The 72,089-nt window shown below is 37.4% G+C and overlaps 2 protein-coding genes across 2 annotated transcripts; both read left to right on the plus strand.

The window, feature by feature from the left end:
* Window positions 1-290: 290 nt before the first annotated feature.
* PSMA1 (proteasome 20S subunit alpha 1) lies at window positions 291-13,174 on the plus strand. The gene is given in 10 exon segments (NM_001035310.2): window positions 291-343; window positions 1,701-1,745; window positions 2,022-2,123; window positions 2,242-2,345; window positions 4,236-4,324; window positions 4,943-5,013; window positions 5,141-5,270; window positions 7,941-8,020; window positions 11,557-11,667; window positions 12,807-13,174. Coding segments are annotated over 10 exon segments (792 nt in total). The 5' UTR covers window positions 291-340; the 3' UTR covers window positions 12,864-13,174.
* Window positions 13,175-19,578: 6,404 nt separating this feature from the next.
* COPB1 (COPI coat complex subunit beta 1) lies at window positions 19,579-54,139 on the plus strand. Its single transcript, NM_001078007.1, has 22 exons — window positions 19,579-19,629; window positions 20,375-20,528; window positions 23,973-24,202; window positions 24,622-24,791; window positions 26,497-26,611; window positions 27,821-27,913; window positions 29,623-29,760; window positions 31,600-31,719; window positions 33,087-33,194; window positions 33,278-33,424; window positions 34,710-34,855; window positions 36,312-36,408; window positions 37,485-37,645; window positions 38,468-38,588; window positions 43,286-43,513; window positions 43,672-43,851; window positions 46,153-46,297; window positions 47,245-47,364; window positions 49,936-50,081; window positions 50,671-50,760; window positions 51,705-51,860; window positions 53,793-54,139. Exons 2-22 carry the CDS (start codon window positions 20,438-20,440, stop codon window positions 53,850-53,852), a joined length of 2,862 nt encoding a protein of 953 aa, NP_001071475.1. The 5' UTR covers window positions 19,579-19,629; window positions 20,375-20,437; the 3' UTR covers window positions 53,853-54,139.
* The last annotated feature ends 17,950 nt before the right edge of the window (window positions 54,140-72,089 follow it).

Consider the following 72,089-nt stretch of genomic DNA (forward strand, 5'->3'; position numbering starts at 1 on the left):
AGTCAGCAACACGCAGGCAACTTCCCCAAGAACCCAAGAAGGGGTACTTGGTAGCTGCGGCCCAGCAGCTCCTAGCTCCCGCGGGCACTCCTGGCCCAAGGTTTCCAGCCAATCTCAGTTCCTCTAGCTTCCCAGGCCCCTCCCACTTCTGAGCCACCCGAGAGCTCTGAGGGCGGGGGAGCAAGGGAAGCCTATCGATATCTCTGGAATAAACTATTCTACCCTGCGCCGCCGCCGTCAAAATCCGCAGTCTTCTCTGTAGATCGCCGAGCGGAAGCTTCGGCAGTGCTGTTCCATCCGCAGGTTTGCAGGAGGCCGAAGCCGGGCTCGCGCCGGAACCATGGTGCGTTGGATTCCGAGCTTAGGCAGGGTTGGAGAAGAGGTCCGCGGCTGGGGGGTTAGGGGGAGCTTCTTCTCATGCCTTCCTTAGAGCGGTCCGGGGCCATGGGACTTGGGAACTGTAGCCGACGGGATGGTTCAGGCGGTGATTCAGCATCTCCGGCCTGGCCGGGAGAGTGGAGGTCGGTAGTCTGCTGCCGGTGCGACCTTTCCCTGGGGTTTGTTTCGCTTTCCACCGGGCCTTGAACAATATCTTCTCGGTCTACCAGCCAATTTCGCTCCTCAGGTTCCTTCAGTCGAGTAGATTCCGAGCAGTCCAGAGAGGGCCCTAGTGGTCTGTGTGGGAGAAAGGAAAAATAGGGACTTAACTTCAGACTTCCTTGTACTGCCAAGTGCGGACTTGATTCCAGGGTTTGGGTTGCTGCCGGGACCGCGTTCATTTTCTTGGCGGGTCCCTGTGCAGTCTTTTTCTTAGAGCTGTGTCAGAAAAAGCCCTTTTCAATCACTTTGTCTAGTCACCTGATATTACAAATGAGTGAACCGAAGCTGATATTAGTGATGAAATCAGGGTTATAGTATAGAGCTCAGGGATTCCAGGCCTGTGCCTGCCTTCCAGCGCTCAGCCTTCTCACCCCCATGATTAGTCTCCCAAGTACTGTGCTGGACTTGTTTTAATATCGTCTTTAAAGCAGTAATGGGTCTGTTTTTATGGCAATGTGTGTCCACTTCTGACTTCCTGGGGACATTCTTGTGTTCTCATTCAGTATGAATGAATGAAAGGCACGTTCAGTATGTGCCTTTACATATTCAGTATGAATGTTTTAAGTGCAGTGAAGGTTCAAAGATAAATCAGACATATCCCAAATCGTAGTATGAGGCAGAAAAGGAAGTGAAGATAAAGAACTGGTGGGAGTGTGTTTTGAGATTTGGGGAGAAAAGATGGAGAAGATTTCAAGAGATAGACATTTGAGCTGACTTAAGAAAAGGTAAAGTAGGGTCTGATATAAGGGAAGAATATTAGCAAAGATAGAAAGGAAAGTGGACACATAGGAACTTTAGTAATTGACTGAACCCAAAGCAAGTACTATGAACAGTGTTAGATCTGCAAGACTGGTTGGGAAGCTAGGTACCATCTAGATCCACCCAGCCCCCCCCCCGACCCCCCCCCCCCCATCTCCTTATAAATGTAAAATTGGCTTGCAGCTGATTACAGTAGTAATCTTCCAATGAGACTGCAACAACAGCTTTTCCTTAATGCTGGATGGAGGGAGATGAGAGAACATTTTTTAATGATAGAGCTTGTTAAGATTTTGAATTTGTAATATTCTTGTGTTAATAGGTCTTTTTTCATTTACTTTCAGTTTCGCAACCAGTATGACAATGATGTCACTGTTTGGAGCCCTCAGGTAAAATGTTTTATATTACTCCTGTGAAGTGACTTTTGGTGACTGCAGTGTGTTCAGAAGCTTATGGGATTATAGGAAGCGAGAAAATGGAATATAATCATTTTATACGTTCCTGAAACCTAAGTTTATTATTAAAGTCAGTCTTCTAGTTTTAAGAAACAGCATTTGAGGTGTAACTATGCCTACTTGAGATTTGGGATTGCTAAATTATTTTAAATACGTAAAAGGGTCTTATAATGACTAAGGTTTTTTGTTTTTGTTTTTTTTTCATTTTAGGGCAGAATTCATCAAATTGAATATGCAATGGAAGCTGTCAAACAAGGTTCAGCCACAGTTGGTCTGAAATCAAAAACTCATGCAGTGTTGGTTGCATTGAAGGTAAGTAAAGCAATAAATATATCTTCCTCCCTAGAAAACACTGTAAAATGTTAGTTTCACTATATAAATAATAAAATTATAAACTTACTCTTTTGTCTTAAATGATGTTTCTATTTAGAGAGCACAGTCAGAACTTGCAGCTCATCAGAAAAAAATTCTCCATGTTGATAACCATATTGGTATCTCAATTGCGGGACTTACTGCTGATGCTCGACTATTATGGTGAGTATGATCCTGGAAAACAAAAGAAACATCCCTTTTGATTCATAATTGATTACATATCTAGAAACAATCCAGATATTTTAGGAAGTTATCTGCTAGCGTGTTTATAAGTTAAGATTGTTAATACCTTAATGGATTCGGGCTCAGTTACTAAGTATTCCATTTCTTGATCACTGTAGCAGTAATTAATAGGATTAACCACATTAACATTAATGCTTTTTAGAAGTCATTGAATAATGTATTACTTGTTAACTCAGTATATATAGTTTGGTGTTAGATCTGAGAAGAGCGTGACACTTCAGGTTTCTGAAGGATCAGCTGAACCACCCTTGCTGTCTTTAATATACCAGTATACATTTGACATTTATTTTTTGCAAAGCTCAATACTGGATACAAAGAGTATACAAAGGTGAATCAGATATAGATCTCATCTTTTAGGAGCTTAAAATCTAGTAGAATATCTGTAATACAAGGTAGAAAGTGGAGAGCAACAGGTATATTTCTTTGGAGGGGGTAGGGAATAAAGATTATTTCCAGTTGAGAGGCATAGATGAAGAGCTGGGGCTTTGGGATCACACAGTCTTTAATTCCCACTTTTAACACTCAATCTGATATTGCTCTAGTTACTCAAACTCTCAATTTTTGTAGTATTTTTTTCTAAGATTATTGATAAATAGCCTAACATGTAGAACACTTCATACAGCATCTTTCAGTGTATGTGTTGGTAAGTGGGAGGTAGTTAGCCACAAGTAATCTCTTGTCTGTGATTTAATTAAGAAAGGAGGAATATAAACACCAAGGACAGTTAATAATGCTGATGTTTAAAATTTTCAAGTTATTTGGTGAGTTCCCTGCTCTCTTAGGTCAGCAATATAGTGACTACATTAGTGTTTTCTGTTAGCTGTTGAAAATATATATTGCATTGTCAAACATTGTACTTAACCCAATCTTTCAAAAATATTGTCACATGTAATCATTTAAAAGCTTTATTAGATATTTTACATTGTTTATTGCACTAAATCTTTGAAATTTCATGTATATTTTGTACTGAAGATACATCTTAATTCGGACTAGCCACTTTTTCAGTGCTCAGTAGTCACATGTTATTAATACCTGCCATATTGAGCAATGCAGTGTTAGACAGCCTTGGGAAAGGAACTTAAGTGAAAGTAGTGAACAACTAGCTTGCTTATGGCAGCCAACATTTGATCATCGGATGTGACACACACATAAACTAGACAGAGCAATATGAAAGAAAAGTTTATCCTCTTGGCTTTAATAGTTAGGTCTGAATTTTCTTTTCCCCAGTGTTGCATTTGCTTGCATCTTGTTGGATTTAAGAGACTTAACAGTGTAGTGTCTCCTCTAGAGTACTGCTATGGATAGAAGTAACATTGACAGGAACATGTTAACAGCGCCCTAGTATGGATTCAGTTTCTTCTGTTTGTTCTATTGGGGAAATTTTTGTCAGCTTTCAAGGAAAAAAGCAAAGTTATTCTTTTTGCTAGCTCAAGACATGGAATTAAGACAGTCTTGTTGACAGTGGGAAGGGTAAGAGAAGAGAGATTGCTCTTTTCCTATTGTGCAGCCTTTTCTTCTCTGTTCTGTAAAGTGCTCTGAGGCAAAGGTTATCTAGAGCTAAGAAACGTATAGTCACAAACTTAGGTAAAATTGTGAAAACTTTAAGGTTAGTCACTTTCAATAATAGAACATTTAAAATATAGAGATTTGATAGAAAAATGCATCCTTGTCATTATATACTTATGGTTCCATTGTATGGTTGTAATTCATGTAAACATCTGGAAGAAAGCAAAAAGAAACCAAATTACTTTGTTTGATTAGAATGACTCTGTGATTTGAAATTACCAGTTCTTCTTGTTTCTTTTTCAGTAATTTTATGCGCCAGGAGTGTTTGGATTCCAGATTTGTATTTGACAGACCTCTTCCTGTGTCTCGTCTTGTATCTCTAATTGGAAGCAGTATCCTTTTTATTTATGCATTTATTGTAGCATTTATGGATGTAGACTTTAAAGGGTCTTGATACTTTATTGTTATGTTACTTATTAGGAATATGATATATAACATAGGTAAGATTGTGCAAACTTTGAGTCACTTTTCAGTAAAAGAATACTTAAAGTCTTTAGAAGGAGAGTTGTAGGGAGTTTTACTATGGAAGAATAGATTCTAAATGAGTTGGGTTGTTCTTTTTATCAACCTTTATAGATAAGCAATTAATATGTTCCAGATATAGATAAGCCTAATTTCATAAAAAACTGAGCATCAATTTTAGAAGAGATTTAATGTTTGTTTATTGGTGGTTATAGATGCTCCCCCTAAATCCTTGTCCCTTATATCCAAAATGAATGAAATTCTCTATACCAGAAAAGATCATCTTGCTAGCACTCACTTCGGGTTTGGTGGATAGTCAAACATCTTTTAACACTAAGCCAAAGAAATATTTGTTTTATTTTCTTCTTCTTGGGATAGTGGATTATGCAGCAATTAAAAAAACCAGAACTCTTTGTTGATAATGTTTAATTTGAAATTAAAGACAGTACTTTACTTCTTGTTAGAACAAACTCTTTGACTAGTTTAAGAAACCCAGATACCAACACAGCGATATGGCCGGAGACCATATGGTGTTGGGCTGCTCATTGCTGGTTATGATGTAAGTTCATAGAGTATTGTTATATTTTAATGATTTTTTTTTTTTTTTTTTTGAAACTAACAAATTTTCTAATTTTTAGCTCAATCAGAGTCAAGAATTATGCAATGTATTTTTCTTCTATTTGTAGGATATGGGTCCTCACATTTTCCAGACTTGTCCATCTGCTAACTATTTTGACTGCAGAGCTATGTCCATTGGAGCCCGATCTCAATCAGCTCGTACTTACTTGGAGAGACATATGTCAGAGTTTATGGAGTGTAAGTAGTTTTTCTTTTTTGCCCTCCTAGTCTTTATATAGTGAATAAACACAGTATCCTACATGAAAAAAAGCTCTACTTTTCTTAAAAAGATCAAGCCCATGAAGTGTATATTACTTCTGCCATATATACTAGCTTTTACTTTCTCTGTCTACCAGGGTAGTTTCAGTCACTGATCGAACTTTTTCAAAATATAACTATGTATTCCTTACCTTGAAGATTTTTTATTCAATTGGTCTGAAGTTTTGTCCCAGCCAGAGTTGAGAGCCACTGTACTAGTTACTACTTGTAAATTCTGTTTACAGCTTTTATTTTTCTGTGATTCTTATTTTTAGCCACATAGACATTTCTGCAATAAGTAGTCCATAAATAAATAAATCAGTTTAGTTGTGAGAAAGAAAAGAAAAAGATGTAACGTGATGATAGGGCAGGTTTTCAAATGGTTTGCTTATGCCAGGATCTTAGATTTTAACACATGCTTTTTATGCATCAAGGTAATTATGCATCCACTGCCCCGCCCCTCCCCCAGCATTCTGTTGTGATGTATTGCATTCATTGACTTTTTTTTTTAATTTATTTTTCTATTGATGGATAATTGCTTTACAGATTTTTGTTGTTTTCTGTCAAACCTCAACATGAATCAGCCATAGGTGTACATATATCCCTTCCCTTTTGAACCTCCCTCCCATCTCCCACCCCATCCCACCCCTCTAGATTGATGCAGAGCCCCTGTTTGAGTTTCCTGAGCCATACAGCAAATTCCCGTTGCCTATCTCTTTTACATATGGTAATGTAAGTTGCCATGTTACTCTTTCCATACATCTCACCCTCTCCTCCCTTCTCCCCATGTCCATAAGTCTGTTTCTCCATTGCTGCCCTGAAAATAAATTCTTCAGTACCATTTTTCTAGATTCTGTGTATATGCTTTAGAATAAAATATTTATCTTTCTCTTTCTTACTCACTTCACTCTGTATAATAGGTTCTAGGTTCATCCACCTCATTAGAATGAACTCAAATTTGTTCTTTTTTATGGCTGAGTAATATTCCATTGTGTATATATATCACAACTTCTTTATCCATTCATCTGTCAGTGGACATCTAGGTTGCTTCCATGTTCTAGCTATTGTGAATAGTGCTGCAGTGAACAGTGGGATACATGTGTCTTTTTCAATTTTGGTTTCCTCAGGGTATACGCCTAGGAGTGGGATTGCTGGGTCATATGGTGGTTTTATTCCTAGTTTTGTAAGGAATCTCCATACCGTCTTCCATAGTGGCTGTTTCAATTTACATTCCCACCAACAGTGCAAGAACATTCCCTTTTCTCCACACCCTCTCCAGCATTTATTGTTTGTAGACTTTTGATGATGGCCATTCTGACCAGCAGAAAAGACAATGGCACTCCACTCCAGTACTCTTGCCTGGCAAATCCCATAGACGGAGGAGCCTGGTAGGTTTCAGTCCATGGGGTCATGAAGAGTCAGACACGGCTGAGCGACTTCACTTTCACTTTTCACTTTCGTGCATTGGAGAAGGAAATGGCAACCCACTCCAGTGTTCTTGCCTGGAGAATCCTAGGGACAACGGAGCCTGGTGGGCTGCTGTCTATGGGGTCGCACAGAGTCGGATATGACTGAAGCGACTTAGCAGCAGCAGCAGCAGCAGCAGCATTCTGACCAGTGTGAGGTGATATCTCATTGTAGTTTTGATTTGCATTTCTTTAATAATGACTGATGTTGAGCATCTTTTCATATGTTTGTTAGCCATCTGTATGTCTTCTTTGGAGAAGTGTCTGTTTAAGTCTTTTTCCTACTTTTTGATTGGGTTGTTTGTTTTTCTGGCATTGAGTTGTATGAGCTGCTTGTATATTTTGGAAAATAATCCTTTGTCAGTTGTTTCATTTGCTATTATTTTCTCCCATTCTGAGGGTTGTCTTTTCACCTTGCTTATAGTTCTCTTTGCTATGCAAAAGCTTTTAAGTTTAATCAGGTCCCCCTTGTTTACTTTTGTTTTTATTTCTGTTACACTAGGAGGTGGGTCATAGAGGATCTTGCTTTGATTTATGTCATCGAGTGTTCTGCCTAGCATTCATTGACTTTTGAATGTTCAGCCAGCTTTGCATTCCTGGGACAAATCCTTCTTGGTCATGATGTATAACATAAATTATATATACGTAAAATGTTTATGGAAACATAAACATTGCTGGATTTAGTTTGCTGATACTTTGTTGAGGTTTTTGTGTGTTTGTTAATCAGGGGTACTGATCTGTAGTTTTACTTTCTTCTGGTAGCTCTGTATAGTTTTGGTATCAGGGCAATACTGACCACATACAAGCAATTGGAGACTCTTTTATAAAGAGCAAATACAGTGACAAACATTTCACAGAGTACATTTTACAAAACTTTGAGCTGTAAAATCCTGATTTGTATCTTAACTTAGCATAAGAAAAGGGTAACTTTAGTAACAAAAATCATGCATTCATTCTCTCATTAAACAATAGCAATCTAATTGCTATTAGGAGATTATATGGCCAAACATTAGACTTTTTTTTATTATGATATATTTAGCGTGTGACTAAAACCATGATTTCAGACTATAGACCTGACAAATAAATAAAGGAAGCCTAGCGTGAAAACAGAATTAAGAAATAATTGTTAATTTATTATATTTAGGCAATTTGAATGAACTGGTTAAGCATGGTCTGCGTGCCTTACGGGAAACCCTTCCTGCAGAACAGGACCTGACTACAAAGGTAAGTATCACATTTTCCAATTGGGGATACTAACATTATAGTTTAATCATTTATTATACAAATGTAAGTAATAGAGGTGTGTATACTTACAGTTCTTTAATTTGTAAGATGGTTTCCTTGGCTCATTCTTTCTCTTTAAGGTATTCAGTAAATGACTGATTTTGAAATGATTTTTAAATATTTCTTTTTGGTATAAAGCAATAAAACATATAATTCTGTTGCAGAATGTCTTTCATCAAGAGATAGGAATATCTTTGTATTTTTAATATACATTGAGCACCAATCACATGCAGGCAGCAGGCATGGAGAAAATATAATGCATACAACAAACATCTTGGCATTCCTGGGACATACATCCAGTTGGGCAAAGAGAGACAGTGTACCCACAAGTAGATTATTTAGGATATTAGAATGTGATAAATACTTAGAAAAAATAAAACAGGTTTAAAAGGAGAAAGAATGGCCAATAGGGTATAAGAAGGAGACATGGTGGGTATAATTTAACATAGAGTGGTGAGAGATGGTCTCACTGAGAAAGTGAAATTTGAGGGAAAGATCTAAAAGAGTTGAGTGAGTGAGCTATGCATATGGGGCCTTGAGTTCAGAATGTTGCTAGTATTCAACATAAGGAGGCCAGTTGTGTTGGAGCCAGTAATCAAGAGAAGAAGGAATAGTCAGAGAGGTAATGGAGGCCACATAACATATGTCCTGTAAACATTGTAGGTACTTTGGATTTTACTCTTGAGTTTGAGCAGAGCAATACTGTGGCTTGATGTAGATTTTAAAAGTCACTCACGTTGCCATTTTGAGAGGGGGCATGGGTGGAAATAGTTTCAAGGCTGTTACAGTAATTCAAGTGATAGACTGTGGTAGATTAGAACAGAGTCATAGAGTTGGAGATGATGAGAAGTGGTTCGATTTTGCATATGTTTTGAAATTAGAACCAGAAAGGTTTGCTAGCGAATTGGTTGTGAGGTGTGAGTTTAAAAAATGCCTTTAGCATTTTTGCCTGATTAGAGGAAGGATAGACTTATGATTTACTGAGATGGATGAGACATTTGGAGGAACAGAAGATCAGGCAGTTAGTTTAGAACATACAAAATTTGAAATGCCTTTTGTTTGTCCATTTGGTGATACAGAATAAGTGATTATTGGATGTTCACCCCCTAGTGTTTGGTGGAGATTGGTTTATCCTAGAACTAAAGTTTTGAGGTCTTTGTGTAAAAATGGTATTTAGAGACTGGCCAGGATTTGATTTCTGAAAGATTAGAATAAGTTTGAAGACAAGTTTGAAGACTTGGTCAAGGGTACTCTATCCTTTAGAGATTAGAAGGTGAGAGTAGGAATCAGCAAAAAGGGACTGAGAAATATGCCAGGGAGGTAGGAGAAAAACATGGAAAATGAGGCATCTTTAAAAGGAAATGAAGAAACTTCAGTCATCCATTGGCATCAGTGGTGGGGGGTTAGTTCCAGAATCCCCTACCATGGATCCCTAAATCCAAGGGTGCTCAAGTCCCTTATGTAAAATGATGTCATACTTGCATATAGCCTATACACAATCCTCCTGTGTACCTGAAATTATCTCTCGATTACCTGTGTCACCTAATACAATGTAAATGCATGTAAATAGTTGTAATTGCAATATATGTGCTGTGTAAACAGTTGCCAGGGCACAGCAAATTTAAGTTTTGCTATTCAGAACTTTCTGGAATTTTTTTCCCCAAATATTTTTGATCCATGGTTGGTTGAACCCACAACTAACAAATGAAGAACCCACCAATAGAGAGGTGAACTGACTTTTAAGGAGAAGAGAGTGAAACATTGCCAATAGGCCATGAAAGATGTGGACTGAGAATTAACATTTCGATTAGCAGTGATGTTACTGAAACTTGACTAGACAGTCTTAATGGAATGGAGAGAAAAAGTGTGCTAGGAATAGAGTCAGGAGAAAAAGAGAGAAATTGGAGACAGCTCTTTGGAGGAGACTTTCTGTTACGGGTCCAGAGAAAGAGGGTGGTGGTTGGTAGAGAATGTAGTGGAAAAAAAAGGGGTTTTGTTTTGGTTTTTTAAGATGGGAGAGATTGCAATAGTTGGCTGCATGGTTATAAAAATAATCCAATATCAAGAAAAAGATTTATGGAACTTCCCTGGTGGTCCAGTGGTTAAGACTGCACTCCAATGCGGGGGGCATGGGTTCCATCTCTGGAGAACTAAAGTCCTGCATGCTACATAGTGCAGAAGTAAATAAATAAATAAACAAGTAAAGATGTGCACTAAGTAGATTAAACATCATTATTAAGGGAAAAAAAGATAAAAACATCTATATAGGATAAAAATGAGAATTGCTGGACCAATCACCAACAGCACCTAGCTGAAAAGGTAGGCTTCAGAGAGGACTGGGGCTCTTCATTCCCAGTAACACGAAGGGAGAGAATCTAGGGATATAGATATAGGAAAGATTGGATACTATGGGAGCTTATGAACATTCTCTTCTGATTGCTTCTGTTTTCTCAGTTGATTAGAAGCAAGGTTTTGAGCTGCAAGAGAAATGGAGAATGTTAGAAAGAGTTGTCCAGGGAAAGGGAGATTGAATGATCTAGAAACTTGTATCATACAACAACTAAAGGTCTCCTTGAGATTAATGATCACTAGAGAGATCAGTTACCATATTAAAAAATACGTTTTGTTATGATTGGGTAATTGTTAATATGTGTATGAAGACTTTATAACCTGTATAATCTTTTTAAACAGCATTTCCTATCATAAAAATAATTTTCTTTCAAAAAAATTAGGAAAGTACATTAAAGTGTATTATATTGTTTTTATTTGTTTGTTTTAAAAATACCTATAATGCCATCACTCCAAGATGACTGTCTTTTAAATTCGGGGTATACAGTTGACTGTTGGCATTTACAACTTGGAAAGTTTGCTCAGGTATCTGGCTTTCTGATTTTACATTTTTATTGAATCATAGAGAATGCCCTATATATCCTTAATGTCTCAAGTTCTCACTGAAATTTTAATCTTATGGGAGCTCTACTGTACTGGTTAGCATTCACTGAACATTTTAAGAGTTGCTTTTTAATTTTTCCATGTAGAACATGGTTCTAAGTCCCCTAAACTCAATATTTTAGAACCCAAAATTTATTTCCTTAAGAACCATTATGTCTTAACTTATAGAAGGAACAAATTTAATTATTTCTTATAATGTAGGCTTTACCTCTCAGATGGTAAAGAATGAAGGCTTACTTCCTAGCAAATGATTTGTTTCCTCACACTGGTCTTCACATTCTGACTGTGAGCCAAGTTGCAAATTTCTAGGTGACACAGACCTTCAGGATTGTTCGTGGTTATCAAAAGTGAATATTAAATCTGCAGATTACAAAAGTTTACTAGTTTTCTTCTTTTTTTCCCTGTTTTTTTTGTCTCATTCAAGTGCTGTACAAATTTTTATTCAACTTTTTTCTTTTTATCATAAGCATTTTTCCAACCTAAATTCTCTTGATTTTTAATTTTTACCTTTTTTTCCCCTTCAGAATGTTTCCATTGGAATTGTTGGTAAAGACTTGGAGTTTACGATTTATGATGATGATGATGTGTCTCCATTCCTGGAAGGTCTGGAAGAAAGACCACAGAGAAAGGCACAGGTATATAACTAATTATAACCAAGAGACTAATTCTATTGTAAATTGCTATTCCTACCACAACTGTGTAAATCTACTGTTTTTGTCTTTAATTTTTGAGATAGGCTCATAATTCATGTGGCAGTAGGAAAACTAAGAACTAATACTGAGGGGTTCAGTGATCTCTATAAAACACAAAAAGGCTGATTTGGTTCTCTTTTGTAGCTTCTCAGTTCTGTGTGTTGAGGGCTCAGCTAGATGGTTCTTTGGCTCATGTCACTTCGGGTATCTCAAACATTACAGTCAGTTGAGGAGGTAGGGCTGGAACATCCGAGATGGCTTTACTCATGTGTCTTCTTTACTCACATTTGCCAGGTATCTTGGAGGGACAGCTAGAAGGATGGCTGGGCCTCTGTCCATGTAGTCTCAGGGCCTCTCCTTCACCAGAGTATCTCTGGCAGGAAGCAGCTCAGAGGTTGCAAAAGTTCAAAAGCTCAGAAGCGCAAGCTGCCAGGCATTCTTAAGGCTGAGGCCCAGAACTGGCACAGCATTTCCTCTTTACATTCTGTTGGTTAAGGCAAGTCATAGGGCTAGCCGCGATTCTATCAGAGCTGGGACTGAGAGAAAACTCACTGGTGACCAGCTTGGGAAACTAAGTTGACTCTTCACAAATATTGAGAAAAGGATCAAGAAGTACTGGTGAATCTCAGGTTAAATACTGGCCCTTTTTGTCAAAATTTGAATACACATTTGCTTTTATAGGTGCTTATTTAATAGCTGTGTAATTGGGGAAAAAAGTACAGAAATTTCTTCTACAGCATGAATTCTTTTTTTAACTTGAAAAAGATGTTGGTATTTGGAGCAGTAAGATTTGCATTATTTAACTGCTGTTGGAAACAGTGCAGGATAGTACCTCACAGCTGCTTTGTTGGAAAATATTCTTGCTGTGTTTATTAGTGCTAAGGAGGAAAAGAATGTCTAAAGTGTGCTGGTTCTATTTTTAAGGCTAGTAGTGATAAGAAAAGCCTTTATTCTTAAGCACAACAAAGTATGATGAAATGCTGGAATTGTTCATTGCTTTTTATTATGTAATATTTGTGAGTAAAAGTGTATATTGGTTAAGTGTTCTTTTTACATACTTTCTTTTTTCTTCCTCTCTTAAGCCTACTCAACCTGCTGATGAACCTGCAGAAAAGGCTGATGAACCAATGGAACATTAAACAATAAACCAGTCTATATATGTATTGTCATACATGTAAGAATGCAGGAGCACATTCTGATGACAGTCATCTACACTTTGAACCAAAAGATGCAGAATGGTGGGATAGAATGGTATGTTTTAGGAATCAGTTCAGATGTGAGTTTTTCCTAAGCTGCCACCAAAACCATATAATTGGGTTCATTTTTCTTTAAGAGGGCCTCTATAATCATTTTCTAGAAAGTATAGTTCTCTCTACTAATGTTTTTATATGAAGAACATAGTGTCTTTGTGGTTTTAAAGACAACTGTGAAATAAAATTGTTTCACCTGCTGATGTATTGGGGTTTTGCTTTTTAAGTAGCTTCAACTGTAAATAGTAGTCTGTGATTACAGCTGTGTCATCATCATATGTGGTCACCATGTTTGCCAATTAAATTGCCTTGTTTTTAGTGACAGGAAAAATATTACCTCTTACATATAACAGCCTTATACTAACACCCCAGCGAATAGACTGGCTGCATGAGAAACCTCCATGGAGGTTTGGTCCAGAATACTGATTTTTAGAGTTTAACCTTGGAGATTCCTAGTAAAACCTAAGAAAAAACCACTTTCTAATAATAGTAGTGGGAAGATTATTAACATGGGAATGATTTTTCATTACAACCAGCAGATGGCAGTAGTAGTATCTGTGGTCTCAGTGTAGGGAATTTTTGCAAAAATCAGTTCAATTCAGTTCAGTTGCTCAGTCGTGTCCAACTCTTTTCGACCCCATGGACTGCAGCACACCAGGCCTCCCTGTCTATCACCAACTCCCAGAGCTTACTCAAACTCATGTCCATTGAGTTGGTAATACCATCCAACCATCCCATCTTCTGTCGTACCCTTCTCCCTCCTTCAATCTTGCTCAGCATCAGGGTCTTTTCCAATAAAAAGTCAGTTCTTCACATCAGGTGGCCAAAGTATTGGAGCTTCAGCATCAGTCCTTCCAATGAATATTCAGGACTGATTTCCTTTAGGATGGACTGGTTGGATCTCCTTGCAGTCCAAGGGACTCTGAAGAGTCTTCTCCAACACCACAGTTCAAAACCATCAATTTTTCGGTGCTCAGCTTTCTTTATAGTCCAACTCTCACATTCATACATGACTACTTGAAAAAACATAGCTTTGACTAGATGGACCTTTGTTGGCAAAGTAATGTCTCTGCTTTTTAATATGCTGTCTAGGTTGGTCATAGCTTTTCTTCCAAGGAGCAAGCATCTTTTAATTTCATGGCTGCAGTCACCATCTGCAGTGATTTTGGAGCCCCAAAAAACTGAAGTCTCTTACTGTTTCCCATCTACTTTCCATGAAGCGATGGGACTGGATGCCATGATCTTAGTTTTCTGAATATTGAGTTTTAAGCCAACTTTTTCACTCTCCTCTTTCACTTTGATCAAGAGACTCTTTAGTTCGTCTTCGCTTTCTGCCATAAGGGTGGTGTCATCTGCATATCTCAGGTTATTGATACTTCTCCCAGCAATCTTGATTCCAGATTGTGCTTCATCCAGCCTGGCATTTCGCATGATGTACTTTACATATAAGTTGAATAAGCAGGGTGATGATATACAGCCTTGACATACTCCTTTCCTGATTTGGAAACAGTTTGTTGTTCCATGGCTAGTTCTAACTGTTGCTTCTTGACTTGCATACAGATTTCTCAGGAGGCAGGTGAGGTGGTATAATATTCCCATCTCTAAGAATTTTCCACAGTTTGTTGTGATCCACACAGTCAAAGGCTTTCGCGTAGTCAATAAAAATAGCAAAACGGAAATTTTAATCTCAAACCATCATTTCCTCATATCCTGCCCGGCCCTACTTTAGCATAATCTTTAGCCTGCCTTCCATTATGCCTATGAACTGTGTATGTAAATACTGAGTACAATTTTTATCTTAGATCATACAAAATGAAATTAGAGGAAATCTGTTTTAAAAAAACAAAGCCAGGGACTTCCCTGGAGGTCCTCTGGTTAGGCCTCCACACTTCCCCTTAGGGGAGGCAAGTTCAATCTCTGGTCAGGAAACTAACATCCCACAAACCCTGTGGCATAGCCAAAAAATAAAAGACAAAGCCTGTAATCCAGAATTTTACTGCTCAGAAGCCCAAAGGAGTTATTTTCTGAGATTCATATCTTTCTAGAGAGGAACAGTTGATTCATAGATAGGCAACTTGGATTTTAGACTTAATTCTACTAATTAGCTGCTTTTGACTTTGAACAGTTGACTTAACCCTGCTTTAGGGAAATCCTTTGGAGAATTATTGCAAAGGTTAAGTGGGAAAATTTATGTGAATCTTAATAGGTTTAACTCTTTTGTGACTTCTTGAAGGGAGAGTGGTAAGAGAAACTCTGGCATCCTTGTTGAAGGAATGAAAAGTGAAAATGTTAATTGCTCAGTCATGTCTGACTCTTCGACCCCATGGACTGTAGTTCGCCAGGCTCCTCTCTCCATGGAATTCTCCAGGCAAGAATACCAGAGTAGGTAGCCATTCCCTTTTCCAGGGGAACTGCCTGACCCAGGGATCAAACCCAGGTCTCCTACATTGCAGACAGATTCTTTACCATCTGAGCCACCAGGGAAGTCTGCCTATAACTAAATACAGGAATGTGGAGATGTTGGTCTCCACTCTGGAATCAGCTTCAAGAGCCTGCCATTTGAGCTTGCAATGAGCCCACCAGTGCCATTTGACCTACAGTGAAGTTGTGTCAAGCTCATGAAACACACGAAACAGAAAGGGAGTCATTCCACCTGTCTCCAGACTTAGTGGGTGTACTCATCTGTATTGTACTTTGCGAGAAATTTTAGTAATTTTTTTCAGTATGTAATTTTAGTCTGGCACACTGACTTTAGAACTTAAAATCCTCCCCACCCCAATAAGATTCAGTTCTATTTGTACAGAGTTCACTTTGATGCCTTTTCATGTTTTATCCAGTGTGTGATACTCAGTCATTCCATTTAGTCTGTTAAATAATAAAATTCTTAATAATATCTTCATAAAACCTATCACTTTGATATAAAGATAACATTTAATTCACTTTGAATTTATTCAGTTCAGTTCAGTCGCTCAGTCGTGTCCGACTCTTTGCAACCCCATGAATTTGCCCCAGGAGGCACTCCAGGCCTCCCTGTCCATCACCAACTCCCAGAGTTCACCCAAACTCATGTGCATAGAGTCGGTGATGCCATCCAGCCATCTCATCCTCTGTCGTCCCCTTCTCCTCCTGCCCCCCAATCCCTCCCAGCATCAGGGTCTTTTCCAATGAGTCAACTCTTTGCATGAGGTGGCCAAAGTATTGGAGTTTCAGTCTCAGCATCAGTCTTTCCAATGAACACCCAGGACTGGTCTCCTTTAGGATGGACTGCATATGTGCATCTTTGAAGAACTGGAATAGTTAAAAATAAGATGCAGTGAAGTAGGTAACATGATTCATCCCAGTTTTTTCAGTATTGAACCATTTTGTGATTTGGGGGACAAGTCCCTTTTCTCTAGGCCTTGATTTTCTAGACGTCTAAAATTTTCAATTCTTATATGACAGGTTCTTGCTCTCAATTTATAATTTAAAAAGCATTCAAAATGATATATGCTAGATAAAAAGAAGTCCCAAAACAAAGTGCATGTTATAACAAGTGAGGAAGAATTAGGCTCTATAAGATCCTGATACCTGTTAATAAACTCTGTATTTAATACACAATGGAATATTACTCAGCTATTAAAAAGAATGCATTTGAATCAGTTCTAGTGAGGTGGATGAAACTGGAGCCTATTATACAGAGTTAAGTAAGTCAGAAAGAAAAACACCAATACAGTATAATAATGCATATATGTGGAATTTAGAAAGATGGTAACGGTGACCCTATATGCGAGACAGCAAAAGTAACACAGATGCAAAGAACAGACTTTCGGACTCTGTGGGAGGTGAGGTTGGGATGATTTGAGAGAATAGCATTGAAACATGTATATTACCATATGTGAAACAGATCAGCAGTCCAGGTTGAATGCATGAGACAGGGCACTCAGGGCCGGTGCACTGGGATGACCCTGAGGGATGGGATGGGGAGGGAGGTGGGAGGGGGGTTCAGGATGGGGAACACATGTGCACTGCTGATTCATGTCAATGTATGGCAAAAACCACTACAATATTATAATTAGCCTCCAATTTAAGTTAATTTAAAAAATATATACAATAATGTATATACACTGGCAATGACAATTTTCAGTGCAGACTCAAACTGCTGAGCTTTTGTTACTGCTAAGTTTAGTTTTTAATGCCTTATGGGTCATTTCATGCTGATAGATTGCCACTTCTTGAGAAGTGGACTTGGAAACCAGATAACTGCATTTGTGAAAATTCCATATTAAAAATAAAGACAGAAATGGAATAACTTGTTGCACACATAGCTTGGGTTGATCTCAAGGGAATTAACCTTAAGTGAAAAACAAAGCCAAACTGTTACATTGTGAAATGACAAAATTACATACATGGGGACCAGGTTAGTAGTATCCAGGGGTTAAGGAGGGAAGGGATAGTGACAAAAAGATGGTAGGAGGGAGCTTTGTAATGGAATTATTAGTGGTGATCATATGAATCTTAGCATGATATAATTGCCCAGAACTAAATACAGAATGAGTACACGTAAAACTGGTAAAGTATGAATGAGGACTGAATTGTATCAGTGTCAGTTTCCTGGATTAGATATTGTACTATAGCTATACAAGATTTTTTTTTTTTTTTTTACAATTGAAAGAATCTAGGTGAAGAATATATGGGATCTCAAGAAAAATAGTTTTAATAAAATGAATAATGGGTTTGAGGAGCACATGGCTTTTGTGATATATTTTGGATTCTCAAAGAATTTACTTTTTGTCTGATGGTTCTAGAAAGAACAAACCTCAAAATATCTGGATTATGGATCAGATCAGATCAGTCGCTCAGTCGTGTCCGACTCTTTGCGACCCCATGAATCGCAGCACGCCAGGCCTCCCTGTCCATCACCAACTCCCGGAGTTCACTCAGACTCACGTCCATCGAGTCAGTGATGCCATCCAGCCATCTCATCCTCTGTCGTCCCCTTCTCCTCTTGCCCCCAATCCCTCCCAGCATCAGTCTTTTCCAATGAGTCGACTCTTCGCATGAGGTGGCCAAAGTACTAGAGTTTCAGCTTTAGCATCATTCCTTCCAAAGAAATCCCAGGGCTGATCTCCTTCAGAATGCACTGGTTGGATATCCTTGCAGTCCAAGGGACTCTCAAGAGTCTTCAACACCACAGTTCAAAAGCATCAATTCTTTGGCACTCAGCCTTCTTCACAGTCCAACTCTCACATCCATACATGACCACAGGAAAAACCATAGCCTTGACTAGACAAACCTTTGTTGGCAAAGTAATGTCTCTGCTTTTGAATATGCTATCTAGGTTGGTCATAACTTTCCTTCCAGGGAGTAAGTGTCTTAATTTCATGGCTGCAGTCACCATCTGCAGTGATTCAGGAGCCCAGAAAAATAAAGTCTGACACTGTTTCCACTGTTTCCCCATTTATTTCCCATGAAGTGATGGGACCAGATGCCATGATCTTTGTTTTCTGAATTTTGAGCTTTAAGCCAACTTTTTCACTCTCCACTTTCACTTTCATCAAGAGGCTTTTGAGTTCCTCTTCACTTTCTGCCATAAGGGTGGTGTCATCTGCATATCTGAGGTTATTAATATTTCTCCCGGCAATCTTGATTCCAGCTTGTGTTTCTTCCAGTCCATAGAGAGGCACTATTTGTGTTCTATCTCCCGGAGGTGAGCTTGTTTATGTCAGGTTCTGTCAGGTCTTTGTATTCACAGTATTTTGCGTAAGGCCTCAAAGAAGTTTTTATTATTAATGATTGGTCGGAAAATCCTCTTTGGGGGATGGGGGGAGGTGGGAAGGGTGAGGATGTGGAACCTTAAATGTGCAAAATCGGAGGTACTATGGCTGATTGTAGCTGTAACAATTAGGTCTTTGGAAACAGGTAAAATCCTTTAAAACAGTGACTGTCAATCTCCCTTTATGCATAAAAAAATTTAATCTAGATTCTTCTAAAGGATCATGAAAGGGACCTTTACTAAACAAAGACCAGAAATCATAACCAGTGTGACTTTGATGTTCAAGGAACTCCAGCCTAACTGCAGAGGCAGAGGCGTTAAGAACTGAAACGGATCTTCATACAATCTAGTGTCTCTTGGAAGAACTTAAGTTACTTCCTCAAATTGTATTTAGTTACTTTCCAAGTTTATTCGTGGGTGAGTTAGGGGATTCCAGCTCCCAGGATAGCATTCTTTCCCACTAGGCCGTCAGTCCTATAAAATGTTCTTGAGTCCAAGCACTCCCTGTCCTACACTGGCTGCTGTGGAGTTTCTGGCTGAAAATACAATTTCTAAGTAGTGTTTAAATGACCTCAACGCCTAATTCAGGCTTGCAGGGAAAACTTAGCTTGTGTTTCCAGTCTCCTCTTCCGCCTAAAGCAGCCGACACTAAGAAAACAGGAAGAGACTTTTAAAGTTCGGAACTAGAAATGCTTGCGACGCACTCGGAACGCGCAGGCGCAGGACGGAGAGGGCTTGTCCTCTCTGAGTTGCCGTAGGGGCTAGGTGGCTGCGGCCTGGGTCGGCTCCCCACCCCCTTCCACGTCAGCGGAGGACTCTGCGGATCCGCCGCCGCCGCTGCTGCGGGTTGGAGCCGGAGTCTACGGTTCCGCTGTTGCCCCAGCTGCTGCCCCTCAGAGTCAGGTAACGGCCTACAAGCCCCCTCATCTTGGAGGCGCTCCCTGGGCTGGGCAAAGTTGGAGGAACTGGACTCTAGCGGGGAGATTCGGAAGGGGAGCGACTAGGCCGCTAGCGTCCGGGCCTGGCGAAGTGGAGTGCAGGGCTGGGAAGCTCTGAGCGGGCCGCCCCATCCTGGCCTGCCTACTGGCCCGGGGTCTTCTCCCTCCCAGGCCCCTGGGGCTCGCCATTCCCGGCCGGGGCTTTCTTTGCTGGAGGGAAGGAACGGGGAAGGGACGTGGGGGTGCAGAGCACCAGTTGAGGGACTCCTGGTCCACAGAGTCGGGTCGCATGGGTGAACGTATCAAAGCGCTGTAAGGGTTTTAAGCAGAGTAGTTTTGCCCGGGCTCTTTTTAACTTGAGAAGTTCCGATTGTGTATTATGTTTAAAAATCACTTTTATATAGTGATGGGGTGGGGCTGGGGGACTTGTCACTGTATTGTGGGCTTTAATTCTGCAGTACAGCTTTCTAGACTCTGGGCGGGGTTGTGGGGTGGGAGATAATGTAACTTAGGCTAAGGCTGACAAGTGTGTATTTTAATACATCAGGATTTATTTCTATGCAAAGTAATATAGATTGACTGTCCTCTCTAATACTGTAAAATTCATAAGCTAAGCTGAATGAACTTTAGACAGAAAAGATCACGATAGTTACTGGTTTTGTTTTTATTTTGTTTTATCAGTTGTAATATATTTATATTTCTTTTTCTAGGTTTTTTTTTTGGCATCTGTTATCTTTAAATCCTGTATCGAGAGTAGGCTGTAACCGGCAACCATGACGGCTGCGGAGAACGTCTGCTATACGTTAATTAACGTGCCAATGGATTCAGAACCACCGTCTGAAATTAGCTTAAAAAATGATCTAGGTAAATGTTGGTAATATTTTGAAAATGAAAGTAAAAAGTTCACTTGCATTTCAAGTTCCTTTATAATTAGAAATACTTTTTTTTTTTTTTAAAGATCTCTTCAATAAAACTTTGTCTTGCTAAAAATGAAAATTTGTTACTTTAGGCGTGCAGTATTGGTTTTTGGAAATAAAAGAACATCTCAGCTTAGCTTATATCATGGTGCTGATACTGCTGCTGCTAAGCTGCTTCAGTTGGTCGTGTCCGATTATGTGCGACCCCATAGACGGCAGCCTACCAGCCTCCCCTGTCCCTGGGATTCTCCAGGCAAGAACACTGGAGTGGGTGCCATTGCCTTCTCCGTAGATCATGGTGGGCTATATCAGCTAAATACATGTAGTGGTTTAGTTTTTAGCTATTCCTTAAGATAACATAGTGGCTTGTTTAAATGTAGCCGACAGTTCTCTGTAGGTAACAGATTGAGAGTGTGTATTAGAATGTTTTAATTTCCATGTGCACTTAGCTTCATATTACGTGGCTTGTTCTTTTTGTTTTACTGCCTGTTGAACAAATGAAGTCAACACTGGAACATATATATGTTTTCTCAGAAACACTTAAGCTTTTGATTTTTAAAGCATTTATGCAAAGAAGAAAACAAAAACGTTATTTCTGAATGTTAAAAGTGTGTACTGTATCTCCTTTTTGTGAGTGAATTCTGTCAAAAATTTTTTAAAGTAATGCACATTCCAAGATAATAATTCTTGCTTAATTGAACTAATAAAAATAAGTTTTACTTAAACTGATAACTACCGTTTAAAACAGACTAGAGGGAAAATTATGCTTCAAATCTTGATAGTGTCTTTTAGAAGATAATTTACAGGTTGAAAGGAGATGATATTTTAGTTGCATGTTCCTGCTTTTAATCAGCAGTAATGGAATACCTTGTGATTTTAGGTTACATAATATTCGGTTTCTATTGAGGCCTATTTCTAGAGAAGGAAAAATAAATATTTTTTTATGGCATTTAAGCTGATCTTCGTTTACAAAAGCCACACATACTGTATTTCCTTTTTTCCCCTATATTCATGTAAGAGAGTAGAATGGAATAAAAATTGAATAAACTTTCATTACTTTTTTTTCTAATTTCAAAATCTTCTAATTTTCATAATTTAAAGGTTTTTCACTTTTAAACCCCCAAATACTTAAGTTAGGTAAAGGACAAACTTGTCCTTAACTGTAAAAATACTCTTTTCTTAACTATACTTCACCTACCAAGTAAATAAATAAGTAGTGTTGAATTTTACGTTTATTTTTTACTGAATTTCAATGGAGTTGAGATGAAAAGATTTAGAAATAGTTTTCAGTTTGAATAACAAATAGTTTTGTTTGGTGAAACACTGATATGCTTTAATTTCACTTTACCTTTGATCACTGGATATGAGCCCTGATGACTCTACATTTCCTGGAGTATATTTTGGTGAATTAAATTGATATTTAAAACTCTGTTTTTCATAAAAGAGAAGAAGCTTTGAAAATTTTGAGGATGTGAAAAGAAGCATTCTTCACCTCAATTTGAATTGTTATAATAAATGGAAATAAGGATTGGGGAACTTGAAATAAATGGTGTTGATTTTTTTCAAGTTTACTAATAAACTTACTTTTAAACCTTTAGTTACAAATGGATTTTTCAGGATTTTCCCTGGTAGTCCAGTGGCTAAGATTGCATGCTCACAATGCAGAGGGGGCTGGGTTTGATCCCTGATCAGGGGACTAGATCCCATCTTGCAACTAAGAGTTCACATGCTGCAACTAAGACTCAGAGCAGCCAAATGAATAAATACATAGTAAAAAAAAAAAAAGAAAAAACTGAAGGTATGCCCAGATTAATGCTTAACTTCATCCTTTTACATTTGTTCATTTCTTGATTTGATATGGCACACAGTTTTTTGTGTTTTTTTTTCCATGTGTAGCAGGTGATATAATACTGTGAAGCATGGAGAGATGCATAAGAAGTTAGTCTGTTTTAAACAAAAATATTGACACTTACAAGGCTTCCCTGGTGGCTCAGATGGTGAAGAATCTGCCTGCAATATGGGAAACCTGGCTTTTAATTCCTGGATCAGGAAGATCCCCTAGAAAAGGGAATGGCAACCCATGCCAATATTCTTGCTTGGAGAATTCTGTGGACACAGGAGCCTGGCAAGCTGCCATGCATGGGGCTGCAAAGAGTTGGGCAGTCGGGCACAACTGAGCATAACACTTTTTCACTTCACATTGACACTTACGGTATAACTTTGGCAGTAACCCTCACTGTGTTCGATTCTTTTAAAGACATTATTTGTTTATTTTTGGTTGCACTGGGTCTTCGTTGCTTAGGCTTTCTATGGCTGTGGGGAGGTTGGGATGGCGGCTGCTCTTGGTTGCTGTGTGCTGGCTTTTCCCTATAGTGGCTTCTCTTGACAAGCATGGACTCTAGCCACACTGGCTTCAGTAGTTGTGGCTCACAAGCCCTAGAACTTGGGCTCAGAAGTTGTGGCTCAGGCTTAGTTGCTCTGAGACTTGTGGAATCTTCCTGGACCAGGGTTCGAACCCGTGTCCCCTGCATTGGCAGGTGAATTCTTATCCATTATACCATGGGGGAGTCCTGTGTTGCATTTTTAATGCATACCTTAAATTCATCAGTATTCAGTATATTGTCTCTTACGTTTCTGCCTTCAAATTTTGGATCCAGAAGATTTTAACCATAAATTCTTCAGTATGCAATAATGATGTGAAATTATAGATTGTTTTGCATAACATAGAGCACTTATTTTTAGGTTAAGTAACAGTAAACTAACATCTTAAATGTGTCATCCTTAATAATAAATATTGGTTGCTGATCCAGTACATTTTAACTTTCCTCCAATTTTTTAGGTGATTTCTCAAAGATTCTGAAGTTTTATAATCTGTAGAAATATTATGAGATTTTGGAATTAATCTAGTGTGTTAATTCCCAACTTTTCCGAGTTTGAGGTTCTTCCTAATGTTAAAAAAGGTCATACTTTGGTTTAGAGAATAGGTACTGACTAAAAGCTACTTTGAATTCCAAAGCACATAATGTATCTGTTTACATTTTGAAAAATAGCTACAGGTGTGTTTGAGATACACATTTTTTGGTACACCTATAGATTCATGGCTTCCACATTAACTCCATTGGTTTGGGGTCAAAGATCTAATCCAGTGCTTTTCTATTATATGTAAAGAATCATGAGGTTCAGAGATAAATGACTATAAAATCATACAGCTTGTTTTTGGCAGAGCCAGGTGGAAAACCCTTGTCACTTGGGTTGGTACCTTTATTACTATTGCTGCTGATAAAGTGAGAACATATTTTATTTTGTTAATTGCTTTTAAACTTATCTGAGGAATTTTCTTTTAAAATAATTGTGCTTTTAAAAAAATATTGGTTTTTTTTTTTTTAATCAGAAAAAGGAGACGTGAAGTCAAAGACTGAAGCTTTGAAGAAAGTAATCATTATGATTCTGAATGGTGAAAAACTTCCTGGACTTCTGATGACCATCATTCGTTTTGTGCTACCTCTTCAGGATCATACCATCAAAAAATTACTTCTGGTATTTTGGGAAATTGTTCCTAAAACAACTCCAGATGGGAGGCTTTTACATGAAATGATCCTTGTTTGTGATGCATATAGAAAGGTAAACCAAACCGTAATTATTTCCAAATATTGCTTTGATTTTTAAATAATTGTAAAGTTGGTGGTGTGGGCTCTGTTTTAATTTTTAAAATTAAATCTCAGAAATGTAAATTTTAGATTTGAAGCAGAAGTTGTAAAAAGTTATTGTGAAAAGTTTTATTGTTGCTTTTTTCCAGTTACTGTCCATGCATTTTTATGTGTTATTAATAAAAAACAGCAACACATAGAATATAAGACATTGATGTGATAAGTAAAAATTGCTTTAATCTATAGGAGTCTGATGGAAATTGTATAATAATCTAGGTGTTTGTCCTGAAACCTACTTCCTAATTTTTTTTTTATTGAAAAATTTTGTATTTAAACGTTGTGGTTTTTTGTAAAATACTGGACTCAGCATTTCATATTTGATTTTTATATCAGGATCTTCAGCATCCTAATGAATTTATTCGAGGATCTACTCTTCGTTTTCTTTGCAAGTTGAAAGAGGCAGAATTACTGGAACCTTTAATGCCAGCTATCCGTGCTTGTTTGGAGCATCGACACAGCTATGTTAGAAGAAATGCTGTTTTGGCCATCTATACTATCTATAGGTAAACAAAGGTCCTCCTTTGGCTTACTTCTATATGGACTGTTTAGTCTTTCAGACCAGAAGAAGTTTCAGAGTGGTTCCTTACAGATTTTATGTACCTTGCAAATATGTTTTGATTAGCCTGAACATTTTTCCTTATTATCATTAAGTTGTTAACATTGAAAAGTCAAAAAGATCTGGCAACACCAGGTCCTGGTTTCTGCATGACAGTAATCTGCTGGAAGTGAATGGCAGGGGCCCCGTTTAAACAGGTTGTATGCTGTCCAGTTTACGTCTCTACCTGTCTTTCTCAATTTTAGTACTCCAACCCAAGCTAATTAATTTATTGACTTGCTTAGCCCATAACTTTGAGGTTTTGACCTTATTTTAGAATTCTCTTTTTGTGGGATGTGGGTCTTGTCTTTTTGTACTTAGAGGCCTTAAGGAGGAAACCTTTTAATAGGAAGGGTTGCAGTTCTCAGCTGATTCCTGTTCTTAGAAAACTGAAAATTTTGGACTTTAAAAAGCAGTTCTAAAAAGGCAGTTTTAAAGTTTGAACTTTAAAAGAGTGAGTTAGTAGGCTGGAATGCTTGGTTTTTACAGTCACTGGTGTCAGTCTATTTAGAATTAGGATGTAATTTATATAAACATCTTTGTACTTTAATAGTCAATAATTTAGTAATTTCACAGTTCTTTCACTGTTATATTGGACTTTGCTATCTGTTCAGGAAGGTGGTAGTCTGGTTAATAATGTAGAGTTCTTTGAAAGTTATCATTACAGATTACACAGATTTCAGAACTTAAACTTACAGTACACACACAAAAATTATAATGTTTATAGGACAACTGGAAATTTGAACAGTCTATATGATGATAGTAAGAAATTATTAGTTTTTACTACATGATAATGTTAGTTTAAAAAGAAAGTTCTTAATTTTAGAGAAGCATACTGATACATTTACAGAAGAAATGTTAAGTGGTCTGGGATTTGTTTCAGAATAATATGGGAGGAGAGGAAGTGAGACATAGGTGAAACCAAAATGATTATGAATTAATTATTGTTAAAGTTAAGGGGAAAAAAAAGCTAGGGGATGGTTTTTATTAAGCAGGTGTTCATTGTTCTGTATACTACAAACACTTCTAAGTTTTCAAAGTAAAAAGTAGATAAATACAGTGCATAAATAATAAAATAGAAGGGACTATTTCTTCTCCAATAATTCTTTTTTTTTTTTTTTTAATATTTTAAAAAATTTGTATGGCTGCATGGGAGCTTAGCTGCAGCATGTGGAATCTTTAGTTGTAGCATGTGGGATCTAGCTCCCTGACCTGGGATTGAACACTGGCCCCCCTCCATTGCAAGCACAGAGTCTTAGCCACTGGGCCACCAGAGAAGTCCCTCCAATAATCCTTAATGTAGGATCTTTCAGTACCTCAAGGTTGTCATTATGAGCATCAATATTATAGCCCTAAAGTATATGAAAGAGAATTATTAGAGCTGTCCAGTTGATAGATAGCATGTTGAATAAATCAGCTTTCTCTAATTTGAACTAAAAAACAATTCAATAAATAGATGAAGATATAAATTTCTGATTCATCCTCACAATTTTCTAATTGATTTAAAGTTTAAAAAAGCAAAACAATTAATAGTGGTATAAGGTTTGATAAAGGTTAATTTTGGTAGAGTCCAGAGAGTTACTAAATATGAATATTACCTGTTTTATTTGAAGAAACTTTGAACATCTTATACCGGATGCTCCTGAATTGATCCATGATTTCCTGGTGAATGAGAAGGATGCAAGTTGCAAAAGAAATGCATTTATGATGCTAATTCATGCAGATCAGGTGAAGTACTTTTTAAAAAATACTTTTATGACTATTTAAATGAGAATTAAAGATATTACAGACACAAGTTTTTAGTAATTTTGTTTGTAGTACATATGATTTGTATTATTTTGATTTTTTTAGATTTTTGAATTTAATTTATATAAAAACAGAGTTTAAAAAATTCATTTTGTGGTATATTGCTTATGTATGTGTTCTTTTCTTTTTTTAAGTAAACACCAGACAGACATTTTTAATAACAGCCATTTTACAGTTCTTCCGGATTGAAATTATTGTTGCCATATGCTTTGGCACCCAGGTTTGGGGCTTTATTTTTCCTTCTGTTGGTAAAGATCTAAAATTGTTTAATAGAGAAAAACAGAAGTTCTTTATAGGGTCTGTCCTGAGCCATAGCTTTGAAAGAGGGTGGACTTCAATGTAGATGTATGTTTTTGTTAGGCTTTTCAAACTTCGTAAGTAAATGTCAGCCCTATATCCAGCTCTGCTGGTAATTAAAGTTTATTCTTCTGCTGCTTAGCAGAGATTCTGCACACATTGGTGGCATTTAATCTTGGAACTTTTGCCATCCAGTATTTATTATCAAAATATGCATGAAGACTGAAAAATAATGGACTCTATCCATTCTTCTGAAATCTAGATGCTATCATTTTATCTTTGTAAACAAGATTATAAGAATGCTGCTTATTTGGGCCACAGAGTTTTGTCCTTTTGTACAGTGGTTTTATTGACCTGTGTGTTTGGTATTATGCTATTTACCTACATAATTAGAATTTGAATAAAATTTATTGATACTTTTACTGTAGAGATGTTGATGAGACCATAGGTATGTTCTCTATGTTACATAGTAAGGGTGTGAGAATCAGATTTTTATTTTAGGTCTCAGAAATAGGAATAACTGTACTCATAGGCAATTGGTTTGTTTAGGTTGTGTAGATACCCCAAATCAGGTAATACATAGTGTTTTTCTCCTTAGTTTTGCTGCTATAAAATTCTTGATGCTAGATTTGTGGCCCATTTCTATTAATAGAAAATATATTTGACTTTGTATCTTTTATTTGTGTGTTAACCGTTATTTTTTTCCTTCAATTAATTTTTCTTTGCCCTGATTTCCTCATTTGTTTTAGGTTTAGTTGTGTATGTTTTTTAAAGTTCTTTAAGTCCTTTTATTGAATGAGGTTGAGTTTGATAAATATATTCTTAATTTTTCAGGATCGAGCTTTGGATTACCTAAGTACTTGTATTGATCAAGTTCAGACATTTGGAGATATTCTTCAGTTGGTTATTGTTGAACTAATTTATAAGGTAAAACTAATCTATAATGGGTAAAATTAAGAGTTTGAGATAAGGTTAAACAATCTTGAGGGCACAACTTAATTGATGGGGTAACATGTTTTAACAGTAGAAATATTTTGCAGCATGGCCTATTAAAGTCTTCGCTACCCCCTTTGGTTTGTCATATTTTCCAAATTCTTCCATTCTTTCTAAATCTCCATAAAGAATTCTGGAAAAATTCATGGTTTGACCCAATACATATGTGAAGAAATTGTGGTGTACTGCTCAGTCACTGAATTGACTGTGAATTAGGCTTTGAACTAAAAGTCAAGATCTTTTTTTGAATACATACCCAACTACTTTGGAAATCTAAAGACAAATGAAAAAAAATCTTAAATATATTTTTGTTCCTTGTTTGTAAAAGAGAATAGAAAGATTTTAAATATGTTAATATGACATTTTATGCCATTGACTCACAGGAATTTTAAAACTTGATCAGAGATTTGGGTTTTAAAATGAAGTACTTTATTGACAACATTTTAATTCAATATATCCTTCAAAAAATCGATTGTATCTTAATATTCTGAGAAAATAAAAGATGCAGTAACATCCAGTTTTACTATTAATACCATTGGAGGCCAACAAAAATATATGTTAGGAATGACTTTTATTGCATAGAATGGCATGGACATAATACATAGCGGACCCTGCTAACTCATTACATCCTCTTTGCTTCTGCAGGAAAGAGGCCTCTTTCAACACAGGGTATCCAGTCATTTTGAATTGACATTTAAGATGAAGCCAGAACTATGAATATTACATATGTAAATATATAAATGCAATTCATCTGTATGGTTTAGGGATGCCCCTGAGATTCTCAAAAGTAGGAGTTCTCTGCTGTCCAATGACTTCTTTGTCTAGTAGGGTCCAGGTTATAGTAAGAGGAAAGAGGTTTTGAGTCTTAGTGGAGTAATAGAGATTTGACTGTGTACATTTTAGAAAAATCTAACAAATGCTAACTTCAAAAGAGAAAAAATAAGAAATATTTACTTCACAGGTAAAAGTATTAAGATACATTTAGAATGGAATAGAAAATGTTAATTGTCTTCTCAACATTGAATATGGTCCCAAATAATAAGTGCAATAGTAGTACTTGAAAAAGAAGTGCTCTTGCTTTATTAAAAAGCTAGTATTTTTCTATTATTATCTATTGAAATTCATATAATACATCATGTTTACCTTTTTGATGTGACATCCAGAATAGAAATGTAGGACCAAATTTAATACCTGTCACAGTATGCATGTTAGTTACTTGGTTAATGTCTTGTGTATAGTGTGCATGTCTTTAATTATAAGCCATCTGAAAATCTCTTATGAAAAAGTGGAAATATAAATTATTATTGAATGAATGAGTAGCTGTAACAGTTGGTTATTTGAAGTAAAATCTATTTCTTCCTGAAATTACCAGTGTTGTATCACGGTGTCTCATCCTGCATTGGCGGACATCTCTTAGCTTTCAAATGAAGAAAACTATGGCAACCCACTCCAGTGTTCCTGCCTGGAAAATCCCAGGGACGGGGAAGTCTGGTGAGCTGCTGTCTATGGGGTCGCACAGAGTTGGACACGACTGAAGCGACTTAGCAGCAGCAGCATATCCCATAAGCTGACATCTGTCTTTAAGAATGTGTTTGAAAGCACGTGTTCCTGAATTCAGTTGAAACCTGTGTTTTCTTCTCCAGGTCTGTCATGCTAATCCATCAGAAAGGGCTCGTTTCATTCGCTGCATCTATAACTTACTACAGTCATCTAGCCCTGCTGTGAAATACGAAGCTGCTGGAACATTAGTAACACTCTCTAGTGCACCTACTGCCATCAAGGTCCTGTCCTTTTTTGTGTGTCTGTGTGCCAGTTAGACGATAGATATGCTGTCTTCTCACTTTTGATTTAGCGACGTTACAATCAACTACAAATTTTAGAAAATTCTTTGATTTCCAATGTAGTCCAACCTTCTTTTCTTACTTTTTGCTTTCGTATGGATATAAAAAGTAAAAGTGACAGAATAGCAGTATTTTTAGTTTCTGGAGCCTGAAACTGGTATTTTAAGATCTCCACCCTATACTTCAGTCACATTAAGAACTAGATCTGGGGAAATCGATGCTGAATCCTAAATGACGGACCCTAAAAAGGTTCCAGTGAATGTTTTCAATAATGAAATATTTTAATGTACTCTCTCAAGACTATGTGAGGAACCCTACTCTATTCATAGAATGAATTATTGTAAAAACCCAGATTGTACAAATAGGGGAATTTAGTGCTTTTACCACCAATACTTAAAAAATTCTTTTTAATGTATTATTTTGAAATAATTTTAAACTTACAGAAAAGTTGCAAAAATAGGTCAAAGTTCCCATTACCCTTCACCCAGCTTCCCATGATGTTCATGTGTTGCATAACAATTGTGTAGTTGTCAAAATTAAAATTACCATTGGAACAATATTGTTAACTAAACTATAGACTTTATTCAAATTTCACCAGTTATCCTACTAAAGTTCATTCTGTGTCCCAGAATTCAGTCCAGGATCCCATGTAACACTAAGTTATCATGTGTTACTGTCCTCCAGTCTGTGACAGTTCCTCAGCCTTTCCTTGTTTTTCATGACATTGATACTTTTGAAGAGTACTGGGTCAGTTTGTTTGTAAAATATCTCTTAATTTTGGTTTGTCTGGCATTTTCTCCTCATTAGTTTAATGTGCAAATATTTTAGGGAAATACCACAGAAGTGGTACACCATTCTCAGTGTATCCTATCCTACATGATACTGATATACCTTATTACTGGTGATGTTAACCTTGATCATTCAATTAAGGTGGTCTCTGTCAGGTTTCTCTACTGTTGACTTATGATTTTTCCTTTTGTAATCAATAAATATCTTGAGAACATACTTAGAAACTGTGCAAATATCCTATTTCTCCTCAGACTTATACCCAACTAGTTTTAGCACATATCAGTAGATCTTTTCTACAGCAGTTTCTATTATATTCTAATGGTGATTTTTTGTTAGCCTCATTCTACACTTATTATTTGGAGTTCTGCAGGGAGGAGCTGTCCATTCTCCTTCATCCCTTCTTCCCTCCCTCGCTGTCTCCTTTCCTTCTTTCCTTCCTTTTCTTCTTTATATCAGTATGGATGTTTTATTCTATGGATTATAATCTAATATTATTATTTTGTTGATCAAATTGTCCTAGCTTTAGTCATTAGGAGCTCTTTCAGATTTCTTTGTCCTTTGCTTTTAATGACTCAGAGCCATCTTTATATTCTTGATTTTTTCTGTTCTATAATGCAAGTGGGTTAGAGTTTGTACCTAAACTAAAAGTTGCTCAGTAGCTAAACTGTTTGGGATTCTCTATCTGCTTTTTTCTGCCTTATTCCTTAGGTTCAGCCCTTAATTTTTGGCTGTTAATGAGGGTTCCTGCCTGTAACAGCCTCTTCTCATCCTTTTAATTTGTGATGCTTCCAATTTTTTGTAATTTAAAAAAATAATGAAATTTGTTAGAACTTGGGTAGTAGAGGGACACATTCCTCTGAGAAAAATGCATAAATTTTCAGTGCAGGATAGTGAATGTATTTTGGCTTCTTGGAGGCTTTACTTATTTTCAGATTCTATGTTTAAGATAGATGAATGTGTTCTTAAAATGTATTTCTTTTTTTTACATAGGCCGCTGCTCAGTGTTACATTGATTTAATTATTAAGGAGAGTGACAACAATGTAAAGCTTATAGTTCTAGATCGATTGATAGAATTAAAAGAACATCCTGCTCATGAACGAGTACTACAGGTAAATATTTTTGAAACAGAGAAATCCTAAATAGAATCTTCTTACAAATTGAAATAATTCCCAATACTTTTCATCTTGGTTAGCTTAAATGCTTGGAGATTTTGGCAGTTTAAATTTTGGTCAACTAAGGTATAACTCTTGAAGCAGCGTAGCCTTTTGTGGTATTGTCTTTGTTATTAAAAGGAATTTCTAACATGAATTAATGTGTTACCTTTTATCTTTTCTATTTGTACTGCACTTGGTGTTCTTACCAGTAGAGATATATTTGTTTTAGTTTTAATTTACGTTTTTTGCAAAGTAATTAACACCAACTGAGAATGAAAGATGATTAGATTCTAGAAAATTATCAATATACCTGTTTAATCTGTGACAATGATTATTGTAAAACTAAAGCCCCATGATAAAAATAAAGCTACATTCAATGCTGATCCTGGATCAGAGTAACAACAAAAACATTTTCTGAAAGGACATTATTGGGACAGTTGGAGAAATGTGAATGCAAACTCTGTATTAGTTAATAGTATCGTTAATCAGTGTTAAGTTCTCTAAATTTTATAATTGTGTTATATACGAAATTTTTCTTATTCTTGGGTATACAGTGAAACGTTTAGGAGTATAGAGAATAAGATACAGCAAATGTGAGCTATTAACAACTGGTATGTATAAGTGAAGGTTATAGAGGAGTTTATCCTTAAAAATTTTAGAACATTTTTATCAGAATTTTTAAAAAATATACAGTTTTAAAGAAGTGAAATATTTTGTTTTGCTATATTTAAAAATATTTGCTATAGAATTTTAAGTATCCTTCTTTAAAATATTAGTTTCCTACAGAGCCAAAATAACATTACCGCACTTAACAAAATTGTTAATGAATCATCCAATTTTCCCAGATATTCTTAAAACACCCTTTTCGTTTGATTTTTCCTATTTATAGCCATACATCACACTTGGTTGTGATGTATGTAATTGTCATGTGTGGTTCCTTAAGTCTCTTAATTTGAGCAGTATCGTTTTTTCAGAACACTGACTTGTTCAAGAGACTCCTTCTGGATGTATCTGGTTACTTTTTTCGGTGTCATTTAGCTGGTTGCTCTGACTTCTGTATTTCCTATAAACTGCACGTTTGAGCTAAAGCTTGACAGAGTCAGAGTAAATGTGTTCAGTTTGAATGCATCATATGTGATATTACATACTTCATGTTGCCTTACATCAGGCAACTCAAATTATCTGTTTTGTCCAACAGTAGTGGTTTTATTATTGATCATAGAATTAAGGTCATGATAGAACCCTCTATTCTACAGTTAAGATTTTCTTCTTGTGACCAGAAATACTGATATTAATTCTAGATTATTTCTGTTCTTTTTTAGGATCTGGTTATGGACATCCTAAGAGTTTTGAGCACACCAGACTTAGAAGTACGCAAGAAGACCCTGCAGTTAGCACTGGATCTTGTCTCCTCTAGGAATGTTGAAGAGGTAAAACAAAATTCTGACAGCACTTTGTAAGCCATGAAGCCAAACATGATGTCATTCTCACTTATTTTTGCTTTGTTCTACAGCTGGTTATTGTCCTTAAGAAGGAAGTAATTAAAACAAATAATGTGTCAGAGCATGAAGATACTGACAAATACAGACAACTCCTTGTGCGAACATTGCATTCCTGTTCTGTCCGATTTCCAGATATGGCTGCAAATGTTATTCCTGTGGTATGTAATTTCAGTGATCTCAATTTTGAAATTCTCTAAAAATAAGAATTAGGAAATTTTAGTTATTTGACAGTTAAATTCTAGAAATCTCAGCTTTTTATAATCACTAAATCTCATGGTCAGAAGAGATCTTTATGTCTGCTACTAAGCTCAAAAGGATAAGAACTCTGACTTCTTTCTCTCACATCTTCACTGAAAAAAACAACAACAAAAAATAATGACAAATATACCTCCATATACTATTATAACTAATGTTTGTTGGTGGTGGTTTAGTTGGTAAGTCGTATCCGACTCTTGTGACCCCATGGACTGTCTGCCAGGTTCCTTTGTCTATGGGATTCTCCAGGCAAGAGTACTGAAGTGGGTTGCTGTTTCCTTCTCAGGGGATCTTCCCAATCCAGGGATCGCACCCAGGTCTCCTGCCTTGTAGGCAGATTCTTTACCAACTGAGCTATGAGTGAAGAAGCCCTTAATGTTTGTTACTATTACCTATAGTAAAATATTCTGTGTATATAAATCAATCAGTAGGGCAAATAAGTTTCTTTCAGATAATCAATTAAGATAATCTCTTAAATTTGAAGGATTTAGAGGAAAAATTAGCATACCAAGAATGTTTTTCTTTCTGTCATTGTCAGACAAATGAGGTATGTTATTGTAATTTGAAATTTTGACTTTGAGTTCTGAATTTTCTCTAAAGTGATTTTACTTTTAGTTACAACTTTGTGTGTCTGCAGTTAATTTATTTTGAATTGTGGATTTCCAGCTTCAGTTTTTGTTTTTTTGGTTATGCTGGGCCTTCGTTGCTGCACATGGGCTTTCTCTAGTTGCAGCAAGCAGGGGCTACTCTAGTCGTCGTGTGTGGGCTTCTCATTGCAGTGGCTTCTCTTGTCGCAGCACAGACTCTAGGGTGATGGGCCTCAGTAGTTGCGGTGCACGGGCTTGGTTGCTCCAAGGCATGTGGATCTTCCTGGACCCCTGGACCAGGAATCAAACCTGTGTCTCCTGTGCTGGCAGGTGGATTCTTATCCACTGGACTAGCAGGGAAGTCCTCTAGCTTCAGTTTTATCATGTGTTTTGTAATAAACTTCGCTGCAGGTAAACTGAAGAGTCATCATGCCTTTGTTTACATAATGGGACTTGTCTCTCAACTTACATTTTGCTGTGTATTTGAGAAGTATTGTTTATTTTCTTTGTGAACTTGTTCAGTTTACTTATTAACCTTAGGTGATAGGTAATTTTCTTTCTGAAAATGTGTAATTGCTATCCCTTTTTATTATTCTTTTAGCTAATGGAATTTCTCAGTGACAGTAATGAAGCAGCAGCTGCGGATGTTTTGGAGTTTGTTCGTGAAGCCATTCAGCGCTTTGATAACCTGAGAATGCTTATTGTTGAGAAGATGCTTGAAGTCTTTCATGCTATCAAATCTGTCAAGTAGGTTTAAAATCTGTTTAAATGTAAAGTTAAGCATTTTACCAATTTCTGTCTTTAAGGGTAAGTTGATAGAAAATATAAGACAGGAGAGCTGTCTTAAAACAGTTAAGACAAAATGAGACAAAATAAATGTCAGAAACATGTCACCCCTACTCTCACTCTTAGTGAATCCATAATCTATCAGCAAAAAAATTTTTGGTAGGTAGGTATGATTTAGATAGGTTTCTCCATTTTCATTTCCTCTAAAGCATCATAAATTCTAAAGTGACTAAGAAACATATTTTTATTTATTTGTTTTGTTATGTACCTTGACCAAGTGGGCTTATTACAGGGATGCAAGACTAGTTAAAAAAATTCAATCTATGTAATCCACCATATTAACAAGGGAAAGAATTACCCCCACCCTCCACCCCAGCACATACAAGCAAAACTATTAGAGCTAATAAATGAGCTCAAGATTGCAGCTTACAAGATCAGTATTAAGTATCAATTGCATTTTATACACTTGCAAGGAATAATCTGATAAGGCAAATATTTTTAAAAGGTATTATTTTAGGGATACCATTATTATTTATATTCCCTCTTTAGCATTTACTGAAGTGGAGGTTTGAAAATAACAGCCTAAATCTGTTATGTTTCCCTTCAGATAGCCTTTGCTAATGAGAAAGGACTATTGCAGCTGAGTTTGCTTCATTTAAATCACCTGATGGATTGTAGTAGCCTTGCCTTATATCTGCCTGTATAGAAAAGAAGGGAGTACAATGTTGGTTTTATGATATGAAAATGTATTGAGATTTATGGAAGTGAGAAAGATTTGTTTCCTTTCTGGAAAAAAAAAATCATGTCAAAGTTTAGCTTTTGGCAGCCATAACCTCTTAGGGTTTCAGTTTCTAGAATTTTTTTGGAATAAATTTAATGAAAATCTTAGGGAAAAGATGACTGAAGACTTAATTCACTTCAACATTTTTAACTAGAAAATTGTTGCTTGCTTTTATTTGAGGTTTTTTTTGTTGTTGTTTTGATTCTCTGCATTCCTTCCTTTTTCATTGGTCTATTTGGCATCCCTGCCTCTTCAGTGAATTACTTTTTATATAAAAATAATACATACTTTTAATAGTGGTAGGTTATAAAATCAAAGTTACCTTAAATTCTGTCTGAAATGAAAGACAACACATGTCTGGGAAACATTAGGGTATTTTATTTTTTAAACTCCTGGGTTTACCAGTTGTAGAATGTTCCTAAATAAAAACACTTACTTTCCTTTTAATTCTTGTGACTTCAGGAGAAAATCAAAGAAACTTAGTGTCTTGTTATATTCTTTCTTAACGTTTCATCCATAGTCCCTTGGAACTGCAGAATATTTTTTTCTTCCTTAAGCTTAAACTCACAAAAAAAGATCACTGCTTCAAAATTTGTTAGCCGAGTCAGTTCTTCGTAACTTGCATTCTTGCCTTAGGATTTACCGAGGAGCATTGTGGATCCTGGGAGAATACTGTAGTACCAAGGACGACATTCAGAGTGTGATGACTGAGGTCCGCAGGTCCCTTGGGGAGGTATGTTTTACTTTAATAAATGCTAGTTTATGTGGTGATTTTTATTTTAGTAAATCTGACTTTTATGTGGTGATTTACTTTTGTGTTTTTATTTACTAGTGTTTGGGCTAAAGAACATTGAAAAAATTTTAATTACCTAGATAATTAAGCCTCTGGTCAATGGGAAATTAGGGGAGTTGTCCTCCCCTGCATTGATAACACATGTTCTTTTATCTGTAGTATTTACCATTCTGGATAAAATTTTATTTGAACAAAAGGTTATATATTTTAAAAAAGGAAAAAGAATTGTAAAACTCTGCTTAATCCTCTGTGTTATAAAAAAAAGAATTCTTGTAAGAACAGGGCTGACTTTAGAATACCTATTTATGTACTAAAACTGGCAGCATTTTCCTCATCTAAACAAGCCCATATAGTAGAATAGAAAGGACAGTGCTTGTTAGGAACCTGGATTCCAGTCTTGCTTCTGCCAGTAATAACTCTGGGACTTTGGATATAATTTCCTTAACCTGACTGGACATCAAGTTTTTCATCTATATAATAAGGTCGGTAGATAATGATTGACAACTCTTGGAGCTCATAAATTAGATGATAGACTGGTATTATCGAGAAGGCAGTGGCAACCCACTACAGTACTCTTGCCTGGAAAATCCCATGGATGGAGGAGCCTGGTAGGCTGCAGCCCATGGGGTTGCTAAGAGTCGGACACAACTGAACGACTTCACTTTCACTTTTCATTTTCATGCATTGGAGAAGGAAATGGCAACCCACTCCAGTGTTCTTGCCTGGAGAATCCCAGAAACGGCGGAGCCTGGTGGGCTGCCATCTATGGGGTCACACAGAGTAGGACACGACTGAAGTGACTTAGCAGCAGCAGACTGGTATTAAGAAATAAATGCATAGTATCTACTTGGTTTAAAAGAGAGGAAGTTGGGTGACTTCCCTGGCATTCCAGTGGTTAAGACTCCACACTTCCTATGCAGGGAGTGCAGGTTCGATCCCTGATTGGGGAAGAATTATTGGATATTTAAATATGTTTGGCTTCCTACTGATATTTGATGTTTCCTTTTGATTTTTAGATCCCAATTGTGGAGTCAGAGATTAAAAAAGAAGCTGGTGAATTAAAACCTGAAGAAGAAATAACTGTGGGTCCAGTTCAGAAATTGGTAACTGAGATGGGCACCTATGCAACTCAGAGTGCCCTTAGCAGTTCTAGACCAACCAAGAAAGAGGAAGAAAGGTAATTTGCAGCACCTGGGACCTGCGAGCTATACTTCTGTGTATAAAACAGTCAGAGGACTTCTTTCTCTTATTAGTTTACTCTTTTGATCCAAGTAGAAATCTTCACTATTTAAGATACTTGAAAGGAAAAGGATGTTTAAGTTCTTTCTTCCAGAAATTGTGTTAATAGTTTTAATTCTCTGCTCCTAATAAATATTCTCATTGAACTGTGTTCTATTTAAACTAAGATTACTTTACTTACATAGAAAATACTAAGTGGAGGTAACTAATGATATTTGAGTTTTATTTCCAAATAACATTTGGAAAACATATTTTCAAGATTTTGCACTTCTGATTGATGGAAAAAAAATTTGATGTTTTCCTCCATATTTGCTCTCCAATTATATAGTGAAGATGATGAAAATTTTGACGATGTCTAAAATTTTAATGGTTACTATGTATTAGGCATTGTACTAAATAAATAGCTTGTCTCTGATAGTCTTTGACAGTATTCTGTTGATTAGCCACATTTCATAGAGGAGGAATTTGAGGCTTAAAGAGGTTTGGAACTACCCAAAGGGACGCAATAAATGAATATACACCTTTAACAGTTTTCTGTTTATTTATTTAGCTCTTTTAACATTGCAGATGTGTTAAAGCCATGTATTTTTTAAAATCTTTTTCCTTTTTTATTCTGAGAGGTAAAGAGGGAGCTAGTGGAGATTTTTATCATCGAAGGGTGGCAGTGAGAGTATGAAATAGGCTTCCTTGAGTCATTTGTACAAAAGCTGCATGCTGCTTAAGAAGTTGGTGGGTTTCATTTGCCTTGATTGCTTTGCAGACCTCCCCTAAGAGGATTCCTTCTGGATGGAGATTTCTTTGTTGCTGCCTCCCTTGCCACAACTCTGACCAAGATTGCCTTGCGCTATGTGGCTTTGGTTCAGGAGAAGAAAAAGCAAAATGTAAGTTCATTTATTCTACATTTACCTAAAATGAGTATTGAGTGCCTGCTATATGCATTGAACAGTGAGGACCCAAAAGTGAATGAATGCTTAATTCCTGTCATAAAAGAGCTTATGCTTTAAATGGGGAAATGGACACAGTAATATAATGAAATATAGATATATAGTATAATGATTGTAAAATTGACATAGTAATGTAATAACAACACAGTATGATTAGTCCAGTGGAAGTGATACACGGGTTTATGAAGTTATTTCTGATTGCTGGGATTAGTCAGAGCCCAGTGAAGGAAATGCCTGTCTCTCCAGCATCTTCATCCTGCCAGTCATAGTCTGTTTTATCCTAGAAATGCCTCTTAAATATATTCCCATTTTTGCAGTTCATACCTTCTTCGTGGCTTCTGACCATTCTGACTATATACTCATTTACAATAATGTACTGTCGTTCTACCCAACCGCTACTGCCATCCTTTATGTTATTGTCCTATATTTTATTTCTGCGTGTCATTTAATCAACACTGTGATGCGTTATTATTATTTTTCCTTTAAATAGTCAGTTATCTTTTATGTATATATGTACCATTTCTTTCCCTTTTCTTATTTACCTAGTGACCAGACTCATGTTGGGAAGGGATATACTTGCAAGTTTTAAGTAATTGAGAGTTGGAAACAGGACACAGTTCAAGTACCTTTTTGGGTTTTGTGTTTTTTTTTTTCATTTTTGCTTTGTTTATTTTCATATTTTTCTTCATGGTAAAATACATGTAACATAAAGTTTACCATTTAAACTATTTTTAAGTGTACTGTTCAGTGTTGTGAGTACATTCAAATTGTTAGCCATTACCACTATCCCTCTCCAGAACTTTTTCATCATCCCAAACTGGAAATAACCAGCAAACAATAACCCCATATTCCCTCCCCTAGTCCTTGGCCACCACCATTCTGCTTTTCTGCCTCTATAAATTTGCCTGTTCTACACACCTATTATAAATGGAATTATACAATATTTGTCCTTCAGTGACAGGCTTATTTCATTTAGCATAATGTTTTCAAGGTTCATTTGAATGATAGTGTTGTCAGAACTTCTTTCTTTTTTCAGGCCGTCTAATATTCTGCTCTTACTGTTTATCCATTCATCCATATAAATAGTCAGTTTTCTTCTAAATATTTTTTAATGAGAAAAAAGTTATACTTACAGTGTTTTTAATTTTTTTGTATACATGCAGATTTCTATCTGATATTTTCTTCCTGCCTGAAGAAGTTGATTATTCTTATAATGCAGGTCTGCTGAAGATGAATTCTCTCAGCTTTCATTTGCCTGAAAAAAATCTTTGCTTTCATTAAAAAAAAAATCACTTTATGGTAAAACTGAGTGTTTTTTATTTTATTTTTATTCATATCTTTTTCACATTGTTAAAATAAGGAGTGATGTAATGAAAATTAATGAGAAAAAAATCAGTCATGGTTAAAACACTGAAGTACAAATCTTGTTAATATTGTAGTGGAGATAGAAACATCAAAAATAGGATTCCATTCAGTTCAGTTCAGGTCAACAAAAACCTTTCCTCAGAAAGAGTTTATTATGACTTTTATCTTTGAAACACTTTTTCCCTAGTAGTGATCATTTTGTGTTTTACCATATTGTAGTTTCACTTAACTTTATAACATTTTCCCTATGCTCTTCTAAACCCTTCCTAATCATAATAATATTTAATAGTTCCATAATAATCCATTAGATTCTTTCATGTAGTCAAACCTCCATATAATAAGACACTTTATTTTTAGATAGGGATTTTTGAAGGATTTTTTTTTTTTCCTCATTTCAAGTAAGAGTTTTCTGAAGTATATTTCTTTTTTTTTTCTTCTAATTTTATTTTATTTTTAAACTTTACAATATTGTATTGGTTTTGCCAAATATCAAAATGAATCCGCCACAGGTATACATGTGTTCCCCATCCTGAACCCTCCTCCCTCCCCATACCATCCCTCTGGCTCGTCCCAGTGCGCCAGCCCCAAGCATCCTGTATCATGCATCGAACCTGGACTGGTGACTCGTTTCATATATGATATTATACATATTTCAATGCCATTCTCCCGAATCATCCCACCCTCTCCCTCTCCCACAGAGTCCAAAAGACTGTTCCATACATCAGTGTCTCTTTTGCTGTCTTGTATACAGGGTTATTGTTACCATCTGTCTAAATTCCATATATATGTGTTAGTATACTGTATTGGTGTTTTTCTTTCTGGCTTACTTCACTCTGTATAATAGGCTCCAGTTTCATCCACCTCATTAGAACTGATTCAAATGTATTCTTTTTAATGGCTGAGTAATACTCCATTGTGTATATGTACCACAGCTTTCTTATCCATTCATCTATGCAAACTAGTACAGCCACTATGGAGAACAGTGTGGAGATTCCTTTAAAAACTGGAAATAGAACTGCCTTATGATCCAGCAATCCCACTGCTGGGCGTACACACTGAGGAAACCAGAATTGAAAGAGACACGTATGGGGAGGGGGGAGAGAGGAGGGTTCAAAAAAAAAAGTAAATAAAAAAAAATATATATATAAAAAAAAAAAGAAAGACACATGTGTACCCCAATGTTCATCACAGCACTGTTTATAATAGCAAGGATTTTTTTAAAAAATTTCCATCGTATAGCTTTCCTCCTAAATCCATAAATAAGATTCAGAGGATCAGGTAAATTATAAGATGTGTTATCTCTTTTAATCATTTACTTTTATTTATGAGGAGTAACTTACTTTGTAATTCTCTGAGGGCCCTTATTTATTTATTTAGGTCTTGTCTGTTCTTTAAATTATGCTTCTTAAAATTATCTCCAACATTTTATGCCTTGGTTCTGCAAGTTGGGAGAGCATTTCCTGGAATCTGTTTAAGAGAACCAGCTTACTGGTAACATACTAGTTCAAGAAATTTGCCACCTTTGATACAAGGCAGAAGGAGGTTTGGTTGTTCATCACCATGCTGTCTTGGCTTTCCTTCATTTATGGCTTTTCCAGCACTTTTCATTTCTTAATGTAGATCTGACTTTCTCTCTGGTATCGTACACCTTTTGCCTAAAGAATTTGCTTTAACTTCTCTTGTAGTGCAGATCTGTTGACAGTTAATTCTTTAGGTTTTTGATTGTCTGAAAAAGCCTTTATTTCTCCTTCAGTTTTGAAAGATATCTTTGAGGTATAGCGTTCTCGGTTGACAGTTTTTTCTTTTAGCACTGTAAAGATGTTGCTTCACTGTTCTCTGGCTTTCAGTACTATCAAGATGTTGCTCTTGTGCCTCTGTGGAGTGTGTCCTGTTTTCCTTCAGCTGGTTTTGGATTTTCTCCTTATCACTATAATTATAATTTCAGGTTTCAGTCATTTGATTAGGATATGCTTTAGTGTGATTTTCTTTATGTTTCCTTTGGTTATGGTTCATTGAGCTTCTTGAATATGTGGTTTTATAGTTTTTATCAAATATGAGAAATTTTTGGTTATTATTTCTTTAGCTACCTTTTTCTGTCTCCCCTTCTCTTTCTTTCTAGAGACCATATCTGGACACAAAGGATTATTACATTTATCCTTCCCAGGCTTCTGATAATTTTTTCATATCTGTATGCTGATCACAATGTGTAGATACATTTACATCACAATGGTGGAAAACAGTACAGAAAACCAAGGGACCAGTCTAGGTTAAAAGGGGCTCAAGAGAATAATAATCAAATAAAATGTATGAACCTGGTCCTGGATTTAAAAAAAAAAAAATTTTTGTGACAATTAGGAAGATTTATTTGAATTTGGAGTGTAGTAGATATAGTTGGGAATTGTTACATTTCTTAGGTGAGATAATGATACTATGATTATCCAGGAAACTGTCCTGAATCAAGAGATGTTTGCTAAAGCACTTATGAAGTAAAGATTCTTGCTTTCATACGTTAAGCCAAAAAAATTGTTGTTGTTGTTTAGTTGCTAAGTCAGAAGTCTGACTCTTTGTGACACCATGGACTGTAGACCACCAGGCTCTTCTGTCCGTGGGATTTCCTAGGCTAAAATACTGGAATGGGTTGCCATTTCCTTCTCCAAGGGAACTTCCCAACCCAGAGATTGAATCCCCACCTCCTGCATTGCAGGCAGATTCTTTACCATTGAGCCACCTCAGAAGCCCAAGTCAAAAAAATAAATGTACATATGTGGTTAGAATAAGAACACAGTTTTGGCAGAATATTAACAATTGGTGAAGTGTATCATTCTTGGGCTCCAAAATCAATGCAGACAGTGACTGCAGCTACAAGATTAGAAAGACACTTGCTCCTGAAGAATAGCTATGACACACCTGGACAGTGTATTAAAAAGCAAAGACATCACTTTGCCAACAAAGGTTGGCAAAGCAGTTCATGGGGTCACACAGAGTCAGACATGACTTGGAGACTGAACAGTAACAAAAAATCATTCTTTTAACTTTCCGAAGTTGGAAAGTGTGAGAGAAAATAGTTTTAAAATCTCTACTCAATCAGTTGGGGGTTAATGAAGGTTTTAGAGGATGGCAGGAAGGAGAAGGGTGTAAAAAAATAAAATCTAAAATATTCAGGTTAAGTGATATTAGGTTTAATTTCTTGGATTTTGAGTTGTATTAAAGTGACATTATTGCATTTGGAGAAGCCTGACAATAAATAAACCATTTCTTTCCTTGTCTAGTCTTTTGTTGCTGAAGCAATGTTGCTCATGGCCACTATCCTACATTTGGGAAAATCCTCTCTTCCTAAGAAGCCGATTACAGACGATGATGTAGATCGAATCTCCTTGTGCCTCAAGGTCTTATCTGAATGTTCACCTTTAATGAATGACATTTTCAATAAGGAATGCAGACAGTCCCTTTCTCACATGTTATCTGCTAAACTTGAAGAAGAAAAATTATCCCAAAAGGTAAGGTATATACATGATAAAGGCATAAAAGTGCTTTGTGTTCTTTGTTGTTGATTTTTCAGTTCTCATGTGTGAGGAGTGTCTATGTTGAAGGCCTCCAAAAAGCTATCTTTTTTTTCCAAATTAATGAGAGTTGGTATATTGTTTTTGCAACACAGAAAGAATCTGAAAAGAGGAATGTGACAGTACAGCCTGATGACCCCATTTCCTTCATGCAACTAACTGCAAAGAATGAAATGAACTGCAAGGAAGATCAGTTTCAGCTGAGTTTGCTGGCAGCAATGGGTAACACACAGAGAAAAGAAGCTGCAGATCCCTTAGCATCTAAACTTAACAAGGTAACGATATATCAAATACACCAGTGGATTATTTAAATTGGCTGCTTAAGAAAGTACTAATCAAGAATTTGTTTGTCCTGCTGTTTATTGTAAAAGAAAAATAACTAGTACAGGATATTTTTTTGTCCTTACTCAGTGGAACCTGATACTTTTCTATATGCTAGTACTATTAGTCCTGTGGCTGATTTCATAACTTGTTCCAGTTGTGTGTCAAATTACCGTAAACTAAAACTTTGAGCCAAGGGATCCTGAGAGGTTAACTAGAGCTTTTAAAACGTAGAACACTAGCCTCCTCCTCCACACCCTGCCCTCAGTTTCTCCTGTCCCCTGCTACTTTAAACAGTGCAACTCCACTTTTATATTCTTAATGTATTGAGTTCCATATAAGATTTCATTAGGAAAATTATTCTTATATCTCTCTTTTCTCAAATATTAAATTTACACATCCATGACCTAGTTTAATCCTTCCTCTGTTAGATAAGTAAACAGTCTCAAATTGATTTTTTTGCCCAAGGTAAGATTAGTGGCAGAATAGGAACTACTAAAACACTTTCTCCCTTAAAATTGGTAATTGATATTGACAGTATTACAGTTATAAAATTTTTTCACTTTGTTTTTTGAAATTGTGGTAAAATTTACATAAAATCAAATTTACTCTCTTAACTTACTTAAATATATATATATATCAGTTGATTTGGCTGCATCAGGTCTCAGTTATGACACTTGCTTAGTTGCCCTGCAACATAAGAGATCTTAGTTGCCTGACCGGGGATCAAACCTTCATCTCCTGCATTGCAAGGTGGATTCTTGACCACTGGACTCCCAGAGAAATCCCCTCTTAACTGTTTTTAAGTGTCCAGTTCAGTGGCATTAAGTACATTGACATTATTATGTAACTATCAGCACCATCTATCCCCTGAACTATTTTCATTTTTCAAAACTGAAACTCTATGCCCATGAAACAATATTTCCCCATTCCCATCTTGCCTCAGCCCTTGGTAGTCACATTCTACTTTTTATCCCAGTAAATTTGACTATGCCAGGTACCTTACATTAGTGTAATCATACAATTTCATCCTTTTGTGACTGGTTTCTTAGTTCATTTAGCCTAATGTCTTCAAGGTTCATCCAGTTTGTAACGTGTCAGAATTTCCTTTCCTTTCAAGGCTAAATATATACCACATTTTGTTTATCTGTTCATCTGTTGATGGACACTTGGGTTGCTTCAAACTTTTGGTTGTTGTGAGTAATGCTGCCATGAAGGTGGATGTTTGGATATCTCTTTGAGGTCTACTTTCGTTTGTGTTAAACCCAGAAATGGAATTGCTGGATAGTATAGTGATTCTGCTTTAGTATTTTGAGGACCGCTGTACTGTTCCATGTAGCAAGCTGCACTGTTTTACATTCCAACCTTCAATGCAGAAGGGGTTCTGATTTCTCCATCTTCTTGCCAACACTTACTTTTCATTTCTGTTATAGTAACGATCCTAATGGGTATGAAGTGACATTTTGTTTTACTTTTGATTTGCATTTCCCTAGTGATTAGTAATGTTGGATGTAATGTCTACTCAAGTCCTTTGAGAGTGATTTTAATCTGGTTGATTGTTTTCTATATGTTGAGTTGTAGGATTTCTTTATGTATTCTGGATACAAGTCGCTTATCAGATGTATGATTTACAAATATTTTCTTCCATTCTCTGGGTTGCCTTTTCACTGTGTTAATAATGTTCTTGGATGCACAAAAGTTTGTGATTTTTGATGTAGTCTAATTTACCTATTTTTTTCTTTTGCTGCCTATGTTTTTGGTGAAATGTTATGTTTTACATTTTTAAAATATTATATATACTCTGGATTTTTCTTTTCTTTATTTTTTTTTTATGGAGTCGCAAAGAGTCGAACACGACTGAGCAACTGAACTGAACTGGATGTTCTTTTAAAAGTTTTGGTGGGGGTACATCTAAAAATTTATCTTCATGGAATTACAAGAATTTCTTGCTTGTAATTATTTTTCCCGAGTTTAAGTAACAACCAGTGAGTGTATGTGCTGAGGGATTTAACTGAAAATCTGTTCAAATCTATTCAGTTCCTAAGTTGAGATAATGTTTAATGTATTTGCTGAACATATTTAACATAGTAATGTGTAAGTTTCAATTACCATGTCTAAATTATAAAAGAATTTTATTATACCCATTTCGAATGACTGGTTTAATCTAAGTACATCTGTTAATCACCTAACATCCCTAGTCATTTGGCTAGGATATATTTGATTGTCTCAGTCATTTGATTGTTTTTGCCTGACAGGTTACCCAGTTGACAGGTTTTTCAGACCCTGTGTATGCAGAAGCCTATGTTCATGTCAACCAGTATGACATCGTCCTGGATGTACTTGTTGTGAACCAAACCAGTGACACCTTGCAGAACTGCACGTTAGAATTAGCTACTCTGGGTAAGGAAAGTTACCATAAAGGGAAAGTTTTATTATATGGTAAATCTTTATAACAGGTTACTAAGAGACATGTACAAGTTTTAGTATAAGAATTCTCTTGAGCTCTTTGTGACATTTTGAATCAAGTCTTAGTTTCTGAGCCTCTGTGATACTTTCTTATGCTTATGTTCTTTGGTACTCCTAGATAGGTTCATTCAGTGAGCTTGATCTAACATATGTCAGTTTTTTAAAATATACATAAGAACTGCTTATATTACAGATTCACCAGATAGCTTAGTTAGTTTCAATTGCCTTAGTGCAGAACAAGGTATTTTCTGAGTTCATAACTAAATACATACCCCATGTGTGGCCAAAGTAATACATCATCACATTTAGCAATGTGAGTTTTTTTCCTTCTTCTTAATAAAGACACATTTACGCATCTGGCTTTGAAGTTGGAAAATACAAATTGTAAATAGGAACAGTGCACTTTCCCTACAAAGTTCTATATGACTTAAGCAAGAGTTAAGAGGCTTTAAGAAATCAAGGGAGAACATAGTTCTGCCCTGTCTTCGTCAGCATAGCTTGAGTCCTACGTAAAGAACTGATTCTTTCTTCAGGTTGGTTTATCTTTCTTTGTAATGGAGTGTACAGTTTAAGACTTAAGCTTTTTGAAAAGTTTGTATCCATTCACTGAAATAAAATGGTATGCCCCAAATACAACCCCCCCCACACACATAAACGAATTTAAATATACGATTATTCTGAGAAGCCTATTACCTTTTAAAAGAAAATGTGCATATTGATGTGAATAATAGTGTTAAATGATTTTTTTTATCCTCATATTTGAATCATAATCCTTCTTTTATTCCTTGTTTTACCAGAAACTATTGAGCTGTATTTTAAGGTTTTATGATTGGAGAGGTTAATATGTATGTCTTTTTAGCCACATCTAAATTTTTTTTCAGGGGACTTGAAACTTGTGGAAAAGCCGTCTCCTTTGACTCTTGCTCCTCATGATTTTGCAAATATTAAAGCTAATGTCAAAGTAGCATCAACAGAAAATGGAATAATTTTTGGTAATATAGGTAAGGAATTGTTTTATAGCCTGTGATGTTTGGATGTTTTTATTAAGGAATTTCTGTAATGAGCAGCTGTGTGACATTTCTTGAGGACAGGACTTGAATCCATTCATTTATTGATTTATGGGACATCTGCTGTGCTATTCAGGGTTGTACTATGTTCTGGATGTACAGAAATGAGAGTCACTGTCCTCAAACTGTCAAGCAAGAGGAGAAGAATAAGTAATATAAAGTTACAATACAGTATGCTAAGAGCTAGGGTATATACTATGTGCTTTGGGATCATAGGGGGAAAATGCTAACTATGGAAGGCTTTATAAAGGAGGAAGGAATGTTATCAACCGTTGAACTAAGTCTAGAACTGTGCACAGGTGTTTGTTTCCAAGCCACCTAGGGATTAGCGTGCACAAAGATATTTAGTCAATAAGCTCTCTTTTTTAAAAAAGCAGTTTCTGTGGTAGGAACAAAAAAATCTCTGTCCTCAATAGCTTCTAGTTCAGTAAGGGAAATAGATAATGTACAGTACACAATGTTAAGCGCTGTGACAGAAGCCTGTGCTGGTGAAGTGGAAGTCTATGCAGAGATTCGGTTATTTCTCGCAGAGTGGTGGGGGGTTGGGAGGAGAGGCTTTGTGGAGGAGCTGAAGCTCAAGTGGGGTTTTGAAAGATCAGTACTTGGTCTACAGACAGAGATTCAGTTGAATCAAATGCAAGTAGTTTGATATACCTGGAGTTGAGAGTGGCCTAGAGCCTGATGGTAGAAAAGAGTGAGGTTGAGAAGGTTAGTGGCAGCTGTACTATACTTGTCATGCTAAGAATTTCAGACTTGATCCTGGATATAAAGAGGAGCCATTAAGGAACTATTGGTGAATCACATGATTAAATATTTCTATGGCAGCCCTAAAGAAGACTGGAAGAGGCAGGAAGGTTAGCTAGTAGACTTGCAGTAGCCCAGGTGAGAGATGACAGAGAGTTTGAACCAGCACAGTAATGGCCAGGATGAAGAGAAGGGCTGAATATAATAGATATTAAGGGGGTAGAATGTCCAGGACATGGTTATTGATTTAACAGTAAGTGGCTAGAGCAACCCTCAGATTTCCTTCTTGGATGTATTGGGTTCGTGTTTATGTTAATCACTGAAATGGAATACAGGAGAGAAGGACTGAGAGATGTAATAAATTAAACGGTCTTTAAGTTACTGAAGGGCAGTTTGAGATGAGCCTGGAACTTAACAGAAGGTCTAAAGTAGAGATGAATATTTGTTTTTAAACCATAGAAATGGAAGAAATTAACTAAAGAGGGCATAAAGAGTTAGAGAGGGGAGATTTGAAAACTGAATCCAAGAGAACAAGAATATTAAAAGCTGTTCAGAGTTTTTTATTCAGAGCAATATTAAAAGAAGGAGAAGCCTGTAAAGGAAGTGTGGTTAGAGAAGTAAGGAAAAATCTTGAAGATGTGTCCAAAGCTGCAGAAGATCTACAAGAAAGGTCCTTTAGGTTACCTATCAGTGATAGTAAAACATTGCTTACGGTGTGTCTTGGGCAGTAGTGGTAGGTTCAGGGCTACATTGGACTTGGAGAAATAAAGACAGTGAGTGTAGATCACTCTGAGTGTAGGACCTTGGTTTTGATAAGATTGAGAGGGGGCAGTAGCCAGACAAGAAGTAAAGGATGAGAGATTTTTTTTTGAAGATGAGAGAGCCTTGACTATGTTCATAAACTCTAGTGGAAGAAAATCAGTATGAAGGTAAAGACATTAAGAGTAAAAGAGGTGATGACTGATGGAGTGAGGTCCTAAACCAAAGCAGGCATCACGGATGGCAGCAAGTATTAACCTTGAAGAGAAGAGGCAGCAAAAGTGAGGTGGTGAAAGTTGATAAGTTGATTCAGAGAAAAATACATTTATTTTTAGACGTGGGGCTGAAAATTAAAGGAACTTATTCTTGGTAAGCTTGCTGCTGCTGCTGCTGCTCAGTCGCTTCAGTCGTGTCTGACTCTGTGCGACCCCATAGACGGCAGCCCACCAGGCTCCCCCGTCCCTGGGATTCTCCAGGCAAGAACACTGGAGTGGGTTGCCATTTCCTTCTCCAATGCATGAAGGTGAAAAGTGAAAGTGAAGTCTCTCAGTCGTGTCCAACCCTTAGCAACCCCATGGACTGCAGCCCACCAGGCTCCTGCATCCATGGGATCTTCCAGGCAAGAGTACTGGAGTGGGGTGCCATTGCCTTATACTGTGGGAACACTATTACCTGTATATCTTTCCACAGTGTCTATAACACATTGCAACTGCTATGTAAGCACTCATTGACTGAATCCTGGCCTCTGCCACTTAACCAGTTTTGTGACCTTGAGCAACCTAACTTTTCTGTTTTTGTTTCTCTATAAGATGGAAAGTAATAATACTGTAACTTGGGATTAATGGGAATATTAAATAAGTAATTAATTTGTAAAACATACACAATAGAGCTCAGTATTGAGTAAGCAGAACTATTTGCTAATATCATAGTTGTTATTTGGAAATATGAAAACTTTTAAATTAAAATTTGCCTTTGGTGATTGGGAATCTTTTTAAATTGCAGTTTATGATGTCTCTGGAGCAGCAAGTGACAGAAATTGTGTGGTCCTCAGTGATATTCACATTGACATCATGGACTATATCCAGCCTGCAACTTGTACTGATGCCGAATTCCGTCAGATGTGGGCTGAATTTGAATGGGAAAACAAAGTTAGTCCTTAAACTCCTTATCTTTCTTTTTGGCTAGTGTTGAGGGATTCTTTGATAAAATTAATCCCAGATGTGAAAAGCAAAGTCTTTCAGTATCTATGCTTACAAATTAGCCTTAACTGGAAAGCATGCAACTGGTTTGGTTAATTTACTGTTGTAAATTGGTGAGAGTAACAGTTCTATAATTAATCTAATTGTTCAAGACATTATAAACAATGTTCCATCCCTGTGTGTATGAATAGAAACTTACCATTGAATCAGTATCTGATAGAAGCTTTGCAAAGTCAGTGGCTTGCTAGCGAACTTTGTTCCTATGAGCCTTGATTTTTATTAGAACTATTTTATGTACAGCATGTTGACGGTCTATGAAGTTATCTGTACTCGAAAGTTCTGATACCAGCCTACAGTTTGTTGGATTTTGTAGATGTCATTTACTTTTCATTGCCCACCCTTTCCCCTTAAGTACTTGGAAGGAGGTTTTAATAGGACACATAAGTGATTGTTTTATCAGCCCCAAGATAAGAAATTCATAGCTTTCTCTCTGTTAAAAGTATAATCTCTTGACTTTTTTTCCTCTTCCTCTGTACAGGTGACAGTTAACACAAATATAGTTGATTTAAATGACTATTTACAGCACATATTAAAGTCAACCAACATGAAATGCCTCACTCCAGAGAAGGTAAGATTTGCCTGGGTACTTCTTAAATCTGATACAGAGTAATGGTAGATTCTTGGCTTTCTTGTATTTTCTGTAGTATATTGTGTTTTTACTTAGCCTGAGAAAAGCAGTGTCATTCTGGACTAGTTAGAAAAAACTATACCGTAGAATGTGTGAATCTGCTTACTGCTTTCTACTGAAATAGGAGCAGTATCTGCTTGTCCCTAGAGCAGTGACCCAACTAAATAGTCAGATTGACTTTTCTTTTCAGTCTTCTCCCTTTTAACTAAAAACTTTATTCCAGAGTGTACTAGATTAGAAAATGTCCATGATCTCTTCTTTTGATTCTGATTGTGGGTCAGAATATATCTGATCAAGTATGGAATTGTTAATGTATTCTGATTTTTTGCTATGTTTGTGTATGTATGAAAAAAAGACTAGAGAAAAAGACCAAAAACTGAAGCTGAGAATGTAAGGAAGTTTTCTTTATAAAATTTCTGCTAATGTTGTGGTAGTGATTTAATCAGTGAAAGAATACTGCCAGACCAAGTCAAGTAGGCTTTAATTCATGTTAGTCTATTCAACAGATAGTGAGTCTGATAAATAGTGTATGCCCGATACTCTGTGAGCTGCTGGATATACAATAATGAAGAAAATAAAAATAGTCTCTTTCTTCATAGAGCTTAAGGTCTGGTGTAGGAGGCAGTCAAACAACTCTAAACAAAGAATATAGAAATGCAAATTAGGATAAGTGCTGTTTCTTTAAGATCAAGTTTATCGAGATACAGACAACACTAAAGCTCACACATTTTACATGTATAGTTCTGCGAGTATCAACAGGTTCATACAGTGATGTATGAATAAGTGGTGAATAAGCTGCTTTAAGTGGTGATAATTTACCTGTGCTGTTTAGTCTTGCTTATGTGTAGTTCTCTAGTATTAAGTTTATCCCAAATTTCTTGCAGGCACTTTCTGGTTACTGTGGCTTTATGGCAGCCAACCTCTATGCTCGTTCCATATTTGGAGAAGATGCACTTGCAAACGTTAGCATTGAAAAGCCGATACAACAGGGACCAGAGGCCCCTGTTACTGGCCACATAAGAATCCGTGCAAAGAGTCAGGTAACGGTTGCTTTTTTTGAGATGGTCTCTGAACTGAATACAAAGAGAAAGAATCTGTGTCTCTCTCATTTCTATATATAGTGTCCTCTGGCATACTAGTGTTTTGTGCATTGCTAGTGCTCAGTTGCTCACTTGTGTCTGACTCTTTGCAACCCCGTGGACTGTAGCCTGCCAGGCTCCTCTGTCCGTGTGATTTTCCAGGCAAGAATACTGGAGTGAGTTGCCTTTCCCTTCTCTGGGGGTCTTCCCGACCCAAAGATTGAACCCACATTTCCTTCATTGGCAGGTGGATTCTTTACCACTGAGCTACGTGGGATGCCAACCATCTTATGTAAAGTCCATTTAAATATACAATTTTATATACTTTCATCTCAATTCTGTAAATTTTTATCCCTTTAACCTTTGTTTTCATTTGGGATCCAATCAACAAGCTTGGTCTTAGAGAGAGGAGTTTTATAAGTTTTTTTTTTTTCTTTTTCCCTGTCCATTTTAGTGACCTTTGTATAAAAAGTTCTGGCATCTCCAGAGTGAGATTGAGCTGAGGAGTTCTTGCCCTTTGGTCTAACTGTTGCCCCAATAATTACTGGTCAAATATCTCAGTGCAAAATTTTGTAGCCTCTTAAATGCATATTTTAAAACTGGGTAAATAGAACAGATGTGTTTGGCTGTTAATGTTGGGGACCAGTGGGGGTCCCTTTTGGCCCATTTAACCTCAGGTAGGGTATAATATCAAATCTTGCTTTAATCACATAAATGCCCATTTTATTTATCCCATTTTAAATAACCACTAAAGATTTCTTTATTCTTGTGAAATAACTCTTCCTAAGAAAAAACCTCTACCTTGTTGGAAATTATAGCCAGTCTTTACTTACAGACTTTTATTGTTGACATTAGATGCTTATATATATGTATATATATACAATTCTTGTATTTATAATATATATTATTCATATCTATAATATATATTTATAATATAATTATATATTTGTTTTAATATTTATAATGATATTTTATATCTATAATATATACTATTTTAATATTTCTAATCATATAATTATATATCATATATATGATCTAATACAACCTCATTCTGGCTCAGATGGTAAAGAATCTGCCTGCAATGCAGGAGACCTGGGTTTGATCCCTGGGTCAGGAAGATCCCCTAGAGGAGGGCATGGCAGCCCACTCCATTATTCTTGCCTGGAGAATCCCCATGGACAGAAGAGCCTGGCAGGCCACAATCCATGGGGTCTCAAAGAGTCGGACACAACTAAGTGACTAAGCACACACACATATTTATAATAACCATACTTGGTAAAGAATACACCTGCAGTGCAGGAAACCCCAGTTTGATTCCTGGGTCGAGAAGATCTGCTAGAGAAGGGATAGGCTACCCACTTCAGTATTCTTGGGCTTCCCTGGGGCTCTTGGGCTTCCCTGGGGCTCAGCTGGTAAAGAAGCCGCCTGCAGTGCAGGAGACCTGGATTTGATCCCTGGGTTGGGAAGATGAGAAGGGAAAGGCTACCCACTCCCATATTCTGGCCTGGAGAATTCCATGGACTGTATAGTCCATGGGGTCACAAAGAGTCAGACATGACTAAGCAACTTTCGCTTTCACTTTTCACTCTTGAAATATAACTGCTTCCTTTAATAAATGGCCCACCTTTTGGGTCTGTCATTCTGGTTTATTTGCAGTCAGATTAATTCCTGTGGAGTGTTTGTGAATGTATTCTTTAGTTTTTTGAAATCTAGTGACTCTGTCAATCTAGCACTACAAGTACTTAACCAAGTGAAGCTTTGTTGAGTCTTTTTGTACATCCTAGTTTCAGTGTTGGTTGGTATCATTGAGTGGGGGCTTGGTAAGATGGAATAACCTACTGATTACATACGGTTTTAATAATTATGTATAAACATCTTCATTCTTTCTTACAGGGAATGGCCTTAAGTCTTGGAGATAAAATCAACTTGTCTCAGAAGAAAAATAGTATATAAGAATAAACAAAAAAGTCTTTGCAGCTTTACAGTTAAAATCTAGGTATGGGCTTACTGGACTCCAACATCTTTTGTACTCTTTTTGTGCTTTGTGTTATATAGAATCTGAGTTCATGCTGAATGCATTCCAGCCAATAATTTATAGCCTTTCCCTTAAATCAAGATTGATTTTAAAATTATAGTTTGTCTTTTGTCTTAACAGTTTTGAATGCTGTCCTCAAAGTATATAATGTTTCTCACATGTATCAAGACCATTTTCACAGTACAATAAACAGATCTATTCCTAAGTCTTTTGTTGTTTTATGAATAAATGTGTAATTACATAATTTTAGTTATGTAACAATGAATTTCTTTTAGTTGCATTATAGATTTCTATTATAAATTTAAATTGCTGTTTGAGTTGTGAATATATGAACTTTTTTAAGAGAATTTAAAGATACAGTGATATGAAATGAGATAGGCCTTGATTTATTTGATTAATGGTTGCTGCTGCTGCTGCTGCTGCTAAGTCGCTTCAGTCATGTCCGACTCTGTGCGACCCCATAGACGGCAGCCCACCAGGCTCCCCCGTCCCTGGGATTCTCCAGGGAAGAACAATGGAGTGGGTTGCCATTTCCTTCTCCAGATTAATGGTTACTGACTTAATATTCTGACATCAGTTTATCTAAAAATGCCTCATCGTGTTCTAAAGGGCTTTTCTCTGAAATTTAGGTTCTAGAAGAAAGTATCAAATACCTTGAGAAAACAGATCCATGTTCATTTTATCTTTTAATTAATTTTTATTGGCATGTAATTGATTTACAATGTTGTGTTAGTTTCTGTTGTACAACAAAGTGAATCAGCTGTATGTGTACATATATCCCCTTTTTTTTAAGATTTCCTTCCCATTTAAGTCACCACAGAGCATTGAATAGAGTTTCCTGTGCTATACAGTAGGTGCTCATTAGTTGTCTATTTTATACATAGTAGTCTATAGATACATATATTCCAGTCTCTCCATACTCCCACTCCCCTCTTCCCCTTTGGTATCCATATGTTTGTTCTTTACGTCTGTGTGTCTATTTCTGCTTTGCAAATAAGTTCATCTGTAAAAATTTTTCTAGACTCCACATATAAGTGACGTTGTATGATATTTATTTTTCTGACTTCACTCTATATGACAGTCTCTGGGTCCATCCATGTCTCTGAAAGTGGCACAGTTTTGTTCCTTTTTATGGCTCATATTCCATTATATATGTGTATCACATACTTTTTATCCATTCCTCTGTTGATGAACGTTTAGGTTGCTTCCATGTCCTGGCTATTGTAGACAGTGCTGCAGTGAACATTAGGGTACATATATAGTTCTAAATTACTGTTTTCTCCAGGTATATGTCCAGGAGTGGGATTGCTGGGTCATGTAGTAGTTCTGTTTTTAGCTTTTTAAGGAATGTCCACACTGTTCTCCGAAGTAGCTGTACCAACTTACACTCCCACCAACAGTGTAGGAAGGTTCCCTTTTCGACATACCCTCTGCAGCATTTATCGTTTGTAGATTTTTTGATAATGGCCATTCTGAGCAGTGTGAGGTGATGACCTCATTGTAGTTTTGATTTGCATTTCTTTAATAATTGGTAATGTTGAGTGAACATTTTTTTCATGTGTTTGTTGGCCATCTGTATCCATCTTCATTTTAAAAAGAGGATTATAAACTGCCTAAAATAAACATACTATTCTTAATTATTCTGAATCATAGTGAAAAGCAGATAATCCAAAATAGATTTTTAATCTTCACATTTAGCTTTGGGTGTTCCTTTATGTTTGTCAGGAATTAAGTTGCTTCCAGCCAGCCAGTTACTGAAGCTGCACTGGGAGCATTCAACTCCAGAGGATTCAGAGAGCTGTCCTATTTCCATGTTGCCTCTGTGCCTCACCTTCTCCTCCCTTTTCTCTCATTTTATGCCAGGGCTGGGCACCATCCCCAGGATGATTCTAAATGCCTTTGTGAGCTGAGTTCAGTTCCCTCAGGTCAGATTGTGTTGTTCTTTTGGCCCTTGCTTTCCTTGGGGATGACTGAGATAGTCTGCTCTTTTACCTAAGTCTGAACATTAAACTATTACACTTTGCCTTCCAGCTAAGATTCAGGCTACATTCAGGATGAGTCCATAGATCAGGTCTGTGAAAGAGTGAAAGCGGCATCTCCTATTTCAGCACTTGAGTGAGAATGAAATGATTTGTTTGAAGTGTGAAGGAGACGGATACATCGTATGATGTCAGAAACTTTGAAGCCACTTGCTTTTTTAATCAAATGAACCAGGGGATCATAGGGCATTTGAGATTCCAGAACACCAAGATCTCAAAGCAGAGTCAGTGGCTACCAAATAGGAAAGATACTGGGAATGCTAAAAAGGGATCGGGTGGGTGCAGTGTCCAGCGTTAGAGATTTGTGATGAGAGCAGAACAACTGATGCAGTTTCGGATTAAATCATTTCCCAGGCTCTGTTCCCATGAATATTAGTTTCCTTGATGCCATTAGATATTATGAGAGAAAAGGGATTCCACAGTCAAGTCAGTTTGGAAAAGCTTTATATTGTTCTGTATTGGTGTTTCACCACCCACATTAGCATACTGAAAATGTTGAGAGGTCCTTCAGTAAAGTTTGGTTTAACCCATCATATCTTAATCTTATATAACCAGGGAATCCTTTTTCTATAGAACACCTATTGATGATAACACAGGACAGGAAAAGTGGCTTAGCACATTAAAAATTTTGGTTTTGTGTTCACAAGCATGATTTCATGTTAAATCTCAAGGGTTTATCTTTCTGTATGTCCAAAAATATATCTCTGTTGATACGCTCAGAAAATTGTCTAACACTCTGGTCAATTTTCTTGGGCTAAAATTGGTTCACATGGCCATTTTCTTAAATTCATAAATAAGGAGAACAAAAGAGAAAAAAGTTAAAACAGTTGTCAGATATCTATACTACATTAAGATATTTATACTTTATTAGCATTTTATTGGTTTTGTGCCTTTACTAAATGTAAATTGAGTGGGATAGCACTGTTTAGAAAAGCTGTTTACATTGTGCTCTCAGTTGGGATTTAAAATACACTTTATATGCTCACATTTCTTTGCATTGTTCATGTAAGAAGGCTTTTTCAATAGAACGGGAAAGACTAGAGATCTCTTCAAGAAAACTGGAGATATCAAGGGAACTTTTCATGCAAAGATGGACAAAATAAAGGACAGAAATGGTAAGGACCTAGCAGAAACAGAAGATCTTACAAAGAGATGGCAGGAATGTGCAGAACTAGACCAAAAAAAGGCCTTAATGATAACCACAATGGTGTGGTCAGTCACCTACAGTAAACATCCTGAGAGAAACAGAAGATCTTACAAAGAGATGGCAGGAATGCACAGAAGAACTATACAAAAAAAGGCCTTAATGATAACCACGATACTGTGGTCAGTCACCTACAGTAAACATCCTGAAATGTGAAGTCAAATGGGCCTTAGGAAGCATCACTACAAACAAAGCTAGTGGAGGTGATGGAATTCCAGTTGAGCTATTTCAAATCCTAAAAGATGATGCTGTTAAATTGCTGGATTTAATTAATGTGTCAGCAGATTTGGAAAACTCAGCAAATAGCCCAGAGGTAAAGAATCTGCCTGCAATGCAGAAGATGCAGGAGGTGTGGGTTCGATTCCTGGGTGGGGAAGATCCCCTGGAGGAGGAGGCAACCCACTCCAGTATTCTTTCCTGGAGAATCCCAAGGAAAGAGGAGCCTGGCATTCTACAGTCCAAGGGGTTGCAAAGAATCAGACGTGACTAAGTAACTGAGCATGTACCTTAGTGGCTATAGGACTGGAAAAGGTCAGTTTTCATTCCAGTCCCAAAGGGCACTTCCAAAGAATGTTCAAACTACCATATAATTCGCTCATTTCACATACTAGCAAAGTAATATTCAAAGTCCTTCAAGCTAGGCTTTTCAATAGTACATAAACCAAGAACTCCTAGATATATAAGCTGGGTTTAGAAAAGATAGGAACCAGAGATCAAATTGACAACATCCATTGGATCATAGAAGAAGCTAGAGAATTCCAGAAAAACATCTGCTTGATTGACTGTGCTCAAGCCTTTGACTGTGTGGATCACAACAAACTGGAAAACTCTTCAAGAGATGGGAGTACCAGACCACCTTACCTGTCTCCTGAGAATCCTGTATGCAGGACAAGAAGCAACAGAACCAGAAATGGACAATGGACTTGTTCAAGATTGGGAAAGGAGTATGTCAAGACTGTATATTGTCACCCTGTTTATTATCTGACATGCAGAGTACATCATCCAGCCGGGTTGGATGAGGTACAATCTAGAATCAGGATTTCCGGGAGAAACATCAACCTGAGATATGCAGATGATACCACCAATGGCAGAAAGCAAAGCGGAACTGAAGAGCCTCTTGAGGGTGAAAGAAGAGTGAAAAAGCTGGCTTAAAACTCAAATACAAAAACCTAAGATCATGGCATCCACTTCCATCACTTGATGACAAGGAGATGGGGGAAAAGTGTGAACAGTGACAGATTTTCTTTACTTGGGCTCAAAAATCACTGTGGACAGTGCCCGCATCCACAAAATTAAAAGGTGCTCCTTGTAAGGAAAGCTATAACAAACCTAGATAGCATATTAAAAAGCGGAGACATCACTTTGCTGACAAAGGTCCATATGGTTTTTCCAGTAGTCTTGTACAGATGTGAGAGTTGGACCATAAAGAAGGCTGAGGGCCAAAGAATTGTTGTTTTTGAACTGTGGTGTTGGAGAAGACTCTTGAGAGTCCCTTGGACAGCAAGGAGATCCAACCAGTCCATCCTAAAGGAAATCAGTCCTGAATATTCACTGGAAGGACTGATGCTGAAGCTGAATCTCCAGTACTTTGGCCCCCTGATGCGAAGAGCCAGCTCATTAGAAAAGACATTTATGCTGGGAAGATTGAGGGCAGGAGGAGAAGGGAGCAACAGAGGGTGAGATGGTTAGATAGCATTATCTACTCAATGGACATGAGCTTAAGGAAACTCCAGGAGATGGTGACGGACAAGGAAGCCTGGCGTGCTGCAGTCCATGGGGTCTCAGAGTGGGGCAAGACTTAAATAACAGCAATGCTCACATTATAAAATATCATATAATTAGGACCATAGTATCTAGTAAGAGGATAAGCAAAGTATCTGATACCAGGTAAGAGCTTAATATATAAATGTATTGAGTAAGTGTGTAAATCTTACAAGAAAATTAAATGGCCTTGATATTTTGCTGTCTTGACACTAGAGGGAGCCATGTGCAGTTACTTTCATTTTGGGATTAGAAGAGATTGGAGTTTAGAGTTTCTTATACAAAGAAAAACCAATATAATTTTTTTTTATTAGCAAGGAGATTGATATTTGTGATATTTTGCTAGCTGTGAAAAAATTTTCCACTTGATTTGTAAATAATATAGAAAACAAAGGAATTTGTTTTAGGATACTAAAGTGACAGACGGAGAAGGCAACGGCAAGCCACTCCAGTACTCTTGCCTAGAAAATCCCATGGATAGAGGAGCCTGGTGGGCTGCAGTCCATGGGGTCCCTAGGAGTCGGATGCAACTGAGCGACTTCACTTTCACTTTTCACTTTCACACAATGGAGAAGGCAATGGCAACCCACTCCAGTGTTCTTGCCTGGAGAATCCCAGGGACAGCGGAGCCTGGTGGGTTGCTGCCTAGGGGGTCGCACAGAGTCGGACATGACTGAAGCGACTTAGCAGCAGTAGCAGCAGCAGCAAAGTGACAGAACCAAAATTATTTTTTAAATATGTATTTATTTATTTGGCTGTAATGGGTCTTAATTGCAGCAAATAGGATGTAGTTCTCTGAAAGGAAGAAGTGGAAGTGATAATCGCTCAGTTGTGTCCAACTCTGCGACTCCATGAATTGTAGCCCATCAAACCCAGGCCCCTAGGCCTGGGAGCGCAGAGTCCCGGCCACTGGACCACCAGGGAAGTCCCCAAAATATTTTTGAAAACTCAAATAACATCAAGTATGAAGTATCTGTGTTATATATTGGATAAAGTAAGTAGTTCTACTGGTGACCTTTTTCTTCCACACTGGAGAATGTCCCTTAGCTTATAATTTATATCCTTTCCCTCAAACCAAGATCAAGTTTACAATTACAGTCTTTTGTCCTAATAGTTCTGAGTGCTGTCCTCAAAGTAGGGTCAGGCATATCATCTCCCTGCCTTACAGTCCTCTCCAGACTCTGTTATCTTTTCCCATCCTTGAACATCACTCTCTACCCTCAGGAATCTCAGGAGCCTGACGTGGTAACCAGCTACAGTGCAGAAGTTCAGTTTAGAATCAGAAGAAGTGTAGAATCCTGTCTGAATGTACTTGTTTTGTGGTCTTAGACAATCGTGAATAGCTAATTTATTGAGTGCTTACATGTGTCAGGCATAGCACTGAGTGCTTTTTCAGTGGCATATATAACCCCTCAGTGACCCTTATCAGGCACATATTATTAAAATCATCATTTACAGATGATGATTACAGTCATAAGAGAGGGTGTTACTTCCTATCAAGGTTTAATTTTAAGAGTCAACTCAGGTATAAAGCCTTCTGACACAAGAACCTTGCAACTAGTCATACATTGACACTACTGCCTCATCTCTTTGTGCTTCAGTGTCCTCATTTGTGAGATGCTTATAATATCTGGAGCTTCCCTGGTGGCTCAGACGGTAAAGAATCTGCCTGCAATGCAAGGGACCTGGGTTTGATCCCTGAATCTGGAAGATTGCCTAGGAAAGGGAACGGCTACCCACTCCAGTATTCTTGCCTAGAGAATTTCATGGACAGGAGCCTGGCAGGCTACGAATAGGAGCCTGGCAGTTCACAAAGACTCAGACACAACAGAACGACTAAAACTTTCACACTTTCACTAAAATGTCTATTTCATAGAATTGATGTGAGGGATGAAATCATAGATTGTATTATACATTAGCACATAGTAGATGTTAATAAGTATTCACTCATTTCTTTCCCCATTCACATTCCTTACACTACAGAAAAGACTGAAACCTATTCTTCAAACTATCTTCATACCTCCCTCAGAATTTAAATACTAATTATGTACTCTGTTTGAATGCTTTTTTTTTCTTTTCTTAACATCAGAAACTTACTTAGAAGAAGCTTCATTTCTCAAGAATTCTTTATAATAGTATTCATCATGTCAGTTTTTTAATTAGCTTTAGCACTTTTGCATATAAACTGTTGTTTTCACACTTAAATGAAACTGTCACAACCCATACACCTCATGTGATAGATGGTCTTTGATGAACATACTGGTTTTATTTGCTTTCAGGATGATAGTAGAATGATTAACAACTGAGTACAGAAATATGTGCAGCTAGATCACAGTAACAATTATTTAGAATTGCTCGCTTGGATCAAAAGTCACTTCTGATAATTGACCACTTTCTCTTGTTTTCTCTATCTAGCATGACATAATCTCTTTGATTAAGAAGTTAGTTATACAGTGACAAAAGCAGGCAAGTGGGATTGTGCCTTTTATCTGATTCTGTATATAATTGTGGGATTCTGAGAAAACTATGTATTTTTGATTATAAACCCAACAAAATACACAAAGTAAATGCAGCATGGTGGGCTGAAACACCCCTAAATGAGATTCTTCCTAAATTGAATCTCAGTTCTCTAACTTTCTGAAAATTGATGTATCTATTTGGGTCTATCTCTTTATCTGTAAAATGAAATAATGAAATAATAACTGACTCCAGAGTTTCTAGTTCAAAAAATTCATACTAAGAAGCCTTGTGTTTTTACATATACTTGTCAACAAACCTTGTAAATCAACTGGGATATCAGTTCTGTTCAGTTCAGTCGCTCAGTCGTGTCCGACTCTTTGCAACCCCATGAATCGCAGCACACCAGGCCTCCCTGTCCATCACCAACTCCTGGAGTCTACCCAAACCCATGTCCATTGAGTCGGTGATGCCATCCAGCCATCTCATCCTCTGTCATCCCCTTCTCCTCCTGCCCCCAATCCTTCCCAGCATTAGGGTCTTTTCCACTGAGTCAACTCTTCACATGAGGTGGCCAAATTATTGGAGTTTCAGCTTCAACATCAGTCCTTCCAATGAACACCCAGGACTGATCTCCTTTAGGATGGACTGGTTGGATCTCCTTGCAGTCCAAGGGACTCTCAAGAATCTTTTCCAACACCACAGTTTAAAAAGCATCAATTCTTCAGCTCTTAGCTTTCTTTATAGTCCAACTACATCCATACATGAGTACTGGAAAAACCATAGCTTTGACTAGATGAACCTGTGTTGGCAAAGTAATGTCTCTGCTGTTTAATATGCTGTCTAGGTTGGTCATAAATTTTCTTCCAAGGAGCAAGTGTTGTTTAATTTCATGTCACATTTCATCTGCAGTGATTTTGGAGCCCAAAAGCATAAAGTCTGTCACTGTTTCCACTGTTTCCCCATCTATTTCCCATGAAGTGATGGGACCAGAAGCCATGATCTTAGTTTTCTGAATGTTGAGTTTTAAACCAACTTTTTCACTCTCCTCTTTCACTTTTATCAAGAGGCTCTTTAGTTCTTCTTCGCTTTCTGCCATAAGGGTGGTGTCATCTGCATGTCTGAGGTTACTGAGATTTCTCTCAGCAATCTTGATTCCAGCTTGTGCTTCATCCAGCCCAGCATTTCTCATGATGTACTCTGCATATAAGTTAAATAAGCAGGGTGACAATATACAGCCTTGACGTACTCCTTTTCCTATGTGGAACCAGTCTGTTGTTCCATGTCCAGTTCTAACTGTTGCTTCCTGACCTGCATACAGATTTCTCAAGAGGCAGGTCAGGTCATCTGGTATTCCCATCTCTTAAGAATTATCCACAGTTTGCTGTGATCCACACAGTCAGAGGCTTTAGCATATTCTATAAAGCAGAAATAGATGTTTTTCTGGAACTTTCTTGCTTTTTCAGTGATCCAATGGATGTTGGCAATTTGATCTCTGGTTCCTCTGCCTTTTCTAAATCCAGCTTGAACATCTGGAAGTTCACGGTTCACATACTGTTGAAACCTGACTTGGAGAATTTTGCGCATTACTTTAATAGCATGTGAGATGAGTGCAATTGTGCAGTAGTTTGAGCATTCTTTGGCATTGGCTTTCTTTGGGATTGAAATGAAAACTAAACTTTTCCAGTCCTGTGGCCACTGGTAAATTTTCCAAATTTGCTGGCATATTGAATGCAGCACTTTCACAGCATCATCTTTTAGGATTTGAAATAGCTCCACTGGAATTCCATCACCTCCACTAGCTTTGTTTGTAGTGATGCTTCCTAAGGCCCATTTGACTTCACATTTTAGGACGTCTGCCTCTAGGTAAGTGATCATACCGTCATGACTATCTGGGTCATGAAGATCTTTTTCGTGTAGTTCTGTATATTCTTACCACCTCTTCTTAATATCTTCTGCTTCTGTTAGGTCCATACCATTTCTGTCCTTTATTGTGCCCATCTTTGCATGAAATGTTCCCTTGGTATCTCTAATTTTCTTGAAGAGATCTCTAGTCTTTCCCATTTTATTGTTTTCTTCTATTTTTTTGCACTGATCGCTGAGGAAGGCTTTCTTATCTCTCCTTGCTATCTTTGGAACTCTGCATTCAAATGGGTATATCTTTCCTTTTCTCCTTTGCTTTTCGATCCTCTTCTTTTCTCAGCTATTTTTAAGGCCTCCTTGGACAGCTGTTTTGCTTTTTTGTATTTCTTTTTCTTGGGGATGGCCTTGATCCCTGTCTCCTGTACAGTGTCAGGAACCTCTGTCCATAGTTCTTCAGGCACTCTGTCTATCAGATCTAATGCCTTGAATCCATTTCTCTCCTCCACTGTATAATTGTAAGGGATTTGGTTTAGGTCACACCTGAACGGTCTAGTGGTTTTCCCTACTTTCTTCAATTTAAGTCTGAATTTGGCAATAAGGAGTTCATGATCTGAACCACAGTATAGAGCTTCTCCATCTTTGGCTGCAAAGAATATATAATCAATCTGATTTCAGTGTTGAGTATCTCTTGATGTCCATGTGTAAAGTCTTCTCTTGTGTTGTTGGAAGAAGGTGTTTGCTATGACCAATGCATTTTCTTGGCAAAACACTATTAGCCTTTGCCCTGCTTTATTCTGTACTCTAAGGCCAAATTTGCCTTACACAAGGTGTTTCTTGACTTCCTACTTTTACATTCCAGTCCCCTATGAATGAAAAGGACATCTTTTTTGGGTGTTAGTTCTAGAAAGTCTTGTAGATCTTTATAGAACTGTTCAGCTTCTTCAGCGTTACTGGTCGGGGCATAGACTTGGATTACTGTGACATTGAATGGTTTGCCTTGGAAATGAACAGAGATCATTCTTTCGTTTTTGAAATTGCATCCAAGTACTGCATTTCAGACTCTTTTGTTGACTCTGATGGCTACTCCATTTCTTCTAAGGAATTCTTGCCCACAGTAGTAGATATAATGGTCATCTGAGTTAAATTCACCTATTTAAGTGAATGGGTGAATCCATTTAAGTTCACTGATTCCTAAAATGTCGACGTTCACTCTTGCCATCTCCTGTTTGACCACTTCCAGTTTGCCCCGATTCATGGACCTAACATTGCAGGTTCCTATGCTCTTAACAGCATCAGACTTTGCTTCTATCACCAGTCACATCTGCATCAGGGTTTTGTTTTTGCCTTGGCTTCTCTTCATTCTTTCTGGAGTTATTTCTCCACTGATCTCCAGTAGCATATTGGGTACCTAACGACCTGGGGAGTTCATCTTTCATTGTCCTATCTTTTTGCCTTTTCCTACTGTTCATAGGGTTCTCAAGGCAAGAATACTGAATTGGTTTGCCGTTCCCTTCTCCAGTGGACCACATTTTGTTAGAACTCTCCACCATGACCTGTCCATCTTAGGTGGCCCTACAGGGCATGTCTCATAGTTTCATGAGACAAGGGTATGGTCCATGTGATCAGATTGATTAGTTTTCTGTGATTGTGGTTTTCAGTCTGTCTGCATGATGGTGAAGGATGAAGAAAACAAAACAACCAATGGGATGACAGCCATGAGGTTTGTATGTCAAGGAGACCCAAGCCTCTCTGTTCTCTTGAATCTGGGGTCTCTTCTGAGTTGTGGGGCTTCACATGAAGAAACTTCACGTTCTGCTTGTCTCTTGCTAGGATGCTCTCTCCTAGAATATCAGGAGCATTGGTGTCAGAACACATTTCCCAGGGAAGTGAGAGGCATAGACTCAAAACCAAGTCTTTTGGCTTGCTTTCTCATGTGGTACTCAAAGATGACCCTGTATCTATGAACGCCCTCTGTGCTCTGCCACATAAATTGCTTCTGCTGCATGCTATCCACTTATCTTGCTCCTAAGAAAATAATTGAATACTTTCCTGTCTGTGATCACCAGAGAGAAATTTAGAAGTAAGCAAATAACCCTCCCTTCATTACTGGTAGTTGAACATCTCTTATAGTTACTGTGTTTTTAAAGTAAAGTTTAAGATAAACATATACAAGCATCATGGTTTAGTAAAGTTAACATACTTGGATTCAAAAGACTTGGTTTTGAATCTAGATGAAGCTGAAGGTCTTTTTAGGCACCATGATGGAGATGGAGCCCTGAAGAGGTCACCCGCTCACTGGGGCAGGAATCTGACATGATAATAGATGCATGTGTCTGTGGCCATCAATATTAGATGGTTGCTATAGAGAACAGCATTTTAGAGGAGAACTTTTAATGAAAAGTTGAATGTCACTGAAGGCTGGAACAGTCATATTAATCTGCTTTTACATATGCTTCAGGGAGAAGGCAATGGCAACCCACTCCAGTACTCTTGCCTGGAAAATCCCATGGACGGAGGAGCCTGGTGGGCTGCAGTCCATGGGGTCACTTAAGAGTCAGACATGACTGAGTGACTTCACTTTCACTTTTCACTTTCATGCATTGGAGAAGGAAATGGCAACCCACTCCTGTGTTCTTGCCTGGAGAATCCCAGGGACAGGGGAGCCTGGTGGGCTGCCATCTATGGGGTCGCACAGAGTCAGACACGACTGAAACGACTTAGCAGCAACAGCAGCAGCCCTCTAATGGAGAAGGATAAGAGGCTTATGGAAGCTTTCTGATGGGAGAGACTGACTAAGAGGGAAACTGGGTCTTGTTCTGATGGGAGGGGCCGTGCTCAGTAAATCTTTAATCCAATTTTCTGTTGATGGGTGGAGCTGTGTTCCCTCCCTGTTATTTACCTGGGGCCAAACTATGGTGGAGGTAATGAAGATAATGGCGACCTCCTTCAAAAGGTCTCATGCAGGCACTGCTACACTCAGTGCCCCCAACCCTGCAGCAGGCCACCACTGACCCACACCTCTGCTGGAGACTCCTGGGCAAGTCTGGGTCAGTCTCTTGTGGGGTCACTGCTCCTTTCTGCTGGGTCCTGGTGCACACGAGTTTCTCTTTGTGCCCTCCAAGAGTCTGTTTCCCCAGTACTGTGTACGTTCCGGCAGCTCTATGGTGGGGTTAATGGTGACCTCCTCCAAGAGGGCTTATGCCATACCCAAGTCTGCTGCCCCCAGAGCCCCTGCCCCTGCAGTAGTCCACTGCTGACCCATCCCTCCACAGGAGACACTCAAACACAGTTCTGTCTCAGTCTCTGTGGGGTCTCTGGGTCCTGGAGCACACAAGGTTTGTTTGAGCCCTCTGAGCCTCTCTGGCAGGAATGGGGTTTGATTCTAAATGCGAATTTGCCCCTCCTACCATCTTGCTGGGGCTTCTCCTTTGCCCTTGGACATGGCATATCTCCTCGCAGCTGCTCCAGCGATGCACAGCCACCACTCCAGCGCCTACCGCTTGCTGGCTATTACCCAGAGATGCCTCAAAATCCACATTATGAAGTGAAACTTATGTTACCGCTCAGACTTGTTCCTCTGCTGAGTCTCTGGTTAGTTATGCTAGAAACCCAGTAGTCACTGTTAGCTCTATCGCCACCCCTTATATCCCATCAGACATCAAGCCCAGTGTTCTCCCTTCCTCAGTATTTTTCTCATCTTTTTTCCCCACTCCTATTGCCATTGCTCTGGTTTAGACTTTCATCATCTTTATTGTGTTCTGTTACAGTGGCCCAACTATAAACTTCACAAATGATTCTAAATTGAAAGCTGACACTGCAGTCCTGACCATACACAACAGTAGCTATGTGATTCTTTGACCTGGTCAGACCTTTCCCTGGTAATAACATTTTGGAAGACATAACTTAAAAAAGAAAAAAACATGTCCAAAAACTTTGACATGATAAAAAAACATTATAAATAATGAAAATTTAAAATGTTGAGACACCCTAAAATGAATATTGATAAGCAAATGGTGTTAAGTATATGATGTGTACCAGAGTCCCCAGTAGATAAGTAGATAAATATTTATTGAGTAACCAAATGAGTGAAGCCTGTAGCTATAGAGATAACAGTAGCCATAAGAGATAACAGGTTGTGGATATGAAGTGTTAGGTGGGAAAGGAAGGGGTAAATTATGAGTTTGGGATTAACGTATACACCCTATTATGTATAAAATAGATAATCAACAGGTACCTACTGTATAGCACAGAGAATTCTACTCAGTATTTTGTAATAACTTGAAAGGGAAAAGACTCTGAAAAAGAATTCTTAATATATATTCATATCTTCCCTTCCCAGGGATCGAACCCAGGTTTCCCGCATTGTAGGCAGATGCTTCCTGGCTATTATATATAGGGAAGCCTATATATATATAGGGAAGCCTATATATTCATGTATTTATGTATAACTGAATTATTGTATTATTACCTGAAACTAACACAATGTAGTAAGTCAACTATGCTTCAGTTAAAAAAAAGAGTGTTAGATGAGAAAAAAGACCCCACTCTCTAAGAATGTCTCCTATATTGAGACGAATCAGGGTGTGTCATGGATATACTGCCTGTCTCTCTCTGAAGGTGAATAAAAAATCAAAATATCACATCAGTCATGTCAGTGGTACCTCTTGAAAATAAATGCTGTTTACTGCCTCAAATCACTGGGTGTGCCTAAGATATTTCATTAGCTGGGGTCCCTTATTCTAGCTCTTGTGATTTTTAGATCTGTAATCTTGATGTCTTAAAACCCACCTGGAGAGCTAGCATCTCCTTGTAAGTGAACACTGCATTCTCCTATAAAGAGGGTGGGGACTGAATCTTACCACATGGGGCTTCACCAGCCAGAATGTGGGGGAAATGCTATGTGGTTCAAAAAGTCTGTCCAGAAAATTTTCTGAACTCTGCTAAGCTATGCATATAGTTTCTTAAAGCCCAACAACATAAAGTGAATTTAATTAGTTGTAATCAAAATGTTCTTTCTATGAGGTTATTTAAGGTCATACTTTTTTTTTCCTAATGACCCCGTGCTTTGAGTAAAAGTATGATTATTACTCATGCTTTGAGTAAAGGTATGACTGTTAAGAGCTTATTTTCAAACATATCTGCTAGTACACTATAATTCACAAGCTGGACCAGAGTATTCCCACAGCTAATATCAAATAATGGTAGTCTTTTTTTTCCAGGCCCAAGAAAATTTGATAGAAGTTTGTCAATTTTATGTTTCTTCTCCATAAATGTTAAAACCAGCTCCCAAATTTTAAAAGTAATAAGCATTAGAGGAGTGTTTGAGCTTCCCTGGTGGCTCAGATAGTAAAGAATCTGCCTGCAACATGGGAGACCTGGGTTCGATCCCTGGGTTGGGAAGATCCCCTAGAGAAGGGAAAGGCTATCTACTCCAGGATTCTGGCCTACAGCATTCCATGGACTGTATAGTCTGCGGGCTTGCAGAGTCAGACACAACTGAGTGACTTTCACTTTCACTTTTCACTTTCAGGGGAGTGTTTGGCTAGCTGAATGTTCTTGATCTAATAACTTGTCTTTGTGACCGTTTGTGCTCACGGTGGCTTTTTATTTTCTGCTAGTAAATTGTTTCTTGTTCATCAAATTGAATTAAATGTGTCACCGTCATGGTGGCAACAAAGGACAACTTGATTTCTAGATGCTCCACCACTGGCCTAGGTGTCTGTGTGAAATGTAACTTATAAACTCAAGATGTTATTATGTAACTCATGCAGATTGTATACTCACAGGCGCTATTCAATGAAAATAAGTCTTGGTAAATGGAAGAATAAACCCAAGTTCAAGTAGTCCCTGGCTTATGCCTTTACCATAAAGAACTTTGGAAAAGCCATGGAAGAATGTGCCCTGGTCTGGGGCACTCAACCTGAAGTAAGATTTTCCTCTTATTTCCCCAGCCTAAGCCATAAGGCAGGGCATTACCAAGACCCTTGGGTTCTGACTGTAATACCTGTTGTAAGTGCTGTTCATTATCTTGAAGTTACGGAGGATGAGATACAATTTGGTGAGTATTTTAAGAATACCCAATCAAGGACTATTTGACAAGCTATGAGAACACAGAAAACTATCAGAGGAAAGTCAAGAAAATTTTCACAGAGATGACATTTGAACTAAGCCTTGGAAAGCATAAATTTGCCTGCTGAATGTCAGGTAAGGAATGGGAAGAAAGTATGGGGAAACTATCCAGCCACAGAACAACTGGATAAGTCACAGACATGCATAGCACAGAAAGGCAACTCCTATTCAACGTAAAGTGTGTTGGGGGCAGGTGGTGAGACTGGAAATGGTAAATAAGGATCCAGTTGTGAAGGCTGAGGCCTTTGAATTTCATCTTGCAGGGAATGAAGTACTGAGAATTTTAAGAAAGCAAGTGAAACGATCAGATTTGCATTTAGGAAGACCTCTGGCTACTGTTTGGAGAATAGTTTGGGGGTGTGGGAGACCAGTTAGGAGCCTGTCATATGAGTCAAATTACAAAATTATTATGACAGAATGAGAGGTGGAGAGTGGGATAGTGGTGGGGGCAGGTAGAAGCCTTTTTTTAAAAAAAATTATAGGTTTGCCTAAGGGCAAAAGTTGCTCTGGTAAGTTAGGTTGGGTTGCCAAACCTGCTTTTCCTCATATATAAAGTGAAAATGATTATCATTACCCTTCCCATTCAAAAGGGTTACTGAAATTGCAATGAAATAAAATATATAAAGGTGTGGACAAATGAGTGGTGGAGTGGTTATCAGTAGTGTTTTATCTCTTAAAAAAGTATTTCTTTTTGGCTGCATCAGGTCTTAGTTGTTGCATGCAGGCTCCGGAGCTGCAGCATATGGGCTCAGAAGTTGCAGTGCATGGGCTTAGTCACCCCACGGCGTTTGGGATCTTAGTTCCCCAACCAGGGAATGAACCTGTGTCACCTGCATTGGAAGTCAAATTCTTAACCACTAGACCACCAGGGAAGTCCCCGTTAAATAGTATTTTCGTTGTGATCTTCATCCACAGCGCATATACCATGGGGCTGGGTGATGTGAAATTGCCTCTTTTATGGGCTTAAAAAAAAAACTACTAATAGCAATGTCATGTGATTCAACCTAATAGTTTGTGGATTACTTAGTTTTTCCTGTTACTTCCTGCCTGCTTTTAGGCCATATTATTGCCTTCTCTCTCTGTCTGTCTCTCTCTCTTTTTTTTTTTTAAAGATGAGCAATACATTTCATCAAGGGGATTTCCAGGAATGCTAGGGAGGCAAGTGTGGTAGAAAGAGTGCAGCCTTTGGAGTCAAGTAAACCTGGAATCAGATTTTCCTCTGTAATTTATTAACTGTGGTCTTGGGCAAGTCAGTCTGCTTCAGCCTAATTTTTTTTCTTCTGGAAATGGAAATAAATAATGCCTGCCTTGCAGGGTTATTAAATGAGAAAATTCATTCCTTGTTTGTGGCATGTAAAAAGTGTTGAATAAAAGTCTCAGCTCTTCCCTCCATACCCTCTCTTCCTTGGTCCTGCTTGTTCACAGAGAGTGTGGCATAGAACTCTAGGTACCTGCTTCTTTGTGTCCCAGAAAAGCTGTTACAGCTGTCTACCAGGAATTTTGGTGTGTGCGAAAATTTTTCAGTTGTCATAACTTCAGGCCAAAACCTTTTAAATGAAGTGACCATTTAAACTATCAAACATCATTCCATGGGATTACTTTAGTGCATGATTTGTGTCAAATTTTTCCGGAATGCCACAAGCCTCATCATTTTTCACATCATTCAGGAAATTACTCATTTAGCCCACAGTTCCAATAAACTCATACATACAGGCTGTGTCATATTCCCCCGGAAGTGTCACCTTTTTTTTCTTTTAATATGATAACTGCTGTGCAAAGGAAGTAGTATTTATTTCCTTATATTCCTGACTCTGAATCCAACCCAAAACGTAAACTCGCAATTGCTGACCCTCCTTATTTCTAGGTTCCAGTAGCACAACTAGATTTCTGCCTCAGTTTCCTTGCTTAATATTTTTGTTCCCTGATGAGTTTTGCTTTTGCATTAATTGAGTTTTTTTTTTAGTTGAGCTTCTTCTTTATGCAAGACTATTCTTGTGACAGCTTGTATATGGTGAACAAGACAGAAAAATCTTTGCATTCATGAGTTTACATTTTTGTGCCAAAAATCAAATAAGATGTTTTCAGAGTGGATGAGTGTTACCAAGGAAGTAAATAGGCTAATGGGGTTGATAGAGCCTGGTAGATGGAGAATAACTTAGAAAGGTTGTCAGAGAAGTAAGGAGGTAAGAAGACCCTGAGGTGGAAATGAATTTGGCATATTTTGAGGAACCAAATGGCTGCTTTTGTTTTTGCTTTTTTGCATTAGAAGGATGACATGGCAGAAGATGCAGTAGGAGAAATAGACAGGGAAGAGACAAAAATTATTTTTTGAGCTCTGGCCTCAAGTCCCCTGGAGGGTTGAATTCTGCATCTAGACACTCCCAAGACCTTCCTTTAAACCAGAAGTGTGCTATCTGGGAGTATGCTGTGACTGCCAACCTGGGTCCATCTCTATTGCATAGATTCTGGCTGCCTTGCCCGACTCCCTTAAATTTGCCCCTGGCTTAAATCAAGCCAGTGTCCTTGATTCTCTACTATGTGATGGCCTTTTTTGAACTTAAAAATTAACTGCTGTTAAACAATGTCTGCTCACTGAAGACAGAAAATGAATAAAGGCAAAAATTTTAAAAATTGTCCACAATCTCACTACCCAGAGATAAATACTGGTTAGCACTTTGAGACATAACATTTCAGATATGTAT

This window comes from Bos taurus, chromosome 15, assembly GCF_002263795.3.
Source record: "Bos taurus isolate L1 Dominette 01449 registration number 42190680 breed Hereford chromosome 15, ARS-UCD2.0, whole genome shotgun sequence".
NCBI lineage: Eukaryota > Metazoa > Chordata > Mammalia > Artiodactyla > Bovidae > Bos > Bos taurus.

Excerpts from the sequence above, each read along its gene's own strand:
- COPB1 (NM_001078007.1), top strand. The coding sequence starts at position 20,438 with ATGACGGCTGCGGAGAACGTCTGCTATACGTTAATTAACGTGCCAATG. Across the intron at positions 27,914-29,622 it reads TTGTTGAACTAATTTATAAG|GTCTGTCATGCTAATCCATC; the intron begins GTAAAACTAATC and ends TTTCTTCTCCAG. Across the intron at positions 34,856-36,311 it reads CATGCTATCAAATCTGTCAA|GATTTACCGAGGAGCATTGT; the intron begins GTAGGTTTAAAA and ends TTCTTGCCTTAG.